At 40.2% G+C, this 72,089-nt stretch overlaps 2 protein-coding genes across 5 annotated transcripts; one reads left to right on the top strand and one right to left on the bottom strand.

Annotated features, from left to right (window-relative positions):
• Nucleotides 1-38,713: 38,713 nt before the first annotated feature.
• Nucleotides 38,714-50,319, bottom strand: MAIP1 (matrix AAA peptidase interacting protein 1). 2 transcript variants are annotated; one of them, XR_008712061.1, is made up of 5 exons: nt 49,720-50,319; nt 42,892-42,963; nt 42,349-42,475; nt 40,710-40,811; nt 38,714-38,979 (listed from the first exon to the last, which is right to left on the bottom strand). XR_008712061.1 is itself a non-coding variant. In XM_055573044.1 (5 exons), the coding sequence occupies exons 1-5, from the start codon at nt 50,167-50,169 to the stop codon at nt 38,901-38,903; spliced, it is 876 nt and encodes a 291-aa protein (XP_055429019.1). In that variant the 5' UTR covers nt 50,170-50,319; the 3' UTR covers nt 38,714-38,900. The 2 variants fall into 2 exon arrangements, 1 of the variants encoding a protein (XP_055429019.1); XM_055573044.1 differs by having other exon boundaries at nt 40,710-40,857.
• Nucleotides 50,320-50,321: 2 nt separating this feature from the next.
• TYW5 (tRNA-yW synthesizing protein 5) lies at nt 50,322-71,801 on the top strand. 3 transcript variants are annotated; one of them, XM_055573041.1, is made up of 8 exons: nt 50,322-50,560; nt 55,972-56,126; nt 60,528-60,597; nt 63,317-63,361; nt 63,958-64,095; nt 67,331-67,418; nt 67,813-67,929; nt 69,928-71,801. In XM_055573041.1, the coding sequence occupies exons 1-8, from the start codon at nt 50,483-50,485 to the stop codon at nt 70,182-70,184; spliced, it is 948 nt and encodes a 315-aa protein (XP_055429016.1). In that variant the 5' UTR covers nt 50,322-50,482; the 3' UTR covers nt 70,185-71,801. The 3 variants fall into 3 exon arrangements, with proteins under 3 accessions (XP_055429016.1, XP_055429017.1, XP_055429018.1); XM_055573042.1 differs by lacking the exon at nt 60,528-60,597 and having other exon boundaries at nt 55,972-56,064; XM_055573043.1 differs by lacking the exon at nt 63,958-64,095.
• The last annotated feature ends 288 nt before the right edge of the window (nt 71,802-72,089 follow it).

The following is a 72,089-nucleotide window of genomic DNA, read 5'->3' as shown; positions in this document are numbered from 1 at the left end:
TTATGCCTGGGCTTCTAAGATCCGACCGGGGAGGCCTCAGTGTCTCCTCTCCTTCGGGAGAACGGAAGGACGCCTGCGGCCTACGTAAGTGGTGCAAACTTCTTGTCTTGAAGTTTTATTGGTCTCCTGCGTAAACCAAGCTACTCAGCCTCTTTTCTCCACTGAATTTTCCTACTGAGCTATCCTCATTCTATTACTCTTTATATCTTTGATGAATAAATAATTAAATAGGTCGCCGACGCCGTCCCCGCTTCGAATACCCTGGATCAGCCGGGGCTGGACCCCGGCAGCAACCCACTCCAGTGTTCTTGCCTGGAGAATACCAGGGACGGGGGAGCCTGGTACTCTGCCATCTATGGGATTGCACAGAGTTGGACACGACTGAAGCGACTTAGCAGCAGTAGCAGCAGACAAGTTAACCTCTCAGCTGTAAAATGACGATGATAATAGCAGCTATTTGGTGGGACCACTATAAGGATTTGATGACTCACACATGCAAAGCTCTTCAAAAGTGTTTGGCATATAAGAAGTGCTTGATAAATGTTAGACTCTTACATATTTTTCTTAGAAAAGGAAGCAAGAACTCTAAAGTGGATTCTCAGGCATGGACTGACTACTGGGCAAGTTTTAACATATCTAAGTAGAAAAAGATAAAAAGGCCTTTGAAAATTTTTATCTGCCTGTGTATTTCTCTGAAAATGTCATTGGCACTTTTGTGGGCATCCAGCAGTGAAGGTTTCTGTTCAGAGAAGAGGCAGTTCTGAACTTGATACAGCTGTTTACAGGGAATAGCAAGGCTATGAATTCTAGTCAAGATTTCACCATGTTGCCTACCAAAGTCTGGTGGTAAAGGAGCTTTGGGGATTAAAAACATTTTTTCCCACATCAAAGACTGTTACATTATCAAAAGTCAACATCCTACTAACTGAGGCTGTAGCTATGTCTGCCTGTTTACTCCAAATTACATAAACTGTAACTAGTCAGGATGTAGTGGAATGTTGAATAGTGCATCCCCTCTTATTGGGTCCCCCTTCATTTGATCAAAAGCTACGAACATATTCATTTCACTTCAGATTTTACCTATGGTATGCATGAATTTGACCTCAAAATGACTATGTTACTATAAACTAGATTAACTTGGCCAACTTATATTACCAGCAATAGTTTGTCTTGTTCTGAGATAAATACACAGTCCTAACAATCTGATATAGCTCTCTTGAAAAAAAAAAAATCCCCTAGTTGGTACAGGAATCCAGAGACATTACTTATTGAAATGGATACAGCCATATAATGTATCTTATTGAATCAGAAATATTTCCCAGTTGATTATTGGATGCATAAGTCCAATCAGAGTTATCACCTATTGAACTGAACACATTAAACTTACAAAGCCAAATGGAGCCCCTAGCAAATCATAAATATGGCCATGTCATCTCCATATCGGAACTCTAATGGCTTGAGTCAGGACTTGGGAGAAATGTTAACTCTTTCAGGGGACCAGGAGTAGGGCAGCTGGGCTCTCTTAGAGATAACCCCATAGAATCAGGTTGAGGAAATCAAAATGTCCTTCACATCTGAAAAGACACCCTTCCAAGAAATATATGACAAAGAGTCTCCTTCAGGCTCCCCGTCCTTTCTCTGCTGGAGTCAGTGACCTCCAGAGCTGTAGACAAAGCAGCTTTTCTTTTGCATTTAAAACAAACAGCACAGGAAGGTGACCCAAGGTGATTAAGAGACTATTAGGCTGTTCACACTGATCATAGAAGTGTAAAGTTGAACTCTCATTAATATGCCGGTCCTGCTTTCCTCCTGAGAGAAAGTTGAATTTGGGGTTACCACGAGAAAGCTGGGCCATCCCAGGGTGAAGCAAAGAGGGTTTTTTTTTTTTTTTTTAAATTTCAGAGTGACTTGCCAAATCCTAAATTATTATCTTCCTCTCTATGGTCCATTGTTTTTCTTTGTCTTATATGTATATTTAGACACAAGGCATCAAATGTCTTACATATTTCTAGATAATTCAGCTTTCAAATAGATTATGTTCTTTTCCCTAATGCATACTCATACCAGTCAGATCATGTTTCCTATTTTTTAGTTTGGAAACCAAGGTCACCAGTATGCCCAGGATGAAATACTGCCCCACGTCGTGCCCACTGTCTGTCTTCATTTCTTGTCATTAAGTGGGGCAGACATTTTACTGTATTGGTATTCTCTGCCATAGTCTGCATGTTAGTTAACATTCCTTTGATTGCCAGTGAGAGAAACAGTTTCTGGCTAAGTTAAGTAAAAAGCTGCAATGTATTGAAAGGATGCGGAGGTGGCTCTCCAAATCGGAGGATGACGAAAACAGCCAAGGCTGATGGAAACCTCGGCAGCAGAGAACTTTTCCCCCAGAGTGCTGCCACCGACAGGCATCAGTTTCAAGTGATCCATCCCTGCGTGTTGTCATGCAGCTCTGGAGATTCCAGAGAGAATCTGATTTGCTTAGCTTAGGTTGATTGTCCATTGCTGTATCCATCAGTTCTAGCCAGAGGAGAAAGATTGATACAACTTGTCTATCCAGAACAGTTTCCCTCCAGGTAAGGGAAAAAGGTAGTGAACTGAGAGGTGATACCCAGAGGCACTGAAGGCAGGAAGCTTTTGTTTATTGCTTTGAATAGAACCAAGCATTTCTTCAGTACTTTGCATGATACTTCCAACATTGGATCCAAGTATGGTCTCTTCCTCCTCAAAGAATGATACATTCTTACCTTCATATGTTTCCAAGGCTTTGAGAACATCATTTGGCTTGCTCTGGTGTGGGGTGGAGAGTGCAAAACTAGCAGCCGATAATACTGTACCTACTGAGTGTGACCAGACCAAATTAAAAAAAAAAAAACTTCTATAGCCAAATAAGATACATCCACCTCCCCAAAGGCATAATTTAGGACAGAAGAAAGGAGGGTGCTTTTAAAATGACAGCCATTTAGTTTACAGCCTCTATCAGTGCTGCAGAGATGTAAAAGGAAGGTGTAAAAAAGAAAAAGCTGATTTACTATCTATAAAAGATGAACAGCTTTGCCAGGCCATGGCAACCCTAGAAGTAGGGCAGAGTAAAATGTTCCTGTTGGGTCCACACTGATGAAAAGGGGTTAGGTGAGCTGATCGACCAACTTCTCTCCACTGTGGGGAGAAACGGCCATCCATGAGGATCCTGTCTGGTCAATTTAGGAAGGTGTTTGGGAATCCAGATGAATTAATATTTATTTTTGCAAATTGAGACAAACAAAGGAGTCTGGAACTAAAAGAATAACCACATTTCTAGTTCTTATCTAAATGAAGAATATCTAGTTCTTATCTAAATGAAGGCCATCAGTCTCCTCTGAAGATTTTCTCAGGTCTCCCTCTTGGGAGTTGCTATTGTTCATTCACTCATTGTATCAGACTCTCTGTGACCCCATGGACCGCAGCATGCCAGGCTTCCCTGACCTTCACCATCTCCTGGAGTTTGCTCAATCTCATGTCCATTGAGTTGGTGATGCTATCCAACCCATCTCATCCTCTGTCACTTCCTTCTCCTCCTGCCCTCCATCTTTCCCAGCATCAGGGTCTTTTCCAATGAGTCAGCTCTTCCCACCAGGTGGCCAAAATATTGGAGCTTCAGCTTCAACATCAGTCCTTTCAATGAATATTCAGGTTTGATTTTCTTTAGGATTGACTTGTTTGATCTCCTTTCTGTTCAATGGACTCTCTAGAGTCTTTTCCAGCACCAAAGTTCAAAAGCATCAATTCTTTGGCACTTAGACTTCTTTATGGTCCAACTCTCACATCTGGACATAACTACTAGAAAAACCATAGTTTTGACTGTATGGACCTTTCAGGAGTAGGAGATACCAAAAGGTCCAGAAAGAAGCTGAAACTTGGTGAAGGTTGGCATCAATAGAGCTGGTACGGCCAAAATATGGGTCAAACCCAGAAAATAAAATGTTGGCCAGCATTGGAGGCAAGCCAGTTTCAGAGTTAGAGATGTCTTGTCCAAGCATCAGATTGATTCATCCTCTCTCTGAACAATGTGAGAAGCAAGTGGCTGGGTAGGAACTGGAGGTCCTCCTGGCCTGGGGCAAGAGCTACATCAACTCTTACAACCAACTCTGGGTCAGAAGGAGGAGGACAAGGACCTGAGTGCAGGACAGATGCTTCCATATATGCTGAACCAAGGCCATCAATTGAAAAAACTCTGAGAAGGTCACAAATATATGACTAAATTCTGGAACATACTGAAATAAAAATTAATAAGAAAATATCTTTCTAAACCTATAAAAAAGAAAATCAAATTCTTTACTAGTGTGCTAAGGAAACCTGGCAGAGTCTCATCTAGTTTCTAAGTATTTCCAGTGTGAAATTTATCTTTCTGTTTACCCGTGACCCTGCGTATGATTTCATAGAATGATTGGCCTTTCTCATATTTAAACGGTGCCATCGCACCCTCTGAGAGATATTCTATCCTGATAAGTTTTTACTGGGGTAGTGTTTCTAAACCCTATCAGATCCAGCGTGTCTCCTTTTAGAGAAAATATTTTATAGCATCTTATTTCCTATCTTGAGATTATAATCACAGATAATATATCTTACCTTCACACATAATTTTCAAAAAAACTATATAAAGTCATAGTTGTAATTTTAAGAAGAAATAAAAGGAAAATAATTTTTCATAGGATAACACATATTTCAATATGTAAAAAAAGTTCAGAAATGACTGTTTTAGAAGACGGAATGAAAAAGCCAGATGTTTGCACCTGTATGTAGAAATATTATGGTTTCCACAGCTAAAAATGCCAACTGCCAGCTGATACAGGTGCCACACTGGCAACTCAAGTGTATCAGTTTTCTGAAGTGGCCAACAACTTTTGTTTCGTTCCCAAGAAAGTAAAGTGTCATTATTCCCCCATTTTAATGGTTGTTGTACTCATGGAAAATTCAGTATATATTTAAACTGTATCCAAAATAGTCTGTTTATATATAAAAATAGAGTTAGGCTTCAGGCTTGGATCATTAGAAACAGATTTTTCTCCTACACTGATGTCTTCTGGGACATTTAAAAACTGTGCAGCTCATGCATTCATTGTTCACTATGCAAGACTGTCCTGTATATTGCACAATGCACAGAATCCCTGACACGTACCCAGTGCCATTCATTGTGATGGTAGAAAATTTCCTCCATGTTTCCAAATGGTCCTTTGGGGGAGGTGTCCCTGAGAGCCACTACATGAGGGCATCTCAGTATGAAAAACCATTTAAAATATAAGGATCAATGAATTGGCCCCTTGTGTTATCGTCATACTTTTGATGAGTGAAAATTTCAAGCAACAAGACTGGAATCTAGGAATAAGGAGACAAAGGACCACTTGAAGATCCCTCATATCACTTAACTAGAGAGCAAATAAGAATACTCTAAAAATGAGACATTTGATCCAAAAAAATATTATTGTTGAAAACCAAAATCATGTACCAACCTCTACAGGTCAAACCTCCCAGGTTTTAATCAAAAGGCCAGAATGGAAAGTCTTCACCCATTTTTGGGTCCTCATCTAACTTCAAGATCACTAACAGGGTGTTGGATCCCTAATCTGTCCTATGCTTCTGACCTTCTAGATACTTTGCATCTGCAGCTTAAACATGTGATGTCAACCATCTGTGACTTTTGCATAATTGAAATGTTAAGCACTTTGAGGGCAGGAATCTTTTCTATTGTTTCTTGTGTTTCCTCACAAGAACTGGTACACGATGACAGACTGGTGAACAATTCCAGGGAGAAATGGATGGGAAGGACAGCTCCCAGAGAGGCGCTAATCAAGAACATTTACAGTCTCCAGCAAAAGGGGTCTGGCAGCATGAGCCCAGCTGGATTTCATTGCAGTTTCAGAATTGCTATGACCAGTGACTGTAACTTCTATTCTCCCCCTTTATAAATGAGAGTGTTTGCTGTATCCTTTCCCTGTCTCACCAGTGAAGTAGGGTGTGTGTGAGTGAGGGAGGGGATGGAGATAACTTGTGTTTTTAGTTCATGAGTCTCCAGATATCAAGAATCACTGTCCTAGAGTAGTATATCTGAAGCACCTTGTCAGCAGTTGGACCTGATTTCAATCTTGAAATCCTAGACTTCAAGTTTAATGCCATAATAGCATGACATTTTGAAAAGCATGTAAAGACTTCAGTAGATTAAAAAAAAAAAAGTAATAATTTCTTTGAATTTCCTCCCATTAACACTTGGTCCTATAACTCACCTTCACCAATGGGACCTTAGCAAACAGAAAGCAAAGAGAAGCTTGAAATTGTTCTTGCATGCTGGGTTTGAAATATTTGCTTGAAAATTATGTAGGCAAACTTGAGCTAGCTTCCCCTAAGATGAAGCAAGTGGAAATAGGCCCCAGTCCCTCTACCCATTCATGAGCTGACCACAACCACATGAGTAAGCCTGAGTCAGACCAGCAGAACTGCCTATGTGAGTCCAGCCCAAGAGGCCAACTTATAGAATCATGAGCTAATCAATGATCATTGTTTCAATGTACAAAGTTGTGGGGATGATTTGTTATGCAGCACAGATTAACTGGTACAGTAACTCTACAGCACCTAATGACGAGAACCTCAGCATCATGAACAGCTTGTGTTCCCTGGCTACTACTTCAGAAGACTTCATTATCTGGCTCACTGGAAACATGTAAGATACCTGCTTATCAAAAGGGACACTGGCCTCTCTGATTACTGACTTGTTTTATATATTCAACTTCCACACACAAAGTTTTCAATCTTGCTAAGTTATCAGATTCTGAAACTGCCTGAGAAAAAGAAACTTCATGGTCCAGTACACCCTCCTGACATTTTTAGGCAGTTCCTCTAACTTTAATTTTACCTTTGGCTTATGAAATTTTATTTAATGGGTCAGTTGTGCTCCTTAAAAACTTTGGGATTTTATCAGATTACTAGTTGTTATTTGACCCCATGCATCTTTTCCCATTGTCCCAGCTTACTGCAAGGTACATATGATTATGATCAAATATCATTAACCAAATAGAACTAAAGAAGTTTCATAAATAGACACACCAACCTTTCACCAAATATGGTCCATAGGCTCTTTCAGAAAAGAAATGCTGGAGTTTTTTTTTTTTTTTTTTGGCGTTTCCGTTTCTGAATTTGATTAGGACTGTGTGAGGTGAAAAGGGTACTAACCTAGGAGTTACAAAGCCTGGCTTCCCGTTTAGACCCTTCCCTCTATTTGTTATAAACTCTCGGAGTTATTTAATCTCACTAAGCCTCAGTTTTTCCCATCTGCTGCTGAGAATGATAAAACCTATCCTACCTGCCCTGCCTGCCTAGGTGGGAGGATTAAACACAAGGATGCTTTGAAAGGGGTTTTGGAAACTGTGAGATGGTCTACACAGTAGCGTAGGTCAGTGGTAACAGGTGCTGTTACTTTCTGTCCCACAGAGCCCTTTCTTTGCAATGTTTCCTCTCATGATACAGTTTTGCTTGTAACAGGAAGGTGTCAGTGAAGCAGTAACTGCAGCTCTTACCGAACAGAACAGACCATCTGAAGCACCACCTCTTTGAAGCATCCCAAGCCTTGTTGCACTGATTGCTGGGAAGGTGGGACTTGGCCTCTCCTGGAAGTAATCTCCACCTTCTTTTCAGAACTGCCCTCTCACCTGCTATAGAAGGTCTCTGTAGTGTGTATTGCATTGATTTATTAGATTAGATCATTAGACCATTTTTATACCTGCAGGATGCAATTCTACCAAAAAAGTTTCCACACGCATTTTATACACAGCCCCCAACATTTGTGGGATAAATGGAAATTGATACATCCTGAGAAATATGTTTCGAGTATCAAGGAAGCTAATAAAGGGGTTAAATAAAATACATTCTCATATCCTGACAAATATATCTTTACATTATAACCTTGAAAGTTAGTTTCAAATGTAAATTTCCCCTAAATTCAAACTTAGACTTTTCAGATTTCCTTCCTACAACATGGTGGGCCACCCCCCTACCCTTTCTCTTCCATCCTGCTTTCTGAGGGACCTAGTGATCACACATGTGGACACTGCAATCCCTGTGTCCAAGCTCCACTCACACTCCTCACAAATGTCAACCTTTTGGGCCACTGGTAGACCCGACGTGTGCACTGGGGAAGCACAGTCCTCACTCAGAAGGGCAGACTGGGGTCAAGGTCTGCACAGCCCCTGAAAATGGGCTAGGGGCCACTTGAGCAGGGATTTCCAGGGTCCTGGACACGCGGGTGTGGTCTAGGAGGGGACCTGTGGGCTCTAGAAGCTGTGTTCCCTTGGGCCTGCAGACTCCTCAAGCTTTACTTACTAAAATCCTGGAGGTTGTCAACTCTCAGGTTCACAACTTCTACCCTCCAACTTCAAAAGCAAGCCACAAGCCACGAAGGGATTGTGTTGGCCACTGGTAGCAACAAAAAACAACACTACAAAATTATGTCCATTCAGTCAAGATGCCTGAATGGGCTTTGGAAGCAGGAAGCAGACCTGAGCTCTCTGGATGGAGTTCTGAGGTCCTAGATACCCAAGTGGATGTTGTTGACAAAGAAGGAGGGTGGGATTTAGGGGGACATCTCTCTGACCCAGGGACTGGCACAGCTGGTGAAGGTGGGAATGAGGCCCCTTAAAGCTTGAAGATGAGTCAAGTTTGAGAAGCTGATGAGAAATCCACATGTAGATGTCCTACAGACCATTGGAAATGTGGATGTAAAGTTCGATCAAAGAACAAATAAATAAACTTGAATATTAAGAAAGGAAATGAAGTGGGATTTCCTACACAAGCTGAGAGATGGTAGAAAGTTATCAGCAGAGGCTTGCAATGACCCTGAAATCACTGCTCCTAACAGCACAGAGGTGGTTGTCTTTCCATCTCTTGCAAAGGCTGTTTCAATGAGATATGGTATTGTCCAGTGACCATTAGGGGCAGCTGAAATTATCCTGAGATAAATGAGTTTGGACTACAAGTGCCAAAAAATATCAATTACCTACACAGTAGCTGTCCAGGCTGCAATCTTGGTGCCACAATCTTCAGATTTCCAAGCTTCTTCTGTCTGCATCCTGAATAATAGTTTCCACCTCATGGTTTAAGATTGCTGCTCAAGCTCCAGTCACCATGTCCACATTCCAGTCCACATTTCCAGCAGGAAAGAAGAGTAGAGTAGTTCTTTACCAGAACTTAGACACATGATCACATCCAACTACAAGAGACTTGGGAAATACACAGTTTATTTCAGTGAGCCAAGATCTCTCCCTCCTAAAATTAGGGCTTCCATTACTAAAGAAGAAATAGATAATGGAAACTTAGAGACAGTTAGCTGACTCTGCCACAGGTTGGAAAAGAGATAACAGAAAGAATTGCTTTGGCAATAGCCCCTTTTTGTTTCTGATACACTGAAAGAAGTGAAAAGTATTAGTCACTCAGTCATGTCTGACTCTTTGTAACCCTATGGACTGTAGCCCACCAGGCTCCTCTGTCCATGGGATTCTCCAGTCAAGAATACTGAAGTGCATAGCCAATCCCTTCTCCAGGCGATCTTCCAAACCCAGGGATTGAACTCTGGTCTCCCACACTGCAGGTAGATTCTTTACCATCGGAGCCACCAAAGTCCTGGGCAGTATACCCTGCTTTATGTCCTGGTCCCTCTCCTACTGTTTAGGAGGGTGTAGTAGAAGCCTCCCCAGCTCCTCGCTCCATTTCTTTTCAAATAAAGCCTCCTGCAGCAGGCTACTATCTAGATACTGGGCCAGAGTCACGTCTTAATTTGTCCTTGCTCTGCTCATCAAAGGCTATTTCTCTCTTTGAATGAGCTGTAGCTGTAGCCATTATTATGCCCAGAAAGGCTGTGAAGTTTCCACGGATCAGCAGTTTTGGTAGTTGACTCTGCCTGATCAGATGTAGAGCAAATCATAAACTATTCAACATGTAAACACTGAGGATGTGCTCTGCATGGGTAACTCCCACAAAGTTTGGTTTGGCTAAATGCATCCTCGGAGGGCTTTAGCTCAGTCCACGGATTAAAGGAGAGAGGGGTGGCTCTAAATCCTATCAGCAAAGTTGGGGAAAGGGAGGGGGTGTTGAAATGGGGCTAAGGGGGAAAATAAGGAGCATGGATTTATATTCTAAGGATGAGTTTTTCCTATGATAGTCTGTTGTCTTCCTTCCTGATGAGTCCCTTAAAGCCAAGGACTTCCTGGGGAGCCCATTGGGAAAAGACTTGGTCACACAGCAGTCTAGGGGAAGAAGGATGGCATGACTGATTCCTTGGAGTACGAGCAAATTTGCCACTTAGACTGAATCCTAGCATTCATTGGCCTCGCCTGGTAACACTTTTCCCAGAACAGCTCTCATTGATCTGTCCTTCTCACCAGTAGGCTTTTCTGGTAGCTCAGATGGTAAAGAATCTGCTTGCAATGCACAAGACCCGGGTTTGATCCATGGGTCAGGAAGATTCCCTGAGAAGGGAATGGCTACCCACTCCAGTATTCTTGCCTGGAGAATCCCATGGGCAGAGGAGCCTGGTGGGCTGCAGACCATGGGGTCACAAAGAGACAGAAATGACTGAATGACTAACACTTTCACTTTCCTACCAGTTGCCACTCACTGAAGGGCAGGACAGGGGGCACCATTCTGGCAAATGCATGGGATTTGGTGCCACAGATTAAACTTCCAGTTCTGCTGTTTACTATTAATAGTTACATAGTCCTAAGTGTGGCTACCTTAAGCCTCAATTTGCCTACCTGTAAAATGATGGGGAGAGGACATCCTCACAGGATTGCTGTGAAGCTGAAGTAAGGTAATTCGCATAAACTCCTAGATCACTTCTGGTCCATTCGGTGACCCAAGTTATAATTTCCTTCCACCTTTTCTCCTCCCCCATTGGAAACAGTGAGGCACATGTGGAGACCACCCTGGAAAACTTGCTGTGTCTAATAATCCTTGCCCCCCACCTCTGCGCCCAACAACAAATCCCCCACCTTGCTCTCCCTGTTGGGTTGGGCCCTCCTCCGATCCGGTTCTTGGCTCACTGGTCATGGACTGTCCTTTTTCAACAGCTGCCTGGCCCCATCAAGTTCTCTCTGCCCCAGAGAGGCTTAGGGAGGAAGTCTTTAATTTCTCTGACCACAAAAACTGCTTGTTAGCTAAGCCATACGTCAGCCCAGATGACGGGGGCCTGGCTGGTCCATGGTGTCAGGAAATCCACAGCTGTGAAAACATGCAGTCCCAGTGGCTGAAAGTCCCCTGATGCCCAGGGCCCTCTGGAACCCCCACGGTGGCTGAAATCTTCTCCTGGATCAGAGCAAGATGCAGGTCTAAATGGAGACTGGAACCCCAGAATCTTCCTTCTTGGCTGGTGTGCCATTTGCAGTTCAAACCTCTTATTCTCTCCTTCTCCTCTGCCTGCCTGGCCTCACTGGAGTCAGTTAGCACTGGAGGCCTTAGAGCGGTAGGCATAAGAGAACTCACTCCTGAACCACTTGCTTCCTCAGTGAGACACATCCCATGAGACCTGTACATGCCTCATCTGTTTCCCCCTCCTCATAATGCAGGGAGCCCCTCAGCCAGCCCTCTGCTGGGGCACGGGTCCCCGCCCTTCATGCCATCACCCTCGGTCATCCTTTCCCCTGCACTGTCAATGCTGCCCTCTGGATGGACTCACTCCCCTCACCATACAATCAGATTTGATCATCTCCCCTTTAATAAGCAAACAAAACAAAAGACTTTCTCCTCACCCTCCATCACCCGGCAAGCGTCCTCCCACTTCCTAGATCCTCTTAGGAGAGTTGTCTCCCTGCCTCATGCCTGTTCCCCGCAGAACACAATTCAACCTCCTCTCTGCTGTCTCTGTAGTTATCAAGAAAAAGACCTCCAACCATCTCCGTGTTGACAAACCCAGAGGAACGCTTTTTTCCATCTCCCTTGACTGAGCATCAGTTTTCAGTGAAATGGGCCTTTTTCTCTCTTGATGTGCTCAATCACTTCAGTCGAGTCTGACTTTTTGCAACACCCCCAGGCTCCTCTGTTCATGGAGATTCTCCAGGCAAGAGTACTAGAATGGGTTGCCATGCCCTCCTCCAGGGGATCTTCCCAACCCAGGGATCAAATCAGCATCTCCTACATTGCAGGTGAGCCAAGAACCAGATCGGAGGAGGGCCCAACCCGACAGGGAGAGCAAGGTGGGGGATTTGTTGCTGGGGGCAGAGGTGGGGAGCAAGGATTATTAGACACAGCAAGTTTTCCAGGGTGGTTTCCACATGTGCCTCACTGTTTCCAGTGGGGGAGGACAAAAGGTGGAAAGAAATTATAACTTGTGTCACTGAATGGACCAGAACTGACCTAGGAGTTTATGTGAATTACCTTACTTCAGCTTCACAGCAATCCTGAGCCACCATGGAAGCCCTCCTCTCTTGATCCCTAATCCCAACTGTCTCCTGGTTTTCCTCTTTACTCACTAATCACAGTCTCTTTGGCTCCTTTGTGGCACACCCTCTTCTAGCCAAGCATTAAATGCTGGAGTTGCTCACTTCTCAGCCACGGCCTTATTTTCTTCTTTTTTACAGCCTGTCTTCAAGGGCAACATCCATTCTCACGGGTTTAGAGCTCTCTCAATGCCGTTTATATGCTGATTACTCCTCAATCCACAAGTATTCCTCCGAACTCTCTTCTAAAATCCAGACTTCACTCACTGCTGGAATTCTTCACTGGGTGTCTCACAGGTATTTTCAAAATGGCCAAAAAAGAACTTTTAATTACCTGAAACTCCTCTTTCTTCCTCAGCCTTCCTCGACCAAGGAAAAGACATAACAACTCTATCCAGTTAGTTGCTCAAGCCAGTGATCCTGGTTAAATGTAAACTCCACAAGGGAAAGGATCTTTGTCTATTTTCATGGTAGATGGTCCCAAACAAAGAGAGAAGTGATGGACACATATTGACTCAGCACTTATTGTTGAATGAGCGATTCCCTCAATTTTTCTCATGCTTCACATCCAATCCATCAAGTCTGATTAATTATACTACTTCCAAACTATATCCCCCACCACCCTCACATCTTCATCGTATGCCCACCATTCTGCTCATCTCCTATTTAGATGTCTGAAACAGCCTCTTTTTTTTTTTTTTTTTTGGTCTTGCTGTTTCCATTTTTGCTCTTTGTCAATCTGTTCTCTTTACAGCATCAGATGATATCATCAGTCCCTTAAAATCCTTCAGGGACTTCCCATTGGGCTTAAAAGGAAATATGAACTCCATTATTTGGCCTACAAAGCTTTGAATGATCATAGTCTAATTCTTCAACTTCATTGCACAACTGTTTCAAATTTTCTCATTAATTTTGGTCATTGGTCTTCTATGAATTCCTGGAAATTTCTGATCTCTTTCCACCTCAGACACTTGCTGCTTCTTTTCCTAGAGTATTTTTCCCATTACTCGCTGTATGGAAGGCTGTTTCTCAGCCTTTAGGTTTCAGCTTAAATATCACTTCCTAAGGAGACCTCATTGACTATCCCACCCAAAATATCCCACCTTGGTATTTTTTATTACAGTACTCCCATTATTAACACTGGGCTTCCCTTGTGGCTCAGCTGGTAAAGAATCTGCCTGCAATGAGGAAGACCTAGGTTTGATCCCTGGCTTAGGAAGATCCCCTGGAGAAGGGAAAGGCTACCCACTCCAGTATTTTGGCCTGGAGAATTCCATGGACTGTACAGTCCATGGGGTTGCAAAGAATTGGATATGACTGAACGACTTTCACTTTCATTATTAACATTGAATAGAACTTATCATTATTTGAACCATTCATTGGGTTAAATGTTTATCATCTCTCCCTATGTTTTCTTTTACTCATCCCTCACTAAAGGAAACTCTGTAAAGTTAGGGACTGTCTCTGACCTGTTCCCATCATATGCCACTGGGTCTGGTTTGTAGCATTTACTCCTACATTTATTGAATAATGAATACATGACTCCGATGTGCTTCACCTCTCAAGTTACATGTGCATTCCTGAGATATCTGGTTCTACCTTCACACTCGTTTGAATGTTAAGTAACTCAGATATCCGCTGAAGGACCCATTCCTTCAGATGTATGTATAGTTAAGAGGAACTCCCTTTCCTGCACAAGTCCAATGCCCTTGTCAGGATTTTTCTGAATTCCTGATGTCTTAGGTTCTTAAGAGCACTTCTGCTTTAAATTTTCTGCTCCTATAAATTCTCAGTCCCATGCAGCTGTTCTTAGCTTTCTGCTCCAACGTGACCCATATGAGAAACTCAGCTTCCTCGTCCTCGTTGGCCTCAAACACCACATAACCAGGCATCTGAGGACAGAGCAGATTTTGTTGATATGTTGGAGCTCAGGTCAGGATGGAAAAGAGGCAGCCAGAAAAGCAACAGAATGTTTACCCTACAGCACTAGAAAACAAAAGGCTTTACATTTCAGTGTTAAATTTTCCTACCCTTAAGAGTCCTTCTGTCCTCAGCACAACCATACCAGCATCACCTCCACTGCCGCCACCCTGACATCGCTGATTTTTCACTTGGGCCATTTCTCAGTCCCTCTTCTCACCTTTGCTCTTCACCTCATTTCTTTTGGAAAGTAGCTTCATGCTCTTTTCCTGTTCTTTCAGACCAGAGGTGAGAGGGGGCAGGATGGGAAGAGAAAAGGGACACTTGTCTTTCAGATAAACAGAGGGCAATCTACTTCAGAGAAATTGTTCCGTCTCTTATAAACATTGGCTTTAGGTAACTGTAGTTTTAAAAAGCACCTTAAAAAAAAAAAAGAAAAAAAACTACTCTACCTACACATCCTGTGCACTGATTAAGAGAAGCATATTTATTGCCATATGTGCCTACCTTAATAGTGATATATAGATTGATAGATATAATAGTGATATAATAGGTATATGGAGACAGGGGGCCTTCCCAGGTGGCATTAGTGGTAAAGAACCTGCCTGCCAATGCAGGAAATGCAAGAGACTTGAGTTTGATCCCTAGGTCGGGAAGGTCTCCTGAAGGAGGACATGCAACCCACTCCAGTATTCTTGCCCAGAGAATCCCATGGACAGAGGAGCCTGGTGGGCTATGGTCCACAGGGTCACAAAGAGTCGGACATGACTAAAGAGACAGCACACGCGCACGCATATATAGAGAGAGACAGGGACAGAAACAGAGACAGACAGACACAGCGAGAGAGATTTGGGGCAATTTTTTGGGTTGTTTTCCAAAGAATTCTTGTAGACAAGAATTCAGTGAACTTGACTCTCTAACAGTCATGGTTTTGGAATCTGGGCAATGATTCCCCTTTACTGGACCTATAGTTATCTCACCTCCATCCCTTCACACTGATACCCGTTACACCTTGACTCAGGTTGACAAAGTAACTGAGCTCGTAGAGTAGTCTGGGGAAAGGCTCCAGTTACGATCAGGGCTGAGGAAAAGTAAAATCCTCATTTGGATGTAAAGTGTGGAACATTGATGGGAATGGTCTCACTTGATTTCCAAAGAACCACTCTGAACACATAGGAAATCTCACACATCTCAGAAACAATAAAGAAAATAATAAAAAGACTATGTTCCTCTGGTGAAAGAGATTGAAACCATTTTCTCTAGATGAAAACAACTGAAAAGGTCATGTGTAGATTACCCAAGAAACATGATAGCTGACTCCCCAGAGCCAGAGTCAAGGATACTCTCAGACTTCAGCCTGTAATTGAAGTACATTACCTTTTGTTCTAAGTTCAAGTTGATATATTCTAAACCATTCAGGCCCCTCAAACTTGGTCTCTAAATACAGAATAATTTATACTTTTAGGGATACCTCTGACCCACTGCTAGCTTCCTTAAATTAAGGGGAAAGTGAAAGTGTTAGTCACTCAGTTGTGTCTGACTCTTCTTGACCCCATAGACTACTGCCCACCAGGCTCCTCTGTCCATGGGATTCTTCAGGCAAGAGTACTGGATTGGGTTGCCATTTCCTTCTCCAGGGGATCTTCCCGACCCAGGGGTCGAACCTGGGTCTCCTGCATAGAAAGCAGACTGTTTACCATCTGAGCCACCAGGGAAGTAAATTATGGGGAATGGGGCCATAAATGAAATGATTTGCATTCATTTTTGTGTGGGTTACTGAGTGACATACATGCCAAATAGTCTAAAGAGGATGGAAGTAGGACTGTCCCACCATCCCCAGCAAGGGGGAGAAACAGCGGTAGTTCTGTTGTTCCTATTCCATGCTCTCTTCTTCTCCAGGGAGGGCAGATCGGGCTAGTCCTCACCCCCAGTCACTGTCTTCCCCCAATCTATCCCCTTTGGCAATTGTCTGAAAAAGCAAGAGACACAGAGATGGAGTCTTTGTCTTTGAAGGAAGCTATGGCCCATGTGTTGGGACCAGACATAGCACCTCCCCCATGTACCACACTCTTGCTCTCTGAATGACTTCTCCTGCCCACTGTCCTTCTCCCTCTTCTCCGCCTCTGGCCTTCTCTAGCACCACCTTGCTAGGCCAGGTGAGTCAGGGCTAATGACTGACTGAATGAACTGCTCCTGTTCTTCTCCTCACCTTCAGGCATAACTCAGAGTGAGGATGAGGGGGAGGGGTCTTTTTGGCCAATGTTTGTGGCCAACAGAGGACCCAGAGTCCTTGTATCCCTTTTATTGAGTAGTTCTGTGGTCCCAGCATTGCTATGGCTCCTCCCTTTCCTCAACTCCCTCCAAATTCAACCCAACAGATTTGTAGACTTGTCAGTACATGGCTCAAAACCTGCTCCTTCCTTCCACCTCAACTGCCATCAGCCTTGTCCAGACCTAGATTTCTGCATCAGCTAGTTTCATGCTCTTCCTTTACCTTATTCTCTTCTCTTCCTGTTCTCCTCACACCAGCTGGAATGATGTTTTAAAATGCTGGTTGGATGATATCACTGCCCTTCTAAAGGTCTCCTTCTAAAGGTCTCTGAAGGCAGCTTCAGAATGTCTATTATAGGTTGTATGTCATTTAACTAGTATTGTGGAAACAGCAATTAAAGAATGAGGGCAGGAAGGGTTGATGGGGATTACCAGGCATGGTTTGGTGGGGGGCGGGGGGGGGGGTTGCCAAACCACTCTGAATAAAATCCACTGTATTCAGTGGCATTCAAGGGCTTGCATGGGATAGCTCTTTTCTTTCTTTCTGCCCTCAGGTGGTCCCATTGTCCCTCTGCTTGACAGTCTTTCCCACAAATCCAGCTAGCTCTAACCCTGTCCTGTCTTTCCCACAGGTCCTCCCCTCCACCTCTGCTTCAGCAGGACTGGCTCCTCCAAAGCCAGCATGTCACCTCATTGGAGAGGTCTTCTCTGGCCTCTCTTGTCTAGCCAGCTCCCAGGAACTTCCCTGGTGGTCCAGTCCATTGGTGCTCCCAATGCAGGGAGCCCAGGTTCAGTCTCTGGGCAGGGAACTAGATCCCACATGCCACAACGAAGAGTATTTATTGGAAGGACTGATGCTGAAGCTGAAGCTTCAATATTCTGGCCACCTGATGTGAAAAGCTGGCTCATTAGATTAGACCCTTTCCCAATCTGCTGGGAAAGATTGAAGATGAAAGAAGAGGGTGACAGAGGATGAGATGATTGGATGGCATCAATGGACATGAGTTTGGACTCAATGGACATGAGTTTGAGTAAACTTTGGGAGATAGTGAAGGACAGAGAAGCCTGGCATACTGCAGTCCATGGAGTCACAAAGTAGACTTAGCGGCTACACCACCACAACAACGAATAGTTGTTAGTTATATACAGCAACTTAAAAAAAAAAGATCCCACACGCGGTAACAAAGATTCTGCTTGCTGCAACTGTTGTTCATTGCTATTCCCAGCACCTCGCACAGTGCTTGTCATCATAGGCACCCCAGAAATATTTGGGAATGAATGAATGAAGTTTACACTGGCTGACTGCATCATTTCTCTTCCAGTTAAAAGAATCATATATACCTAAATTAAGAAAGTAGCAATGATTAATAGCAAATCTGGGCTCTGCACATGTAACCTCAATCATTCGGGTGCATAATCCAAATTTTATCTGGAGTTGAATACATACACGTGTTATCAAAGGAGAGCCTGATGGTGCCTGAACCCAGAGAACAGGCATCAGGGGTTTAGGAAGGGACGTGTCAAGATACATCACCACCACATTTTAAGTACATCTAGAATCATATGGTCTAGTGCAGTGTTTCTCAGGCTCCATGCTGAGAAATTTGGGGCTGAACAGCCATTGTCGTGAGGAGCTGTCATGTGCTTTGTTGGACATTTAGTAGCATCTGTGGCTTCCACACATTAGATGTCAATATCACCCCATCATCAGTGATAAACGATAAAAAAATGTCTCCAGAAATTGCTAAATGTCCCCAGGGAACAAAATCATCCTGGTTGAGAACAACCAGTCTAGAGGAACAGTTAGCCATCTTCAAGAGAATTACCATCAAATCTTGGGTACCACAAAAGAAAGAAACTAGAAGAGTAGACTGGTAGTAGTTTGCTTTTTATTCCTGGTGTGAGGACTAGCACAAAGTATTCAAAGGCTACAATGTGTAATCAATCTAGCTTCAGCTTCAGAAAGAGACAAAAGATCCACAGGATGGAGCCTGAAGCTCACCAGAGATTTCCAAAAGAAGAAGGAGGTGAATTAAATATGACTAGATAAAATAATTCATGCAACAGAGGTAGGATTTAATTACGGGTGACTGCAGTCTATGAATGTGAATCCAAAATGTGCCAAAGGCACATCATGCAATGATGACTGAAATGATGCTCATCGTAAATGACTGGTTTATAAACCAGAGCTTCCTGGATGGCACACAGGGAATGAGCAGCATTGGACAGTGGCCTTCATCAATAGGCAAGTCCAGGTAAACAGTTCAGAAGCTGCCAACCTGATGGTATCACTGGCCCGTGGTACTGGGATGAAAGCGCTTTATAAATCATCTTGATGTCAGTCTGAGCACTTAGAAAAGCAGAACTAAGATTTCAGGTCTTAGGTCTGGAAGGATGTGACATGTGCAGAGATAAATGGAGTACAGTGAAATGATAGGAATGAGACAGAAGTGAAACATGCTATACTTACTTGAAATAAACACCCCAAGTCTTACTGCAGAAATGCAAATTTTGACACAGAGAAGGCAGCAAAACAGTTAAGTAAATCAGCCTAGAAGGAGCTAGAATGGAAAAATGATTACAATACAGAGCCCTCCCAAGGAAAACAGGAAACATGCTGTGCTGGAGAGAAAGCAGAAACCCTTTCTCAAACAGACAATTCTACATGCAAGTGGAAACTTGAAAGGAGATACGGAGCCACCAGTTCTCACACAAACACGCAGTAACCACATAACAGCTGCCTGATGCAGAGCCGAGTCTGTGAATATGTCTTTGAAATTATCAGTGGCAACAGCTGAATAGGATAGAAGCTGTGAAGGCTTCTTCTCTGTTAAGAGAGGCTTTTTAGAAAAGATGCGGGAGACCACAGACTTCATGATTTCAACAGCGAGGGAAAAGTGTTTTGAAGCTCTAAGCCATAGCTTGCATGTAAGAATTGCTAAGAAAGTTATGTTTAATTACAAAGAAATCAGCAGAAATTTTCAGCAGGGAAACTGTCCTGCAAATCTGTGAGGTTAAACTGCAAAGGAAAATGTTAATGGCTGAAGCAGGCTATCCAAAGAATTCAAACACCTTTCCGGAAAGCATTCAACGTTGTTCCTTGTTTAAGAAAAAAAATCCTAATCTGCAAAAAATATATTCTGGCATTTACAAGGCAAGCTATTTTGACCACAAGGAGAAAAAGAAGCTCCCAAACCAATTTTGAAATCAACTATCGGATTACAGTCAATATTTTGGCATGGCAGGAAGAACACTGAGGCTCATTGAAATACTGTGTGCAGCTCTGATAAGGACATAAATATAGAGAAGGTGGAGCAGGGAGCAACCAAATGATAAAGAGACTCAAAGGAGGCATTCTTTACATTAGCACGTATCTTGCAAAATCAGCAACTGCACAGCACTTGGTCAGCAAAGAAGGGGATTTATGAGAGAATTTCATTGAGATGTTAAGGGAAAATCTAAAGGGATTACCAATGATAATGCAACAGGGCTGTTTAACTTTGAATGTAAGACCAGGTTCTGCAAATTCAGGTCAATAAAAAAAAGAAATTAAAAATATTTTTCTTGTTTGTTTGTTGGGGGAGGGTTTGGGGTTTTTGAGGAGGGTAGAGGAGTCTTGAGGAATATTGAATGGGAAAGAGAAAATGTCAGAGCTGTGGAAAGGATAAAGAAAGAAGAGCATGAATTTTACAGTATCTTGTAAATGACAGTATAGAGAAACAAACATTTTTCTCCTTGAGTCCACCCTTAGTTTAAACTTCCCCTCATGGACCTACCTCATAAGTGAATTTTGTATAATCCTGCTCTATGATATAGAAAGCAACTTGTTTACCTGTAATAGAGAATCTGGGTCACATAGCTCAGACCTCTCAATGTCCTTTCTGGCTTTTTGCTTCTGTTATTTCAAGTCCAAGTGCTCTGCCAAGATTCAGCCCAAATTCCATCTTCTCTGGAAAGCCTTTGCTGGCTTCTTCATTTAAAGTGATTTCCTCCTGTTCTGAACTCTTCCACCATGTCTTTCACATTCATCTACTGTCCCATTACTATATATTTGACATAAGTTATGTCAAGAGCAAATAAAAAAAATGAAAGAACTGAAAGGTGAGTATGTAATTTTGAGTGATGAAAATAAGCATGAACAGATTAAAATTAGAGAATTGAGATCTAATCCTAATAAAGATTTTAAAATGGAAGAGATCAATTTTCTTAGAAAAGAAAGGACTTTTAAATGTTAATATATGGTTATATTTATGCTATATTATTTCATTATGCTTTCATTAAGTGATCGTACTCTACAATAGATGAGTGTGTGTGTGTGTATATATATATACGTAAATGCATTTTTTAAAGTTCTAGAGCGACAGACACCTGTTAATAATTGTATTTTCCTCTAGGGAATGAAGTAACTAAGTGATTGAGTAAACCTGAAGTAGATCTAATTTATGTCACCACATCCAGAACGGGGTGTGAAAAGAGAAAGAGAGGAGATGTTTAAGGACGTTTGAATTGACTCTATTTGTGGATTATTTTTATATTCATATTCATGAATATGAATGTGCATATTCATATGCGTATCAGCCAGAGTCTCAGTCAGAAGAACTAAATCACCCCAATTATCCTAACAGTGAGAATTTCATAAAAAGAATTTAAACTAGGTATTAAAGAATGGAAAAAGTAAAAGGGGGACCCTGAAATATCACAGGAGTAATAGTTGTACAAAGCAGCCAGCACCTAGGGCTAGGGAACGGAGAGGAGGTTGGGATTGTTAGGTTTTAGGAGTTTGGAAGGGAGTTTAGCTGGTGCTACTGCCTCAGGACCGCAGAAGACAGAGTCAGATCTCTGATAAGTGGGTATCTGCAAAGATTGGGAAAAGTGCAAACTGGAATCAACTGCCTCTGCGGAGGGGTTCCGGTGAAGGGCCACTGCTGGGCAACACCCGCAGGAACAGGAGGCAAACAGGAAGCAGCTAGTTCTTCCTCTTCCTTCCACCTTTCTGTCTCCCTTTGGCGCCCCCTCATGGAGATAAGTGGCTGAGATTCTTTCTCAGTCTCAGGGCATGTGCCTAGCTTATTAATGAACCTATTTACAGTTTATCGATTAAGCTGTGCTGCAAACTCTGATCCTGGGGGATGAAATAAACAATTCAGCTCTATCATAATCATAGGAGTCAGAAATGGCCTCAAAGAGGTTATAAATGGACCCTCTGCTTACACAAAACTAGTTTCCTTGGAGAGGAACATTAGTTTGGTAGAGCACACACAGCTAGGAGCCAACATTTTTTAAATTCTTTTTTTGGCTCTGCTACTGAGTGGGCAGTCTTATATAAACCACATAATCTCTTTAAAAATAACAATAATAAAAATTAATTCCTGAATGGTGCTCACCATGTGTCAGGCACTAAGTGTTTTATGTATATTAATTAATTTAATCCTTGCAACAGTTCTGTGAGAAAAGGAACTTTAGTTACTTCACCCAAGGTCACAAAATAGTGAGGAAAATACCAGAGATTGAACCCAGCAGCCTGATATACAAATTTTCTCTTTATTAACAAGCATTGCTGCCTCTCAAACATTTATATTACATGCCAGACACAATTCTACATTCTTAAAATAGAGAAAAACCTTCTGAAGTAAGGACTGTCACCCTCAATTTACATATGAGAATAATGAATCCAGGGGGCTCTCTGGCCTCCATTTCTCTGTCTGTCAAATGGGTAGGTTGGATCAGCTGACATTGATCCCAGTTTCTGCAGACACTGGGATTCTGTAATTAATGAGATCAAGGGTTCTGGCTAAAACCCAACTAGAAAAACTCATTTTACACATTTGCAGACCCCCTGATCTCACAAGTTTAATAATAGCCCACTCATGTACACAAGTACAAAAATTGCCAACTCAACACAGCTTATTATTCTCTATCATCTATTCTCTAGGAATTAGATGGGAAATAAAAGGAAGGGAATCAAAAATCATTTAGGATAACACATTGCTTGCTTTCAGCAATTAGCTCCAAGATCATATCCACATCTAACTGTGTTAAATTGGGAAAGGGATGACACACACTTTTTATTACTTTTCTTTTCCTCATTTTTTAATATTCTGTTTGACTTTTAGACCTTCAGTCCACCACAAGCCTTTGAGAAAGGTTAGTATTTTCACAGCGGAAAGGTTCGGAACCCAGGGAAGCTTGCCTGAGGACACCCACCTGGTTAGAACTGAACTGAGATTTGAACTTGTGATGCGTTTTACCTAAAGTGACAGTCTCAGGACTGTTAAGACTGAAATCGACCTTGTCTTCAAAATCCTACTTTTTTTAAAATAAAAACTTTCCTGTCAGTGTATATAACCTTGTAACTCTTGACAAGCCAAGGGATGGACATGGATAAACTCCCAGCTGAGTCAGCTGAGTGACCTGACCTCAGTGAATCCCTGTCAGCATCACTGTAGCAAGTCACAGACCAGCCACGGACCATGCTGACACCATCCAGGGTCCACAGGTATCTAATGTCCCTAGGAACTTCACACCACACTACAGAGCCTGGTGTGCAGAATATGGCAAGATCTTTAAGAACCTCAGGAATTCAGTCATTTTTCTTATAAGGGAAGATACCTATCTTCTTAGAAATGTTCCTATGAAAAAAGTTGTGCATGTGGGCAAAACCAAGCCCCCTCTGCTCACCAACAGATGACTTTAGCCAACCCTTGTATGGTGCCACTTTTATCATTAAAAAAAAAAAAATTCCTAATAGTCTTTTGGACCCTAATCTTCTGGGAAATGAGGGTTTCCTGCCGTAACAAGAGGTCTGCCTCAGAGAGAGATTTGATTCCTTATTTGAACATCTGTAGAACCCTCTAAAATAATTTAGATAGAAATGAAAACGATGAGAGGAGAGAAAACCTCTGTGAGGGATGGTCCTGGAATGCAGGTTTCATGTGGTTTACTCCAAGAATAGTTAAGCAAAAAGAGGATGGAGAGCTGCTCCTGCTTCTCGCCTTCCCTCCCCAGATGGGGCAGAAGTCCCCTGGGAATCCTCTACTCCGGGTTACAGCACACCTCCCACAGCTGGTGCCCCAGGGCTGCCTCCAAACTGAAAATGAATGACTGCAATCAACCATCAAGGTCAACAGCTGGTCGAATCCAACACTACTGGAGGGAGGTTGGGAGGCTTCAGTGCTTTGTTACCTGGGGTTCAAATCCCAGGTCCTCCACTGACTGCAAATCTTTGCAAGCATTTTTGAGCCTAAGTTTCTTCATTTGACAAATCAGGGTCATAATACCCATTTCATTGGCTGGTGTGTCAGTTCTCAATGGCTTTTGTAACAAGTACCACAAACAATGGGGCTCAAAATAACAGACACTTTTTCTCTTATAGTTCTGGAGGCCAGGAGACTGAAATCAAGATATCAAAGAGGCTAAGTTCTCTCTGAAGAGTCTAGGGAAGAATCCTTCCTTGCCTCAGCCCCTGACATTTCTTGGTGATGGCAGGATCACTCCAACCCCTGCCATCTCTTCACATCTCTCTGTGTCTCTGTTCTCTCCTCTTCTTATAAGGACATGAGTCATTAGATTTAGGGTCAAGGCTAACCTGGGATGATCTTACCTTGATCCTTAACTAATTATATCCGCAAAAGACCCTATTACCAAACAAGATCAAATTCTGAAGGCCAGATGGACATAAATTCTTGAGGGGGCACTACCAACAGATGATAACTGTTTAGGGGATTGAATAAGAAGGATGCAGTTAAAGCACCTCATTTAATACCTGCATGTTATAGGTCTTTAATAAATACAGGGACAATTTTTATTTTTTGTTATTACTGCTGCAGCTGGTCTCAATATTGCCTTCTAGGCAATAAAGAAAAAGGATTGATTTGGGAATGAAAGGACAGGTCTGAGGAGTACCAAGGAAAGGGGCAGCAGAGAAAAAGTAGGAGGTTTGGAAAGCGGAAGGAGAAAGTGCTGAGGGGACACTCATTACCTGGGTTGTTCCAGTGCCCACAAGGGCTTCTCTTGTGGCTCAGCTGGTAAAGAATCCACCTGCAATGTGGGAGACCTGGGTTTGATCCCTGGGTTGGGAAGATTCCCTGGAGAAGGGAAAGGCTACCCACTCCAGTATTCTGGCCTGGAGAATTCTATGGTCTGTATAGTCCATGGGGTTGCAAAGAATCAGATACTACTCAGCGACTTTCACTCACTCACTCTAAGGCCAGGTCCCGGATACACTGGGCGTGAGGCAGGAAAACTGGATACCTGAACCTGACCCAGCCTGGCCACCTCCCCATTGTGGTCTCACTGCCCTGAGGGAAAAGAAACTGAAGAATCTGGGGGAAAAGTTCTCTACATGCTCACTTCTTCTTGTCCTTCTGGTACAGATGCTTGCTTGTTCAGACATGTCTGACTCTTGTGAACCCATGGACTATAGCCCACCAGGCTCCTCTGTCCATGGAATTTTCTAGGCAAGAATACTGGAGCAGGTTTGCCATTTCCTACTCCAGGGGATCTTCCTGACCCAAGGAATGAACCCTCATCTCCTGTGTCTCCTGCATTGGCAGGCAGATTATTCTTTACCACTGAGCCACCTGGGAAGCCCCTCTGGTGCAGGTACTTCAGAATTTTTCCAATGGGAGTAGAAGAACTGATTCTGGAAGCAAGAATCACAGAACGTAGAGGCCTCCTCCCTGAAAAGTAAGTGGATCCCAATGCTGAGTGTGGAGAGAAACTCCTGTTATTTCAGAAGATTCCTGAGCCCTGGAAATGAACCAAGCATAACAAACACATGAAGTCAAAGGCAGCTGGAAAAGCTAGGCCCCTTCCTCCCCAAGGCCAGAATGATGGGCATCCTGGATGCTCTCAAATTTAGTCAATGCAATTCTGAAGACACCAAAGTTTCACCCTGATATAAATTATACACCGCCAAGTACTGTAGCTTGGGTCAGATTCCTGGGTCAGGAAGATCCCCTGGAGAAGGAAATGGCAACCAACTTCAGTATTCTTGCCTGGAGAATCCCATGAACAGAGGAGCTTGGTGGGCTACAGTCCCTGGGGTTGCAAAAGTTGGACACGACTGAGCAACTAAACCACCACCAAGCACTGTAGCTAATGGTTTTGCTAGAACTGTGGTACATGTTTATGTCACTGGAAGAGATCGAAGGGCAAGAGGTGAGTCATGACCAAAAAATTATTAAGTATAAAGATTCTCTTGAAGACTAACTTCTTCCCTCCAGAGATGAGCCTCATAGACTGTCAGCCATTGTTTGTTTTTTTGTAGCATGAACACTTTGATGGTCTGAGTCCATGGGCTACTTCTCAGAATAATGCTTTAAATAAAATAACAAAAAAGTACAAAGCAAACAATGATATCAAAAGACAGTTATTAAAATGCCAACAAAACAATCAGTTTATGAAGTGTGTTTTTCTCAATGTGTTAATCACAAGTTCTAGAAACAGGTCTTATAGCTACTGTAATTTTTTGAAGTTAGGAGGAATTTAACCAATATTTGAAGATCTCTGCAGCAACTATAGAGAGTTTGACAAATTTCAGTGGTTTATTGTCTATGTTCATAATTGAAGAAATGCTAACTTTCAGTTGGGGTTAAGTGGAAATACACACATAGTTGTTTTTTTGTTTTTTCGTATCCAAGTTCACAGAATTCTCTTCCTAGGAGTTGGTGGACCCCATTTTTCGAACCTCTATTCTGAGCAAACTTCAAAGGTACCCAAATTGTGGTGGGGCTCTGCCAGCAAGCGCCAGCACCAATTCAGTTACGTTAGCAAAGGAGGCCCCCTGCTGGCCAAAACGCGGCTGCCATCCATCTGAAAACTCAATTGGCCGTGTTAGAAAACAATAGGTCAGGCAATTAATTCACTGACTCACGTCAAGAAATGGAGCGCGGAAGACTACTTGTCAGCCAGGTCCCGGGGTATCTAATCAGTACAGATTTAAAAGTCCCATCTGGCTTAATGGGAAAGTGCTGATGGTTTATGCTGTTGGTCATTAGCCGAAGTGGAGATGGCAGTCTGGACCGCTGTTTCTAAGGCGGCGTCTTTCTCCTCTCCCGGTGAACAACAAACCCTGCAGATTGCTTAAAGGCTAGATTTCCCCAGGGGCTTGTCTGACCAGGGTATTTAAAGCCTGGTTTCAGTGCTTGGAGCCAAGGGAAAGGAAGGAGAGGAGATAGGAATGCAGGATTTAGGATGTGCCAGAAACCAGGATGAGAATTTTCACGTGTGCTATTACTGTCAATTCCTAAAGCAAGCCTGCATGAAGTTACTATTATTATTTACAGAGGCTTGGAGAGGAAAGCTGTCACTTACTCATGGTCACTCTGAATGAATGGCTGTGTGGGTTGAGGGGATGGGTAGCCCATCTGACGCCCAGTCTGCAGCCTGAGGCAAGGAGAGTCCCGCCCCGAGTACCCACTGCAGATAGCACAGAGTTCTGGAGCCTGGTGTTAGGTTTGAGTCCTGCACTTCACACTAACAGCATGAACTTAGACCAGTTCATCAATCATCTGTGCCTCATTGTCCCTATCTGGGGAAGGAGGATAGTAACAGTATCTATTACAAGAGTTGTTGTAAAGATCAAATGTAAACCCATAGAACAGTGCCCGATATCTGTAGATATTCAATAAATGACAGCGATTATTACTCTGAGAAAATGTTGCCTCCTGAATACTAAAGCAACAACACAGCCAGCAGCCTATACTATCATTCCTCAATTATAGGCAATTTTGTTCCCCAGGGAAGTTTTGGCCAAGTCTGGAGACATTTTTGGTTCTCACAACTAGGGACCATCTAATGGATAGAGGCTGGCAATACTGTTAAACATCCTACAATGCACAGGACAGGTCCCTCAACAAAAAATCAAGTGGCCTCAAATGTTAATATTGTCAAGGCTGAGAAACTCTGCTCTACTCTGAACACCAGTGAGGTGAAGAATAGTTTACCAGATATGATGAGGTGCTAGGTGGAAACTGGAAGCCCCCATCCTATTGGAGGAGGGCCAGGCAATAACCAAGTACATAAACAGTAAACTATTCAGTTCAGTTCAGTTCAGTCGCTCAGTCGTGTCCGACTCTTTGCGACCCCATGAATCGCAGCACGCCAGGCCTCCCTGTCCATCACCAACTCCCGGAGTTCACCCAGACTCACGTCCATCGAGTCAGTGATGCCATCCAGCCATCTCATCCTCCATCGTCCCCTTCTCCTCCTGCCCCCAATCCCTCCCAGCATCAGAGTTTTTTCCAATGAGTCAACTCTTCACATGAGGTGGCCAAAGTACTGGAGTTTCAGCTTCAGCATCATTCCTTCCAAAGAAATCCCAGGGCTGATCTCCTTCAGAATAGACTGGTTGGATCTCCTTGCAGTCCATCAGATGACAATAAATGCTGTGATAGAAGTAAAACAGTGGCAGAGAGTGATGGGGTTGAGCTCCTTAAAGTGGATGAGAAGAACATTTTCTTAGAGGATGTGGCATTTAAACTGGACTTGAATGACAGGAAGGGACCAGACATTGAAGATCTAAGCAAAAAGCCTGGCTGGCAAAGGGACAGTTCTTGCAAAGGTATCAAGGCAGCGACAACCATGATGTGACTGAGGACAGAAAGAATGGGAAGTTAGTAGTGGTGGGGAGGAAAGTAGAGAGTCAAATAAAATTCCAGTAAGAGACCACAGATGATTCCCTTTGGATAGTCTTACTTCCTGATATGCTTACTCCCTAGGAAAAAATATTGCCTCAAAGTACATGACAATAACTAAAATATGTGATTTGCTATGTGATATAAATTTTATGTTGGTTTTTAAACTGTTGTTCTTTCTTTTAGGAAGCAGTAACGGGGAGTCTCTTCCCTAGCAACAAAGTAGTTAACAAGGTCAGTTATTGGATTTGGTTACTTCCGGTTTGAGAGAAACCATGTTGTGTCTTCCTGTTCTCTGTCGCAAGGGGCTTGTTCAGATGCAGTGTCTTAAGAGGAAGTTTCAGAGGAGGGAGACCAGGACACAGTTCCATTCTGCTCTCTTGGAGCTTGTCTGTGGCCCCGAGTAGAGTGCAATACTGCAAAGCACAGTTTGAGAATCAATAAGGCCAGGAGAGGAGGCAGGGAGAAGGGCTAGGCATCTTGCCAGCCTTGTCCATAGCTCTTCTGTCCTCACAACATCAGAGGCTAAGGAAAGGACTGTAAAAAGAGTCAATTATCTAATTCTTCCTCTGTTTCTGGTGGATTTCTCATGTATTGCTGAGCCACAGTTGTGGTTTATTAAGGAAGTAAAGAAAGTAAATTTTGATACAATGTCTAATAGACTGATTGGTTTATAAAAAGGAAGGGGGAGTAGGCAGGAGGAGGTTTCTATTTTTGAAGATGGGATAAACTATACCCGGGATCCTCTGGGCAGGAATGTGCATTTTTGGTGTAAATCGCAGGGATTGAGCTCCCCAAGGTCTGGACTTATTGTTTGGAGCATCCTTAAACAGCTCTGGACTCACAAGTCTTTTCCTGTGCTCTGTTACATTTAGTTTCAAACTTGCTGGCCATGTTTAGGATTTTTTACCAGACCCCAGTTAGAAAGCACATGGGCTCTTAAAGCTGGTTCTCTGTGAAGCTGGCAAAGCAAGCCAGTCAGCTAATTACCAGAGTCAGCACTGGTTTACGACTCAAGTAACCCAATTCGGACAAACTGCTGATTGTCTTTTCCTCTTCCTTAATCTTAGGACCCCCTAGTCTTATTCAGGGCAATAAATGATACCCAGCTAAAAGACTATGTATTTCCCAGAAGCCATATGACTTCTGTATGGCCATATGACTAACTCTTAGCCAATGAAATGAAGTGGCAGTGTTTTGTCTAACTTCTTGGAAAGCATCTTACAAGACAGGTGATGTATACACTTTGCTTATTCTTTCCCCCCATTCTGCCACCTGAAATGTGGATATGATGGTTGGAGCTCTACCAGCCATTGTGTGCTATGAGGACAGAGTCATACTCTAAGGAAAGCGTGGTGACTAGGAAGAGTCTAGATCTCCAAGGACTTTGTGGGGTTGGCATACTAGCCCAAAATATCCTGTCTCTGGACTTCTGTTATGTGTAAGAGAAAGCTGCTTCTATATTACTTATTTTTTATATGACTTTAAAGTTTTCATTTAATGCAGTCAGAATTAATCCTAAATGGCCCACCAATATTTGCATAATGTACCCACATTGTGAGACTGAATGAACAAGATTAATACTTTCATAAAATTGTATTTTATCTAAACTTCTTAAAATTATCATTTTGAAACAATAAGCAATACATAATGAGATTGACATTATATAAAGTCTTAGCTGACCAATTTAGATTTAATCTAAGGGGTACTTTACTGTACCTTGGCAGATCTCATCAAATGAAGAGAATGGAATCCAGATGTTGGTGGCTTTTTTTCATTTAAAACTGGTCTAAGATATCTGAAATCATTGGTGCACAGTAACAGAGAGAGTACCTCACCTTATGGGTCCTATAGCAGTGTATCACTGATTCTCAGTTTGTATCATCAAAACATCTGGGATGTCTCTCTATCTCTTGAGCCTCCTGATCTCTCTGATGTAACAGTGTATGCTGAAGGCTTTATAGTAGCCCTCTCTGGGGCTAAAACAAGAGTAGTTCCTCAAAGCCAATTGTAATCGTTATTGCTGCTCACCAAATACGTCTCACACTCTGCCTTCCAGCCATGTGATACAGATGTACTTCCTCGCTCTCTGTGGTTGAGTATGTCTGAGTTCCCGCCAGTGAATTGTATCACTTCCAAGTTTGGCATATATTGCTCATGTGAGACTCTTCACAGCTGTATTTTTCACTTGCCATAGTATCAACTAGTGGCTGCCCATCAGCCGTGTCCAGGAGGGCAGGCAACGCCAACCGCTGAGCAGTGTCCCCAAAGTGTCTCTTGTTGCATGTGTAATTTGAACAAGAAATATACCCTTTTGTGTTTCAATCCACTGAGATCTGAAGATTGTTTCTGCAGCATAATCTATATTCTATTTAATGCATTACACCATCCAGAAAAAGATTCTGAGGATGGTAGTAATCACAGAGGAACTGAATGAAATTATCTATGGTTCCAGCCATCAGAGAAGACATGTGAGCAACAGTTCCCTCTGAGTTGACTCATACATTTAACCCTTTTAACATCAACAAGTTCAAAAAACTTTTTTGTTGAGAAGTTGCCTTACCATATCTAGCTACAAAAATCCATAAAAACCAAGCAATCCCAAAGAAAGGCAGTGCCAAAGAATGCTCAAACTACTGCATAACTGCACTCATCTCACACACTAGTAAAGTAATGCTCAAAATTCTCCAAGCCAGGCTTCAACAGTGCATGAACCGTGAACTTCCAGAGGTTCAAGCTGGTTTTAGAAAAGGCAGAGGAACCAGAGATCAAATTGCCAACATCCGTTGGATCATCAAAAAAGCAAGAGAGTTCCAGAAAAACATCTATTTCTGCTTTATTGACTATGCCAAAGCCTTTGACTGTGTGGATCACAACAAACTGTGGAAAATTCTGAAAGAGATGGGAATACCAGACCACCTGACCTGCCTCTTCAGAAACCTATATGCAGGTCAGGAAGCAACAGTTAGAACTGGACATGAAACAACAGACTGGTTCCAAATAGGAAAAGGAGTTCGTCAAGGCTGTATACTGTCACCCTGCTTATTTAACTTATATGCAGAGTACATCGTGAGAAACACTGGGCTGGATGAAGCAAAAGCTGGAATCAAGATTGCCGGGAGAAATATCAATAACCTCAGATATGCAGATGACACCACCCTTATGGCAGAAAGTGAAGAGGAACTAAAAAGCCTCTTGATGAAAGTGAAAGAGTAGACTGAAAAAGTTGGCTTAAAGCTCAACATTCAGAAAATTAAGATCAGGGCATCCGGTCCCATCACTTCATGGCAAATAGGGAAACACTGGAAACAGTGGCTGACTTTATTTTTTTGGGCTCCAAAATCACTGCAGATGGTAACTGCAGCCATGAAATTAAAAGACGCTTACTCCTTGGAAGGAAAGTTATGACCAAACTAGATAGCATATTGAAAAGTAGAGACATTACTTTGCCAACAAAGGTCCATCTAGTCAAGGCTATGGTTTTTTCCACTGGTCATGTATGGATGTGAGAGTTGGACTGTGAAGGAAGCTGAGTGCCGAAGAATTGATGCTTTTGAACTGTGGTGTTGGAGAAGACTCTTGAGAGTCCCTTGGACTGCAAGGAGATCCAGCCAGTCCATTCTGAAGGAGATCAGTCCTGGGTGTTCTTTGGAAGGACTGATGCTGAAGCTGAAACTCCAATACTTTGGCCACCTAATGTGAAAAGCTGACTCATTTGAAAAAACCCTAATGCTGGGAAAGATTGAAGGTAGGAGGAGAAGGGAACGACAAAAGATGAGATGGTTGGATGGCATCACCGACTCAATGGACACGAGTTTGGGTAGACTCCGGGAGCTGGTGATGGACAGGGAAGCCTGGCATGCTGCGGTCCATGGAATCAGAGTCGGACACAACTGAGCGACTCAACTGAACTGAAACCAAGCAATCCTATTTTTCAGTGACTTCAGGCCCTATCACCTGGTGGCTCAGAGGTTAGTTAAAGCATCTGCCTCCAATGCGGGAGACCGGGGTTTGATCCTTGGATCCCCTGGAGAAGGAAATAGTAACCCACTCCAGTATTCTTGCCTGGAGAATCCCATGGACGGAGAAGCCTGGTAGGCTATAGTCCATGGGGTCGCAAAGAGTCGGACACAACTGAGCAACTTCACTTTCTCTCTTTCTTTTCAGGCCCTATCAAACTTACTGCAAGTTCTGTATTTACATTCCCCACATAACTGGCTCCACCATGTGGTATTCAGAAGAAATAACATTATAGGATTGTAAAAGCAAGGTCACGTATCCAATAATACCATATATGCCTTGAGTGGGGACTGCACATGATTAAAAAAAATTACATCCAGCTTACTAGGGCATTAAGTCAAAAGTAAGGGGGAAAATGTTTCTGTCACCTGAACCAGGAAATGCAGCAGTAGGGAGTGAGGCTTGATCATTTGTTATTCAATTATGTAAATAATATTTACTGAGCTATTCTATGTACCATAATTTATTATGGGCACCGGGGATATAGCGGTGGACAAGACAGAAGTTACTGCCTTAGTTGGAAAGGCAGACAATGGAGCAATTTAACAAAGTAACATTTACCACAATGTTGGATGTGATAAGTGCTATAAACCAAAATAAATCTGAGTTAGGGCATAGAAAGTGATGCTGAGGGGTTCCTTTAAATAAGGTTGACAGAAATAAAGACAAACAATTCACATTTAGCTCTCCCAAAGTTCATTTAGATCATTTCAGTCACTCAGTCGTGTCTGACTCTTTGTGACCCCATGGACTGCAGCACGCCAGGCTTCCCTGTCCATCACCAACTCCCAGAGCTTACTCAAACTCCTGTCCATCGACTCAGTGATACCATACAACCATCTCACCCTCTGTCGTCCCCTTCTCTGTCCACCTTCAACCTTTCCCAGCATCAGTGTCTTTTCCAATGAGTCAGTTCTTCGCATCAGGTGGCTGAAGTATTGGAGTTTCAGCTTTAGCATCAGTCCTTGCAATGAATATTCAGGACTGATTTCCTTTAGGATTGACTGGTTGGATCTCTTTACAGTCCAAGGGATTCTCAAGAGTCTTCTCCAACACCACAGTTAAAAAGCATTAATTCTTCAGTGCTCAGATTTCTTTATATCCCAACTCTCACATCCATACATGACTACTGGAAAAACCATAGCTTTGATTAGATGGACCTTTGTTGGCAAAGTAATGTCTCTGCTTTTGAATATGCTATCTAGGTTGGTCATAGCTTTCCTTCCAAGGAGCAACTGTCTTTTAATTTCATGGCTGCAGTCACCATCTGCAGTGATTTTGGAGCCCCCCAAAATAAAGTCTCTCACCGTTTTCATTGTTTCCCCAACTATTTACCATGAAGGGATGGGACCAGATGCCATGATCTTAAGTTTTCTGAATGTTGAATTTTAAGCCAACTTTTTCACTCTCTTCTTTCACTTTCATCAAGAGACTCTTTAGTTCTTTGCTTTCTGCTATAAGGATGGTGTCATCTGCATATCTGAGGTTATTGATATTTCTCCTGACAATCTTGATTCCAACTTGTGCTTCATCCAGCCCAGTGTTTCTCACGATGTACTCTGCATATAAGTTAAATAAGCAGGGTGACAGTATACAGCCTTGACGAACTCCTTTTCCTATTTGGAACCAGTCTGTTGTTTCATGTCCAGTTCTAACTGTTGCTTCCTGACCTGCATATAGGTTTCTCAAGAGGCAGGTCAGGTGGTCTGGTATTCCTATCTCTTTCAGAATTTTCCACAGTTTGTTGTGATCCACACAGTCAAAGGCTTTGGCATAGTCAATAAAGCAGATGTTTTTCTAGAACTCTCTTGCTTTTTTGATGATCCAACGGATGTTGGCAATTTGATCTCTGGTTCCTCTGCCTTTTCTAAAACCAGATTGAACATCTGGAAGTTCACAGTTCACATACTGTTGAAGCCTGGCTTGGAGAATTTTGAGCATTACTTTGCTAGAGTGTGAGATGAGTGCAATTGCGCAGTAGTTTGAGCATTCTTTGGCATTTCCTTTCTTTGGGATTGGAATGAAAGCTGACCTTTCCAGTCCTGTGGCCACTGCTGAGTTTTCCAATATATATATTATATATGTGTTATATTATGAAGTACAACCACTTATAAATATGTGATCACTTATAGACATAAGAATCTAATTAAGTCTTTAGCCCTAATTCCAAGTTATAGAAATGACACTATAATAAGTTAATCAAACACATTCAGGATATCAGATCAGATCAGATCAGTTGCTCAGTCGTGTCCGACTCTTTGCAATCCCATGAATCGCAGCATGCCAGGCCTCCTTGTCCATCACCAACTCCCGGAGTTCACTGAGACTCACATGCATCGAGTCAGTGATGCCATCCAGCCATCTCATCCTCTGTCGTCCCCTTCTCCTCCTGCCCCCAATCCCTCCCAGCATCAGGGTCTTTTCCAATGAGTCAACTCTTTGCATGAGGTGGCCAAAGTACTGGAGTTTCAGCTTTAGCATCAGTCCTTCCAAAGAAATCCCAGGGCTGATCTCCTTCAGAATGGATATGGCATATGGTATATGTCTACTATCCTAGACTCCTCAAAATTGAAATGTCATAAAAAGGGTGATTCCTAAAAATTTTAAAAAGACTTAAAAGACATAATAGTCAAATACAATGTGTGAATCTTGATTGACTCTCAGTTCAAAAAGATAATTTTAAGACAATTGGTAGAATTTTAAATTTTGTTTTAAATATTGGATGATATGGAATTATTGCTAATGTTCTTATTTGGGGGCAATGCATGTTGAAAAAGTATTTGAAGTCTGAAGCTTACTTTCAAATGGTTTAGATAAAAACTATGTATGTGTGTGTGTAAAGAGAGAAAAGGAAAAAGAGATGACAAAATGTTAATGTTTGATGAATCTAAGGCAAAAGTATATAGTTGTGTATCATAAACTCCTAGAGAAATCATAGGGGGTAATCTCCTTGACATTGGTGTTGGGAAAGATTTTTTTTGGATTTGACACTAAAGCAAAGGCAACAAAAGCAAAAATTAAGTGGTACTACAACAAAAATGCTTCTGTGTAGTAAAGGAAACAATTACCAAAGTGCAACTTGTGGAATGGGAGAAAATATTTACCGTACATCTGACAGGGGTTTAATATTCAAGACATACAGAATCCATACAGCTCAACAGCAAAAACAAAACAAAGCCAAATAACTCAATTTAAAACTGGGCAAAGGATCTGAAAAGACATTTTTTCAAGAAAAGATACATAAACAGCCAACATGTACTAGAAAAAGTGCTCAATATCACTAATCATCAGGTAAACTAAAAAATAAAGCCTAACACTTGTGAGGATGTTTATTATCAGAAAGTCAAAAGGTAAACAAACTGGCGAGAATGTGAAGAAAAGAGAACTCTTGTGCACTGCTGGTGGGAATATAAATTGGGGTACAGCCATTACGGAAAACAGAATAGAGGTTCCTCAAGAAATTAAAAATAGAACTAACATATGATGGAGCAATCCACCTCTGGATACATATATCCAAGGAAGATGAAAATGAAATCATTATTCAAAATGATATCTGTACTTCCATGTTCATTGCAGCATTATTCACAGTAATCAAGATATGGAAACGAATTAAATGTCTGTTAACAGATGAATGAAGATATGGTATATACATATATATGTGTGTGTAGTATATTTATATAATGGAATATTGTTCATCCTTAAAAAAAGAAGGAAATCCTGTCATGTGCTACAACCTGAATGAATATGATGCTATGTGAAATAAGCCAAAGAAAGACAAATACTTCCTGGTATCAGTAATATGTAGAATTCCATCACACCCACCCCGCTCTCCACCCGCAAACAAAAACATGTTGAACTCACCGGGAACTGGATTGTAGCATCGGTAAGGATAAAAGCTAGTGAGATTAAGACAAAAACCTAGAATCCCTACCATACAACCTTAAATGACCAAAATCTTCGATTAAACAACCCAACACAATAGGGATAGATCAGCTATATTCAGTAACACCAACAGAATTTACTGGGATAGCAGATCTGCCAATTTACTTCATCTGTATCTAACGTAATTTGTAACGAAAAATTTAAAGATTGCTCAGACCAAAAGTGACCCAGTGCATCCAGCCTTCCAAACATCTCCAAGAAGCCAGACACACAAGTAAAGCAATGTTGTATCAACTTGGCCTTCAGCTAAATATCCCCAACTGACTTCAGTCAACACTACATGGAGCAGACAAACCAAGCCAAACCCTGCCCAAGTGTATGAGTGAAGTAAGTAACTGTTGTTATCTTTAAGTGACTCAATTTTGGGTTTGTTAAATGGTAATAAATAACTTTTAGCATTACTTCAGTCAGCTTTGAGAGTGTCCTTGCATTCTGCCCTAAGAATATGTTTCAGGATACTCTTGTCTTCTGTATAGAACTGGAATTGCCCCCAACGCCCGGCTCTTTTTATTGAGAAAACATACACAAAGACCATAGTTTAAGTATCAAGATTTTCTTTTTTTGAAGAAATCAAACATTACAGTCACCTTCCACTCCCTTCCTCCCCAGATAGTTGCCACTATCATGCATTTAGTGCCTTATTAATCTCTTGCATTTTAGAAGTTTTACAATTTATTTATATTTTCACAAACAATAAATAACACTGCATTTCATTGATTCTAAGTCAAACATTCCCCATCTATTTTTAAAACCATTGGAGATGTATCTTATAACAGATAGTGTAACTAGAAAGTGAATAGTGTAACTGGTTGCATTTTTCTTTTTTAGTAATATGTGCCTTTAAAAAATTTTTTATTTTGCATTGGGATATAGCTGATTAATAATGTTATAATTGTTTCAGGTGAATGGCAAAGGGACTCAGTCATACAAACACATGTATCCATTCTCCCACAAACTCCTCTCCCATCCAGGCTGCCAATTATGTGCCTTATTGATCTTATTTTCTATAAGCTGCTTTATACTTTATAAAAATTTAAGCACTTATTTTTCTGCAAATTACTCTTCCTGCTAAATATTTTAGCAAGCTTTGTTTAGGTATAATTTGCATTAAAATATATAATTTACATATAATAAAATGTACCCATTTTAAGTACAGTTTGATGAGTCATGATAGCTGTATAAAGCTAATTTTCCATTATTGAGATATAAGCATTATTTATATATTCCAAATACAGGCCCTCTGTCAGATAATATGTATTACAAATAGTTTTCCCCAACCTGTGACCTGACTTTTCATTTCCTTGCTGCTGTCTTTCAAAGAGCAGAAGTATTAATTTTAATTAATTCCAATTAATAATTTTCTTTCACAATTCACTAAAAAATCTTTCTCTATCCCAAGACAGTAATTTCTATTTCTTTCCAGAATTTCTAGAGTATTAGCTTTTGTAAAATCTATGATCCATTTCACAATCTAAATTTTGTACTAAAATTATGTATCGTGTAAGGCAAAAGATGAGGTTATTTACTATGTGAATATATAGTTATTCTATGTTAAGACTTTTCTCATTAAATAACCATGGCACCTTTGTCAAAATCAATTGTGCAATATGCATGGGTCCATTTTCAAACTATTCTGTCCGCTGGCCCCTAACATTTCTTATAAAACAGGTCTTCCGGCAACAAATTCTATGATCTTTTCCTTGTCTGAAAGTCTTTTCTCACCTTTTCTGAAGGACATATTTCCTGAATATGGAATTCCAGGTCAACAGGTTATTTCTTTCTTTCAAAGATACCATGCCAAGGCCTCTAACTTGCAGAGTTTAAGAAAAGAAATATAGTCACTCTCTGTATGGAATGGTTGTTTTTTCTTCTCCAGCTGCTTTTCTAATTTTCTCTAGTTTTCAATACTTTGATTATGATGTACTTTAGTTTTCTTTATGTGTGTCCCTGATGGTTGAATTTCTTGGATCTCTGGGTTTATAATTTTCATAATTAGGAAAACTTTCAGACATTGTTTTTACATTGTTTTTGTCTGCCTTATCCCATCTTCTAGGAGTCTAAATACAAGTATGTTAGAAAGACTTGATGTTATTTCATAGGGGACTAAGGCACTGTTCTATTTTCTTTTTCTCTTTGTGCTTTAGTCAGGTTCACTGATTTTTAGTTCTGCAGTGACCCATCTGCTGTAATTTCATCTGTTCTTTCTCACCTAGCTAGTGAACAAAGAGGTAATCAAATAGCAGCAGTGACTTTTTAAAAGTAAATCTTTCTCATACTTGAATTATTGGTATAAGTGTATTAACCACAAATAAAATATTTCAGGACTATGAATTTAGAAAAGTAAATTTTCTTTACTGCCTGTAAAATTAGTTTGTGTATATATACATATACATGTAACATGAGAAATGACACTGAATATGACACCAGTGACGGGCTGTTGTAATTTTTTTTACTTTGACTTTTACAGAAAGTGATGACAATCTATGGAAAATGTTTTATTGTATCATGCTTATTTACTACAAGGAACATTTTATAATAATACAAAAGTAATCCACAAACTTGATTAAGTGAAGATCAATTGATCTGAAAATTTTTTCTTCCTTAGTCTTTCACAGTAATTGCCAAAAGTTCAATAAGCTGCTTTTTCCAAGAACAGTTATTCTAATAACTTTGGGTGTTCAATCCGTGCAATGGTCCAGTCAGGCTTTACTCCTTGTGTAAACTCTCTCTGAAATCTAAGGAAACGTTATAAACAATGTGTATCCTGTATCAGTTCAAAAACTTCCTGGATCACTATGTAATTTGCAAGTACATAGTTGAGGCAGTTTTTAGCAAAAAGCTAACAGATAATGGTAAATAAAAATCAAAAGTTTAACCTACCAATTTGATCACAAAAAATATCCCCACAAAAATTAGAAGTGCATTCTCAACTGAGTATTTTTAATAGACAGATCTATATACACTCCAATATCTGCCAGTCCGCGAGAGAAACGTGTTTTTCTGCTAAGTACTAGCTATAATATATGCCTAATATGAGGAGAAAAAAACTGGACTACGCTGATAAAACAGCACTTCCATGGAGGTTGGTTATGTGATTAGATTTACTCACAGCTGGCACTAAGTTCATTCTTGAAAATAGCAGTCTTTATTACCTGCCTGTGATCTTAGTAGGGACTATCAGAACAACCAAAGGTTAGTGTTGATTATAGTGTTCTAAATGATATCTTTAAAAAGAGACAATTGAGTAGATTTAAATTAAATAAGTACTTAAATATATAGAATATTTTGGGCAATTACAAATAAAGCAAAATTCCACACAGGAAAAAAGAAATGGAAAAAAAAAAAAAAAAAAAGCACATTTCCTTCAAGAAGTGAAAAAATGAAGATACAATTCTCTTTACCTTAGTGAAACAGGATACATTTTCTTTCTTAGGTCATTTTGGGGTTTTGTTCATTGTTTTAAAGCAAATTTGTATAACTTTAATGACGTAAAAGTATTCTTTTAAACAGATACTAAAGTATATCTCCACTGACTCTCTTGAATTGTTCACTGTTCCAAATTTTATTCACATAATAATACACTACAGTGTCTCATTTGAATAAGTTGCTAACCTCCCATTAGATAGTACCTCCTTAAGGGCAGGAACCCTTCAATTCTGTGTCTGAACTCTCACCAGAGTACCTGGTAAAGAGGAGATGGTCAATAATTATCTAGTGAGTGCATGGTCCATGTGCCAATTACAGCATATTTTATTTTCCAAAGATGGTCATAACTACATTTCACGTGCTCTTCTGCCCCATGAAGAGGTGGAGTATCTCCATGTCCTTCACTGTGCAGATCCTGTGACTGTTTGGACCAGCAAACCATGCAGAAGTGAGGCTGTTCCAATCCTGGGCATAGCCCTTTTCCTGGAGGGCTACATCTAGCATCTTCTGTCTTTTGGAAGCCAACCACCATGTAAAACACGTGACTATCTTAACACCTCCACAAGCCCAAGCTACAAAGAGAGGCCTTGGAGAATGAGACATTATGTGGAGAAGCCAAGGAGCATCCTGGTGCTGCCCTATGAGTGAGGAAGCCCATTGTGGAAATGAATCCCTGGCTCCTACCATCCCAGTTGATGCCAGGTAAAGCAGAGAAAACCCCACAGCTGAGCCTTTCCAAAATTCCAGAGCAGTAGAAAAGCAGGCAAAATGAGTGGCTGTTTGTTGTCACCGAGTTTTGGAGTGGTTTGTAATGTAGCAATAGACAGCTGAAACACTGTTAAATTAAGTTCAGCAATATTACTGCTTCCTAATTTCTGAACGCTCCTGTTTTGTGGCCAGTATGTCTTTATAACTACCTCTCTTCATAGATACTTGTCAAATTTCAATTTTTTCTTCCTAAAGCTCCCTTTAGTTTTCATGTCTGCATACTACCTTCCATTTCTTAAAGAAAGGAAACAATAAATGTGATTAGACTTACTCATAGCTTGCACTAAGAAGTTGTTTAGTTTCCACGTTCTGATCCCCCAACTTAACCTGGAACACACGGGCTCCACTTATGGCTTCACTGGGGATGTTGGCACTGGTTAGATACCAAAAGCACATCAGGATGTTAACAAACTTCCTTCCTTAGAGAAAAAACATACACACATACAGATACAAATGACAATAATCTATCATCCTTATATCCAAAATGAAATTAGCAATTGGCAGTAATTATACAGTCATTACAGATCAAATTTTGTGCTCATTCTAACTTAAGGTACCTGTATTGACACCTTTTATTTTTAGAAAATTCTCTTGGGGTTTACGACGTATTTGCCTCCCTCTCTGTAACACAGTATAAGAGCTACTATTTACTGAGCAGGTACTTATTGCCCAACCGTACTATGTGGATTCTTTTCCATTTGTGGGATTTTCTAAAATTATGATAACAGGTATCTATTGTCAAGCCAAAAAACAGTAGGGGGAAAAACACATTTTTTTGGTGCTAACTTAACCCCAACTGCCAGAAAGAAAAAAACACTTCTCGTCTACTCTAATTCACTTTATATGCCCAGTGATTATGAGAATGTCCTGTGCAAAAACCAGGCAGTGACCATGATGCTAAGATGCAATTTGAAATACTAGGGAGAAGAAAATATTTATCATTAAAAGTACCTTTCTGAATGTTTCAAATTAACATGTATGTGAAAATATTTTCACTGTTAAAGAGTTCTCAATCAGAACTGCCTTAGCAAGTGTGTGAGCAAAGGCTAGATTTCCTATGTGCCTAGCACATAATACATATGTGTATATTTGTAGAAGGAATAAGTAAGTCACTGAGTTTTCAGGAATGCTATTGTGAAAATAGGACAAGGAAAAGAACAAGATAAATGCAAAAGTTCCTTTCAATTATTTTCACTGTCTCCAAATAAATCCAATTGGGAGTTCTGAGTTAATGTTACTCTTAAAACAGTCTTTAGCTAACAGTATTTACTTTTTCTTTTACTTTTTACTTCTACTTAACATACAGCTGGACACTTAAAATACTGTATTGTTTCCTTTAAGTTAGGAAATCTGAAACACAAATATTTTCACTTTGACATAGGAGCAGCTTGTCTTGGGCAATTTTCATTAACTTAAGTGACAATGTTCTCTTCTATGAATTAAACAGCATTAGGGAAAAGTTCTTTTTTTAAAATTAATCTTTTTATTTTGTAATGGGGTATAGCTGATTAACAAACAATGTTGTGACAGTTTCAGGTGAACAGCAAAGGGACTCACCCACGCCTATACATGTATCCATTCTCCCCCAAACCCTCCTCCCATCCAGGCTGCCACATAACACTGAGTAGAGTTCCAGGTGCTACACACTAGGACCTTGTTGGTTATCCCATTTTAAAAACAGCAATGTGTACATGACCATCCCAAATTTCTAGATAGAAAGGCATTCAAAACAATTACCATACCCCAAGTCTTCCAGAGCAAGGTCTTTAAAGAATGAATAAATTATTTTCTCTGTAGTTCTATAAATATCCACTTGTACCAACAAAATGCCACTATCCCATGATCTTTCACTAGTTTAGCTTATCTGGACAACTGTGGGCCATTTAAAATTGACTATGCTCCAGGATTACCTTTCTCATCATAGTAAATGGAGATGTCTCCTGTTGATGTGTACACAATTTCATCTATGTCAGCAGCAAGAGCATTTTTATGGTTGTCAGGTAGTGAAGTAACCTTTTCTTTCAATACACGTAGAGTCTAAGTATGGAAAAAGCAAACCAGAGTTCACTTGTTGAACTGTCAAAAGCTTTTCAAAAAGTTGAGTGAATTCTTCATGGAATGTATTTTGTAAAACTATTTTTAAATTTACAGCCATACGTATTCACTTTCAAAAGCAAGGCTGAGAGGCATCTGATTCTTCAGTTAGATAACTCCTAATAGAACATTCTATGTAAGAACTGAAAGACAGCATATTCACTTATGCCTTAAGTAGCAAGTCATTCTATGCTTTTTAAGACCCCGAGTACTCCAAAGGCAAGATAGAGGGACTCTACTTTGGGTGACGGCATACATGTTATTTTAAAGCATAAATAAGGACAATGCATATCATTCTAATGAAAGAAAATAATACACGTTAATAATTATTTTTAAAGGAAAATTAAAGTATACTTTACCTCTTTGGCCACAAGTTCTTCCAATAGATCAAACTTACACTGTGACAGCAATTTGGACACATGAGCAAAAGCCTTGAAAAGAAACGAAAAGTGGGGGAAGGGTGGTGATTATTATTTTAAGATACCATGCGAAATACCATACAATGTACAATGCTCATACTTCAAAGGCTAAGTATAACAAAGACTATTTTATGATAAAGGCAATAAACATTATCAACACTAAGATATCGATGGTTAGGCATGACTCCTTCAAAGTTGTTGACTTTTCTTATGCAGCCTTTCCACACGCACAATAGTAAGTGGGCAGATTGCTAATGATGTATGCACTCCAAGGACCTGAGAAAAGAATGTGTGTGGTGTATATACTAGGTTCTCAATAAAAAAATCTTCTATATAGTTCCTTTTAAAATAACAATGAAGTAATCAGCCATCCTGACTGTCATATGATCATCCTCTGAATCCTGAATACATAGCAGCACAACCTAAATCTGTACCTAAGTACAACCTAAGTCTGTACCTAAGTACTAAGCAGTACAATCTAAGTACTGGGAGTCTGGAGATCTGGACTGCAGCTGACCCTCATTAAGATAGATAGTGAAAGTGTTAGCCGCTCAGTCCTATCCAACTCTTTGTGATTTCATGGACTGTAGGCTGCCAGGCTCCTGTGTCTGTAGAATTCTCCAGGCAAGAATACTGGAGTGGACTGCCATTCCCTTCTCCAGGGGATCATCCTGACTCAGGGACTGAATGCGGGTCTCCCGCATTGCGGGCAGATTCTTTACAGTCTGAGCTAACTCTTCAGACAGATCTAAAACAGATATGGCATTGGTAAAGTGGGAGAAAAGATAATGAGTTTGGACAGTCTAATGCAGTAGACTTCAACTTTGAAGTACAAGATCCCACTTTGAAGTGGGAGACAGTCAACTGCAATCCTCCACACTACTAGTAATGAGGAATGGAGCTGTGCATTAAGACTCTACCTGTTTTCAAGGAGCTTCCTGTCTACTTGAGGAGAGAGCCAAGAAGATGGACAAATCCAAGAATTATGACAGGAATAAGAACAAGATGATTTTCGGAGAATACAGGTGAGAACTTACACTATCTGGGTGGACAATAAGGGGGCTTCCTAAAGGAAGAACCATCTAAGAAGAAATTTGAAGAACTAATGAGAGAAAGAGGATGCAAAGGTGTGTCAGATAGACAACTCTCATAACTGTTATGGGCTGGATTGGGTTTTCCAAATTGAAGCCCTAACTCCCAGCACCTCAGAAGGTAACTATATTTGGAGACAGGGCTTTTAAAGAGGTGATGACGTCAAATGAGGGTGGGCCCTAGTCCAATTTGACTGATGTGCTTACAAGAGGATTAGTGGACACACATGGAGATACCAGGGACACATGAGCATAGAGGGGAAAAAAAAACATGTGAGGACACAGAAAGAAAATGATCATCTACAAGCAAAGGACAGAGGCCACAGAAGAAACCAAACTTGCCAACACCTCGTTCTCGGACTTTCAGCTTCCAGAAATGCAACAAAATAAAGTTTTATGGTTTAAGCAACCCAGACTGATATATTTTGTTATGGCAGCCCTAACAACAATGGCCAGGAAGCAACAGTTAGAACTGGACATGGAACAACAGACTGGTTCCAAATAGGAAAAGGAGTACGTCAAGGCTGTATATTGTCACCCTGCTTATTCAATTCATATGCAGAGTACATCATGTGAAATGCTGGGCTGGATGAAGCACAAGCTGGAGTTAAGACTGCCTGGAGAAATTTCAATAACCTCAGATATGCAGATGACACTACCCTTATAGCAGAAAGTGAAGAACTAAAGAGCCTCTGGACGAAAGTGAAAGAGGAGAGTGAAAAAGTTGGCTTAAAATTCAACATTCGGAAAACTAAGATCATGGCAACTGGTCCCATCACTTCATGGCAAATAGATGGGGAAACAATGAAAACAGTGAGGACTTTATTTTGGGGGGGCTCCAAAATCACTGCAGATGGTGACTGCAGCCGTGAAATTAAAAGGCTTGCTCCTCGAAAGTAAAGTTATGACCAACCTAGACAGCATATTAAAAAGCAGAGACATTCCTTTACTAACAAAGGTCCATCTAGTCAAAGCTATGGTTTTTCCACTAGTCATGTATGGATGTGAGAGTTGGACTATAAAGAAAGCTGAGCACCAAAGAATTGATGCTTTTGAACTGTGGTGTTGGAGAAGACTCTTGGGGGTCCCTTTGACTGCAAGGAGATCCAACCAGTCCATTCTAAAGGAAATCAGTCCTGAATATTCATTGGAAGGACTTATGCTGAAGCTGAAACTCCAATACTTTGGCCACCTGATACGAAGAACTGACTCAATGGAAAAGACCTTGATGCTGGGAAAGACTGAAGGCAGGACGAGAAGGGGACGACAGACGATGAGATGGTTGGATGGTATCACCGACTCAATGAACATGAGTTTGAATAAACTCCAGGAGTTGGTGATGGACAGGGAGGCCTGGCATGCTACAGTCCACAGGGTCACAAAGAGTCGGAGCGACTGAATTGAACTGAATATAATAATGGAGTTGAATTTTGAGAAAAAGCACACTTCCAAATGGTCTCAATGATTCCTTGCAAACATTTTAGATGCTCTCAGGGTTCAGAAACAACCTATGTATTATAGTAAGCCTTTGTGTGTGGAAGATGGGTGAAATTTGTTTAGAAGTAACAGACATCACGGAAAAGGAGTACATCAAGGCTGTATATGGCACCCCACTGCAGTACTCTTGCCTGGAAAATCCCATGGACGGAGGGGCCTGGTAGGCTGCAGTCCATGGGGTCGCTGAGAGTCGGACACAACTGAGCGACTTCACTTTCACTTTTCACTTTCATGCATTGGAGAAGGAAATGGCAACCCACTCCAGCGTTCTTGCCTGAAGAATCCCAGGGACGGGGGAGCCTGGTGGGCTGCCATCTATGGGGTCACACAGAGTCGGACACGACTGAGGCGACTTAGTAGTAGTAGTAGTAAGGCTGTATAATGTCATCCTGCTTATCTAACTTATATGCAGAGTATATCATGAGATATGCTGGGCTGGATGAAGCACAAGCTGGAATCAAGATTGCCAGGAGAAATACCAATAACCTCAGATATGCAGATGACACCACTCTTATGGCAGAAAGTGAAGAACTAAAAAGCCTCTTGATGAAAGTGAAAGAGGAGAGTGAAAAAGTTGGCTTAAAGCTCAACATTCAGAAAACGAAGATCATGGCATCCGGTCCCATCACTTCATGGCAAATAGATGGGGAAACAGTGGAAACAGTGTCAAACTTTATTTTCTGGGGCTCCAAAATCACTGCAGATGGTGACTGTAGCCATGAAATTAAAAGACGCTTATCTTGGAAGGAAAGTTATGACCAACCTAGATAGCATATTGAAAAGCAGAGATATTACTTTGCCAATAAAGGTCTGTCTAGTCAAGAATATGGTTTTTCCAGTGGTCATGTATGGATGTCAGAGGTGGACTGTGAAGAAAGCTGAGGGCTGAAGAATTGATGCTTTTGAACTGTGGTGTTGGAGAAGACTCTTGAGAGTCCCCTGGATTGCAAGGAGATCAAACCAGTCAATCCTAAAGGAAGTCAGTCCTGAATATTAATTGGAAGGACTGATGCTGAAGCTCAAACTCCAATACTTTGGCCACCTCATGCGAAGAGTTGATTCATTGGAAAAGACCCTGAGGCTGGGAGGGATTGGGGGCAGGAGGAGAAGGGGACGACAGAGGATGAGATGGTTGGATGGCATCACCGACTCGATGGACATGAGTTTGAGTGAACTCCGGGAGTTGGTGATGGACAGGGAGGCCTGGTGTGCTGCGATTCATGGGGTCGCAAAGAGTCGGACACGACTGAGCCAATGAACTGAATTGAACTGAACAGACATCACAATCATGCTGAAATCCAACCATGATACTCTAGTTTCTGTGGCCAATGATCAAACCTGAGCAAATTATCCTGTAAGGTAATAATGTCCCATTAGGAGGCTGCCCTGATAAACCTTTGATGATATAAGATTTCTTAACCTAACAAGGGACTTCCCTGCTGGCTTAGTGGTAAAGAATCCACCTGTAATGCAGGAGCCATAAGAGGTATGGATTTGATCCCTGGGTTGGGAAGATTCCTGGAGTAGGGCATGGCAACCCACTCCAGTAATCTTGCCTGTAGAATCCCCATGGACAGAGAAGCCTGGTGAGTTACAGTTCATGGGTCGCAAAGAGTTGCACATGACCGAAGTGACTTAGCATGCAGACATGCAACCTAAACAGGCTTCTGGGAAATAGCTTTTTCCTTCATAGAAAAGGCCAAAATATGTAAAAGATATTGCAAAACAAACAGTAAATGGTTAATGTGGTTTGATGGCAGTAACAGGGATAATATCATATGTACTTATCAATGGAAGTAAAGTTTGTGGGGCTAATAAAGCTGTTTAAGGAGAAGGTGATGGCACCCCACTCCAGTACTCTTGCCTGGCAAATCCCATGGATGGAGGAGCCTGGTGGGCTGTAGTCCATGGGGTCACAAAGAGTCGGATACGACTGAGCGACTTCACTTTCCCTTCTCACTTCCACGCATTGGAGAAGGAAATGGCAACCCACTCCAGTGTTCTTGCCTGGAGAATCCCAGGGATGGCAGAGCCTGGTGGGCTGCCGTCTATGGGGTCACACAGAGTCGGACACGACTGAAGTGACTTAGCAGCAGCAGTAGCAGCAAGGACTGTCTATCATTGGACCATCTATTCCTCTGGCTCACATGATGAATAAAAGCTTGCCTAGATTGGTTTAAAATAAGCTACAGGCTATACTGTATAACACAGGGAATATAGCCAATATTTTTAACTATAAATGGAGTGTCATCTTTAAAACCTGTGAATCACTACATTGTATATCTGTAACATTGTATATCTGTAACATTACAATTATACTTTGAGAAAAAAAATTTAAATTATAAAATGTTTTTAAAAAGCTTGCCTAGGTTATACTTAACTATGTCAATTTCTAGTAACTCTGGAGAACGAAGAATGCTTGTAGAATGAGTCACAGAACAATGCACCTCAGCAGTTGCTAGCTATGCATTCTTGAGTTAATCATTTGACCTTTCTAGACTTGATTTTTATCATCTGTAAAAGGGAATTAGACTAGAATAATGAGCATGAAGGTGTCTTTCATGTTCCATGACTGAAAAAGAAAAATGTTAATGAATCACAGAAGGCAATGGCACCCCACTCCAATACTCTTGCCTGGAAAATCCCATGGACGGAGGAGCCTGCAGTCCATGGGGTCGCTAGGAGTTGGACATGACTGAGCGACTTCACTTTCACTTTTTACTTTCATGCATTGGAGAAGGAAATGGCAACCCACTCCAGTGTTCTTGCCTGGAGAATCCCAGGGACGGGGGAGCCTGGTGGGCTGCCGTCTCTGGGATTGCACAGAGTTGGACACAACTGAAGCAACTTAGCAGCAGCAGCAGCAGCATGATCTAACTGACAGCTTGATATTCACATCCCAAGATAATATTCTATAGTTGGGAGGTTAGTTTAAAGGGCAAGTTGAGCCCATGAGAGTAGATAATCTAGCCAATGTTTATGCACCAGATTATTCCCAAGCCCTAGAATTACATCTATGCAAAAGAAGGAAGAGTTGCCTTATGAGATCTAGGTAGGAAGACTTTTCAGCCATGTCGTTTTAAACTCTAGGTGTTAAAAAAACTGGTTTGCTTGATCTGAAAGGTCATGTTAAGCAACCACTGGTTTAATGGAATCTCTAAATATTTGCCATGGATGACCTAACATTCTTTTTGGAAATCAGAATGGCTAAATGCACAAAAATTGACTTAGATGAGGCAAGACTGCATACAGACTGGCTGATGAATGGGTGCAAATACTACTTTATAGCAAGGATGGGGGCTAAAATAGCTCACAGCTGGAGGACCTTTAGGATCAAAGAGTGACTAAAAAGTGTTCCATGCTCCTTTGTGGTCAAAGGAAGTAGAGAGTTAGGCTTGATTCCTGTCCTGTCCATGGGAGGATGACTTCCATTCCTTATTGACACATAAATGAGCAGGAGGTAGACAAGCTCACAAGTCATCTGCAGGAATCCTGAAGGACAGTAGCACCATGCTCATTTACCTCTGCACAAACAAAACATTTTGAGAACTGACAGGAACTGAGATTTATCCCTTATAATGCTATTAACTATGCTTGCTCTTTGCTTTTAAATTTTTTTGTAAAAACACAGATTAGTCAAGAATTGACTCAGGGAAGCAAAAAGCACGAGTTAATATTGACACTGATTATATAAAATTGAAAACATTCAATTTATAACTGACAGATCACATAAATAAGTATAAATGGCTGTGTTTATAGAAATAAACTGAAAAAACTAGAAGTAAATATATCAGTGCCAGCATATAATCAGTATTGGCTTTTTCATTCTTTTTTCATTCAGAAAAAATCACATTTCAGAAGAAATAAAGCCATGGAGCTTTTCAGTGACCGAAATAGGCTTTGAATCCATTTCTATCTGATTCAAAACCTGCAGAGGACAGAAAAAGTAATTAAGGGACTTCAAATTGGTGTCTCCATCAATCCCCTATTCCTCGGAGACAGTGCAAACAGAAGCAGCAGCTTAATTTACAGCAAGTGGCCAGAGGGCTCTGTATTTGAGTCACTACCCACATTTGATCATTTGAGACCCAGTTGAAACCTCATCGCTAAACACTTTTGCGTATCTTAACTGCTGAATTCATGAGAGGTGGATAGGTTACTCCTAGAGAAATAAACCAACCTGCTTCGCTCCTTCTGAGAACTCTGTGATGCTGAACTCTTGGTCGAAATAGGCCCAGATAAGGAAGGAGTAAATTCGAGTCCGAACCCAGTTGATGGGGTTGGAGAACCCCAGAATGATCATTTTGGTTTTCTGACGCTGCTGGGGTTGCTCCTCGGTGCTGTAGGTTCGCCGGGGGCAAGAAGGGAAAGTGGGGAGGGTTGAGGCGACTTCCAGGGGGCTGAGCAAGGGACGCTGAGGACCCCGAGCAGACAGGGCCAAGGCCGCGGAGGCCCAAGAGACTCGAGGAAATGGGGCTGCTCCCGAGCCGAGGCGGCGGCGGCAGAAGTAGCAAAGTCCAGACAATGGGCGCTTCACCTCGGCCGAACTGAGACTCCGGAGCCGGGCGACCCAGCCCGGTAGAGGCCGAGAAAGTAGCAAGCGCGGTAAAAGACGGACGGCCAGCGCCATTTTTGTGACCTTTGTGCTTGCCTGTGCATCATGGAAAGTAAGTCGGTGTGAAACCACCTCAGCGAGGTTCGGAGAAAGAGACTGGAGAGTCGAGTTGGCCTGTTGCTGCCACCTCTAGTGAATTCGCCCCTTCTCTGCTCTCTATCATACGCCTGTTGGCCCCGAGCCCCATACTAGGAACTGGCAGTTCTCGCGACTCAGCCTGCCTCCCGGACCTGTTCTCTCCGGGTCCTGTTTCCGGGCGGATCGCGCGCTGAGGAACGTGTTAGTGCAGAGGGTCCCAGGACTTGGAAGAGGATTGGCGTGAACAACCATGGCCGGGCACCGCTTCCCAGTACCCCGATTCGAGGGCGTTTCGCAGGAGCAGTTCATAGAGCACCTGTATCCGCAGGTGAGGCCCTCTCGCGGGGCGGAACCATGGGATGTCGGTGGATACCCGTACCTACCACTCGAGTGGCTCCGAACTGGTTTCTTTGGATCCAGGTTGTGGCGAGAAGGTTGTCAGTTGAAAGTGGCTGGTTGGCCCTGCGGCCAAGGGAGCACGTGGGGGATGTTGACGGTCTCACCTATTAAATTTTTCGGCGAGTACCGTTCCACGTTTCTGGGAAGCAGTTGGACGTCAGAGGGCTGACTACGAGAAATATTTTACCTAATAAGCCCAGTTAGCTGCCTTGCGGGAGTTCGATCAAGGAGTCTAATACCATTACCATGGCACCCTAGGAAATACTCACCCGCCTCCCACTCCCCTCCCCCGCCTCCCCCAGGTCTTCAAGTCTTTCGTCGATTTTCTTACAGTCTAGGGGCAGTTTCGCGCCCCATCTCCGACCCCCACCCCCCAGTAACTTGAATGGCGCCTTTTATTCTTCACGAATTACTGGATTTGAAGGAGCAGTTTTTCACTGCACTGATCCAAAAAGGGAAGCAATGGAAATCCCACGAGAAACTTCCACTGGATTCTAACTAACATGGGTTGTAGATCAGACGTTCGATTCTTTGGTATCTTTAATTCGAACCTTAGTTCTTTAAAACAAAACTCAGAAAAATGTTAATGGGGGAGAAACTGTTTTTACTTGCAGGGCTTTTGCAAAGGAATCGAGGCGTCAGAAAAACTGAGAATAAAGAGACGAACAGATATTAAAAAAAAAAAAAAAACCATAAGATTACAATTAGCCTGCTCATGATAAAGAACCCCCTCCCCCAGTAATTTTACTTGATATTTATATCTCTGAGGATGGTTATAGAGCTACAGTTCTGAGTGTTACAAAAGTCAGGGATGAAGTTTTCTTTTAGGATTTAGAAACCTACGGGGAGGATTCAAGTCTGCAGCAGCAGCAGGCTCGATGGGTGGTTGTCCTTCCCCACCACGGAACACATTAGTGCATAGATACCTTCAGGACAGAATTGTGACCATCAAATAATATATGAATGTGGAAATACTTTGTAAGATGGCTAGCAAAAAGTGTTTTGTAATTTAGCCTTCCTAGACAAGACATACTGTTACAAAGAAAGCATCACTAAACATTGTAAAGTGGAAAATTGCAAATAACACTGATCATGGTGTAATAAAACTAGAAATCAATAACTAATTTGCAAAACAAGACTTTTCTAATGAAGAAACTCCTAAGAAAAGCTGTTAAGGGATATAGTCCTATCAGATTTTTAAAAATGTTTTAGTAACCAACAGTGTGGTACAGTTGCATGGATAGACAGACCAGATGAATAGAGAAGAAAGTCTGAGTGACTTTATATATGTATCTCCAGAGTCTGGATAAATTTCCATTCATATAGAAATTTAGCGTGTGATGAACATGACATTAAATCACTAGGGCAAAGATGAACTTTTAAATAAATGGTGCTTGGACGACTGGATAGTCACAGTCATTTATAAGATGATAAAATTAGATTTATATCTGACACCATACACAAAAGTAATCTCCAAAAGGGTCAGAGATCTAAATAAAAAAAGAAATTACATAAGTACTAGAGGAAAGCATGGATAAATTTCTTTGTAATCTAGGTCTATGGAAGGGTTTCCTTATGACTTAAGTGTAGTAAAAGAAAAGATTAAAATTTGAGTACATCAAATTCAAACTGGGAGGAAAATATTACAGTATATATTTCATTAAATGTCAGCGAAAGCACATGTATGTAAAGAACTTTTAAAAATTAATGAGGAAGCAGGCAAAAATCTGATTAAAAAGTGAACAGTTGACAGATAAAAATGGCCTCTAAACACATGAAAAGACATTGAGCTTTACTCATAAAAGAATTTAAAAAATAGATACCATTTATGTATCATATTGGCAAAAATCAAAAGGCTTTAATAATACACTCTTTGTGAGTCTGTGAGGAAACTGGCACTCACATTTTATGCCAAGTCCTTTCATGCATTGGAGAAGGAAATGGCAACCCACTCCAGTGTTCTTGCCTGGAGAATCCCAGGGGTGGTGGAGCCTGATGGGCTGCCGTCTATGAGGTCGCACAGAGTCGGACACGACTGAAGGGACTTAGCAGCAGTAGCAGCAGTACAAGCCTAATGGAGGGGAATTTGGCATATCTAACAAAGTTGTTGATGTGTTTACTTTTTGAACTGTGGTGTTGGAGAAGACTCTTGAGAGTCCCTTGGACTGCAAGGAGATCAGCCAGTCCATTCTGAAGGAGATCAGCCCTGGGATTTCTTCGGAGGGAATGATGCTGAAGCTGAAACTCCGGTATTTTGGCCACCTTATGCGAAGAGTTGACTCATTGGCAAAGACTCTGATGCTGGGAGGGATTGGGGGCAGGAGGAGAAGGGGACGACAGAGGATGAGATGGCTGGATGGCATCACTGACTCGATGGACGTGAGTCTGAGTGAACTCCGGGAGTTGGTGATGGACAGGGAGGCCTGGCGTGCTGTGATTCATGGGGTCGAGAAGAGTTGGACATGACTGAGCGACTGAACTGAACTGAACTGAGTTCCTCTTCAGGAGTTTACTCTGGGGATGTACTTCAACAGAATGAAAATATCTAGTATTTATTATGTTTGAGAATGATTACAAATAACCTAAAAAACCTACTATAGGAGACAGATTAAATTTTCCATTTACACTATAGTGTGCTAAGTTGTAAAAGAACAATGAGAGAAAATCTGAACTGATAGCAGTGATTTTCAGGATATAATTTTAAATTAAAAAATTACAAAAGACAATGTATAAATAAGATAATTTTGTATAAAAAAGTAAGGATATTTATATGGTTTTTGATCACTTTGCAAAAAAGAAACATGGGGATGGTAAGCCAGACATTAATGAGATTGATTATCTACAGGGGTTGAGTGATTACAACATGGGTGAGTATAGATGCAGTGACCTTTTTTATATAATTTTGACTTTGGAGATCACGTTAATGTTTTATATTCTGAAATAATAGTAATAAAAAAATTAACATGGATAAGGAATAATTAAAAAAAAAGCCAAACTCTAGTATAGAATATAAAAATAACAAGTGAACCTAATTAAGGGAGAGAGGAGAAGTAACCTAAGTCACTTTTGAACACAGTACTTCGATTATGAATTTGGAATGTGTTAGTTGCTCAGTCATGTCCAACTCTGCAACCCCAGGGACTGGAGCCTGCCAGGCTCTTCTTTGGAATTTCCCAGGCAAGAATACTGAAGTGCATTGCCATTTCCTTCTCCAGGGTATCTTCCTGACCCAGGGATCAAACATGGGTCTCTTGCATTGCAGGTAGACACTTTACCATCTGAGCCACCAGGGAAGCCCATACTTTGATTCTATGGCAGTCTAAAAACAAAAAGAACTATAAACAATGCTGAATTCTAGTTTGTATACTTTTTTACAGTGGTATAACTTAGCAATTGTAGAGGTACTTAGTGTGAATTCTGGGATTGTGCAACTGATTAAACATTGAGGATGATTGGAACCAGGTTTCTCAGGAAGACAGCAGGTAGTTTACAAATATATGAACAAGAAATTTTGAAATAAATGTTGTGGTATAAGTTTGGAATTAGGTAACCATATTGGAAGTATCATGAGTCATCATATATCCATTAAGACTGTGTGTGTGTGTGTGTGTGTGTGTGTGTCTAGTACATATTGAGAGAGAGAAATACAACCATATGCATATGTAGTGTGTGTGGGGGCGTGTATATTGGGGGGGGGTGGAGGGAGTGAGTATATACACACCTTCATGTGTTTCCTAGCTCCGATCCCTGAGAAGGGCTATATGTAATGACACATCAATAGTCATGAACACATTTAGCACCCAGATCATTGTTTCTAAACAGCATTCCCCACTAGAAGAAACCAGAGCTACTTGAAGAAATAACTATAGGGCTGGGACAGAGAGGCAAAAGAATACTGGATTATGTTATTTTGCCATAAAGTAAGACGTGCTCAGGCAGAAAGTCATAAGAGTCAGCTTGAAGGTATTCTTACTGGCCAACTCTGGGATAACTTGAGCTTCAAAATTATATCAGTAGATTATAACTCAATGGAAAAAAAAAAAGAATGAATGGAGAAGTTAGAGCTAATTCTTACATTAGAATACTAACTAGTACGTGTAGAAGGTGATTTTTTTTTAATCACAGTTTTTGCACTCAGCAATACTGAGTGGTACATTCTTTGCAGAAACGCATAAGCTGAATCTAATCATGGAGAAGCATCATGTAAATTCCTATTGAAGGACATTCTGTAAGATAACTAGCCTGTGCTCTTCAAAAAATGTCCAGGTCATAGAAGAAGGAGTCTGAGGAACTGTTCCAGATTAAAAGAGGTGTCGGAGAAGGCAATGGCACCCCACTCCAGTACTCTTGCCTGGAAAATCCCATGGGTGGGGGAGCCTGGTAGGCTGCAGTCCATGGGGTCGCACAGAGTTGGACATGACTGAGCGCCTTCACTTTCACTTTCATGCATTGAAGAAGGAAATGGCAACTCACTCCAGTGTTCTTGCCTGGAGAATCCCAGGGACCGGGGAGCCTGGTGGGCTGTCATCTATGGGGTTGCACAGAGTCGCACATGACTGAAGCGACTTAGCAGCAGGAATTAAATGCAGTGTGGTATCTCAGAAGTTGGGAAAAAATACAGAGACAATTAGCAAAATTTGGATACAAGCTGGATTAGATAAAAGTATTATAGCTGTTAAATATAATTTTGATAATTATTCTGTGGTTATACAAAAGAATATCTTTGTTCTCAGAAAATATGCTCAAGTTTTAGAGATAAAGGAGCATGATAGAGACAGTTTGGAAAACTACTCTGAAATAGTTTAGAAAAAATTAAATTATTTTTAATATGTCTCCATACACACATTGCAAGAGTGAGAGCAGATGGTAAAATAAGTGGGGCAAAGTGTTAAATTAGCAACTCGTGACTCAGAGTAAATGGTATATGGGAGTTCTTTGTAATGTTCTTGTAACTTTTCCATAAGTTTAGAATGGTTATCAAAATAAAAAGTTGCAAACAATATTTGACTATAAAGTACAAATTTTAATCAGTTGTATTTTTTGTTATATATAACACTCATAAAAATGCTTTAAATAATATTCAGACTTATCTTGTTTCTAAGCTTATGATAGTATTGCTGTTTGGTTTTGTTTTGTTTTCCTAATGCTAAAATTTTGTTCTAAGTATATTACATAGTTTTCTCTTCCTGCTTTAGTTACAGCATGAATTGTCAGAAGATCTGATTTTGAGCATCTTGGGATCAGTAGTCATTTTTTATTTGTTTTTATCCCTTTATTACCCAATATAACTCCTGATATATTGTTGGTTTTCCCTAATTTTTGTTGATTTTTCCCACACAGAGAAAACCTCTAGTGTTGGAAGGAATTGATTTGGGAGCATGTACAAGCAAATGGACAGTGGATTACCTCAGCCAAGTCGGAGGGAGGAAAGAGGTGAAAATTCATGTTGCTGCAGTTGCCCAGATGGACTTCATTAGTAAAAACTTTGTATATAGGTATTTTCTTCTGAGGTTTACTCTGGGGATACACATAACTTTTTTTAAACCTGTAAAATATTTTTGCATTATTATACAAAGACCATATGGCATTTTCTCTCTTGGCTTGTTTGATATAATTATAGAATAGCTTACTAATTTTTAAAGAATGGCTTTTAAAAGACAAGAATTCTCAGCTTACATAATTATACAAAGACATTTCCAAAGACTATTTTAAAAATAGAGTGTATACCCAATACCCTCTGGAGTTATGGAAAGAGCAGAGAATTTCTGTAACTAGAGTTAGATTACATCTAAAGCTGGATGTGCAGTATTCATTTAGTGCTTCATTGATTAGTTGGTCTTCCCACATCAGTAATTGTTATCTAGAGTTGTAAATTCTAAACTTTTCCTTTGCCCTATTTTTGGAAGATTTTCTACTTCCAGATTGTTTTTAGTTAAGTATAAGCTCCTGTGTTTTTTTTTTCTGCCCTCTCCAGAAATATAAGACAGGTGGTTGTTATGTTTGGTATAATCTTTTGTCAACTTGGATAAATATGACTTAATTTTCTTTTTTGACAAAATAATCTTAAATATGTTAAATTTCCCTCATGGTTGTCGATTTATGTTTTGGAATGTCTTAAAAGTAAAAGATAGTTGAAAGCTGTGGTATGTCTGAACTTGAAAGCTTTAAATGCTATAATCTTATAGTTTTACTATGCTGTTTATTCCCATGAGTTTATTCCCTTGAGTTTTACTAAAAATGTTAAATTTAAAAACGATTTTCAAATTCTGAGCACGTGTAGTTTCCAGAAAATCCAGTCTGTTGAAAAACCATGTTCACAAAAGACTGATTTTTTAAAGAAAGGTGGCTCTCACTGTTCCTTCCAGAGTTTAGAGATGAGCTAAACAGAGCTTCCAGTGTCCAGGGTCATACTTTTCTCATTAGAGTTTTCCAAGTTCGTATAGTAGCTTGCCAAACCGTTTCTTGGTATTTGATTCTTTGAATATTTGCTGTTACAGTTTTGGTTTTTAATAGGCCATGAATTGAATTTAATTGCCATAAATTTTTCCAAGTGTAAGAACTTTTCATTTTTTATTAAACAAGAAAGTGGAAGAAAGTGCTGGAATGATGGGTGTTTCTCAGCCTGCAGTTAATGATGTTTATTTTCCAGGGAGGCCCAGTGCTGTAACAAATGGGTATTGAAACTTTGTCTTGAATTGCCTTAATGTTATGTCATGTCCTATAAACTTTTCAAAACATGTTTTTGAAGCACACATATTATGTAATAGTTCCTATTCCAGGTCCTCTAAGCCTTTCACTAGAGCTGCTAAAGAGTTGCAAGGTTATTTGCTTAGAGACAGAAGGAAAACAGATGTAGTCAGTCATTTTCTCAGTTATTGGGGAACAGGAAAGAAGGGAGGCATCTAGGCCACAGAGAGAGGCTGGAAAGTAAGAGAACCTACGCACATATCTCAGTATTAACACTTTAGATTAAGGTTTCATTTCTGATTTTCAAACACTTGAAGATAAATATGTTCCCAAGTCTTGGCTTTTACTTCTTTCCTCATGGTAGCTCTTACTGTTCTTCCAGAATCCATATACATAAAAATGAAGAGCCTTGAAAGGATACTGTTGGTATTCTGTCCATAGGTTTATTTTTTCAAGTCTGAGTCTTAACATGAGCTTTGCTTTGCTGCTTCTGCCTATCACATCCACATCATCTAACTCCTGCCATCCTGCTCTTATTGTTTGTTACACTTTCCTCATTCCTGATCTTGGAAAGAAACCTTTCCAAAATGGGGAACAGAACAGTAAGGATTTTTTTTTTCTTTTTCTGAATGTTGTTAACTGCTTGCTGCTATGTTACCTTTATTGTTAACCCCACCATCTATCTTTTATCGAACATTTCTTATATATCAGGTACTGTGCATCCTAGATTGTATTACTCATTTAAATGTCTATGAGGTAGATTTTTTAACCGATACTTATACAGATGAGAAAACGGAAGCTTAAAAATGTTAAAAAATTTACTTAAGATTGTAAATATAGCTTGAAATGATGGAACCAAGACTTATTCCCAAATTTGCCTGACTCCACAGAGTCCTAACAGTTCTAATCCCTCTTGGATACTACCTCACTTGCTGGTCTACGTCAGTCCAAACAAGTGGAGCGTCGTATAGTAGGTGCTCTTCTTACTGAAACACGCGTAGGATAGATGAGACCTGAAGGCCAAGGAACTTCCCAGTTGATATGCCTGTTGCCCCCCTCTCTCAGCTTCGCTTCTGTAGAAGCTTGGATGGTACTACTAAAGGAGAAGGTTGCTGAGGCCACCCAAGTTCTGCTTTGGACTGAACTACTCTACCTGGCCTGTTCTTGTAAAGGTCTTAGGTTCTCTCTAAGACCTTAGCAACTGCACCAATTACAGAGGTAGCTCTGGCCTGTAGAGGCTTCTGTATTATTTCCAAACTCTTCAAAAGGTGCTTTGGTAGAAATGAAGGGTGTACAGTGAGATCAGAGATGGAAAACATTGAACAAATAAATTTGTTGATATTATTAGCCAGAAACTATAGTAGTAGATTGGTCTGAGTAGATGACAGCCTTCTTTCTTCTCTCCTGCAGTGTCCACTGTACATAATTATCAGTAGTGTCCTCAAATTCAGATTGACACCTGCTAGTCCAGAATCTGGCATCAGATTCGCTTCGCTTTGCAAAGGGGTACAAGGCAGGAAACAGCATCCTAGCAGGATAGTATCAGTAGAGTCCTTATACCAATCCAAAAGCCATTTTTGGCTCACTAAGTGATAACTTCCTTGTAAGGGAACAAGACTAGAGGTAGATACAGAGATACCCTAGTTTAGTTAAGCTACATAGTCCACAGAAACCTGTAGCATAAGATGACTATGACCTTAGTTTCTCAGTTTCTCCAAGGGACGTGCTCAGTTACTGAGTTATACTGCACACAGGGAAGCCACATCCTCTGCTTCCCAACAATTAAGAGTTCAGTCACCATCCTTCTAGTCGAGACAATAAATAATTGTTTTTTTGCTGAGATTTGCTTCCCTTGTGGCTCACCTGGTAAAGAATCTGCCTGCAATGCGGGAGACATGGGTTCAGTCCCTGGGTTAGGAAGATCCCCTGGAGAAGGGAAAGCCTACCCACTCTAGTATTCTGGCCTGGAGAATTCCATGGGCTATATATAGTCCATGGAGTCACAAAGAGTTGGACACGACTGAGCAACTTTCACTTTCACTTTGCCGAGATGCGTGGCGTGTGGAATCTTAGTTCCCTGACCAAGGATCAGACCTATGCCCCCTGCATTGGGAGCACAGTCTTAACCACTAGACCTCCAGGAAATTCCCAGAGGGTCTTTGTCTTTTCAGTAAACAGTGTTATCTGTTCTAATAGCTGACATTCCACATTTATGTTAACCCACTATGTTTCTTGGAAAGCATTGCATGGACATCTTCTTACAAGGAAATCTTACCTCCCTGTTACAGAGTTCAAGTGGAGAAATATTTGTTAGTAAGAGAGAAAGATTACAACTCCTAATGAGAGGTGTGGAGGCTAGAGTGTAGTGACCCAGATGCCTTTGATGATGTCATTGTCTGTTTGATGTTTCTGATAAGGTATCATCTTCAGGTAGGGGGTAGTACTTTTGATTCTAGAAGATTGAACAGATAGGATATGACTCAGAAAAGGTAACCCTCAGACTCAAAAGAGTGAGGTAAAGGAAACAAACCTTGCTTCTGCAGTGTTCAATCCTGTTTACCAGGATGGAAGGAGATGGGCCTTTGGGCAGAAATATTTAAGAATAAAATTTGATCATTTCACTGGAATCCTTGAGCTATTACTCAGAAGCCCGAAATGATAGACTGTGGTGTAGAAGGGTGAGAGCAGTTTTGTTTGGTCGTGCCAGAAGGCAGGCAGGTAGGTTGGTGAGAAGGGGAGGGGCTTTGTCTTCATGGGCCATTTGCTTGTTTTCTCTTCTACAGTAGCACTAGTAGTTTGCCTTGTTCATCTCGAGACTTGTTTTGCCACGAAACTTGAAAATTAGTAGCACTAAAAGCTTGCAAGTTTGTATATTTCCATATATACCATAAAACCAGAAACATTTTTCTAACAAAAACTTGGAATAGGAGTCTATTGACATATGAGAAGGATCCATCTGTACTGTAGATCTAAAAATCTTTAATTTTTGAAAGCAAAATTTCAGACAACCTAAGTCAAATAAGCTCAACTCTAAGTGAAGTTTGAAAGCTTAGAATTCTACATAATAGGTTGTAGTAAAAATTATGGATACTGTGTTGTAAAACAGAAGATTATATCAAACTCCAGCAAACAGTATGTGTGTGTATAGTGGCTAGAGTATTACTAGTTTATTTTTACTAAGTCCAAGGATTCTTTTGTGTTTATTTCAGAACTTTACCTTTTGACAAGTTGGTACAAAGGGCAGCTGAAGAAAAGCATACAGAATTCTTTATTTCAGAGGTAATTGTTTTTAACACAATTTCTTAAGAAAACATTAATATGTAATCACTAAATTATTTTCTTATAAAAGAATGTTAGATATATGAGAACTATAGCTTTCCATATATCCTAGCTGTGCTATTTATTAGATCTCAAACCTTGTCCTCATTACCTTTCTGTGCTTTGGTATTCTCATCTGTAAAATAGGAACAGTAATAGTACTTATTTCATAAGTTTTTTGTGACAGTTAACTATAAAATCTGTACTCAGCACAGTGCCTGACAGGTAGGAATCACTTACTAAATGTTAGTTATTAATACTATTTCCTCTGAAAATGCTTTGGTCTGATATGCCAAGTTCAGATGATAAAAAGGAGAACTTTGTTAACTCTGTTAACAAAGACAAAAGACTATTTCTATATTTTTTTATTGTTATTAATGTGATTTCTGTTGTGTGTATTTGCTATAACATTTGTTCAGGATTATATGCAGAAGAATTCTACTTATTTACATAATAATCCAGCTTAAAATAATGCAAAATAGAATTTAAATATCTTGAGATGAGACATTGAGGCTTTTATAAATACATTAAAAAAAAAGTTTGTTGTGTTATCTCAAAAGCACATTTGAAAAATAAACTGCTTTATAAGCTTTGAAGAAAGCTGTTGTCTGCATCTGAGCCAGCTGGGTGATGGTCAGTTTGGTGGTAAAAGGTATTACATTTTCTCTGTTCTTTCATCACATGATGTTTTATCCCTACAGAAATCCCAGATGTCTGATTCTAATTGTATGACTAGAATATCTGCAAAACTGATTCCATTAGCTATATCTGAAAAATGTGTTTTAGCTTTACAGTCATGCTTTAACATGTATGTTCAGCTGCACTTTGGTACTTTCCTGTCCAAGGGTAATGAGTGGCACAGATTTAAATAGCCATGAAATGTCAAGTGAAATAAAGGAAATAGGGACAAGGTAATGGTAAAGTCTAAAAGTTAGGGTGATGTGTAAGATGAATTGGACTGTCAGTTAAGTTCTCTGGGAAACACATTCTGTGATGAAATTAGGACTACAAAAGACTTATTGGGGAAAATACCTGTGAAAGAAAAGGAGAAGATTTGGGTAAAGGGTGCCATCAGGCAATGATCCAGAGCTGACCAACTCTCTGCCAGCTCCATGTGGAACTCCTGAGCAAAGACTACTTCCTAGAGGAATCCTGTCCAGGGTGGCAGTGTCTAGGCCTTTTACCATCTTGCTTAGTCATTGGTTTAGGCTACCCTAGAAAGAGCACGACAGTTCAAAGGGTGAGGTAGACCTGAAGGAGTTAACAGCTGGCAGCTGTAAGTTTATCACACTCCTTGCAATTAATGAATCTTTTCTTGAAGAGGGTTGTGTGGTGCATCTCTGTATCTGCCACATAAATATATATTTTAAATCCTGAAACATTAGAACTGGTAGAAAATTCTTAGAATTTTGAAGAACAGACTTTGAAACCTGTGAAAGTGAAAGTGTTAGTCACTTAGTCTTGTCCCACTCTTTGCAACCCCATGGACTTAGCCTCTGTCCATGGAATTCTCCAAGCAAGAATACTGGAGTGGGTTGCCATTCCCTTCTTCAGAGGATCTTCCCAACCCAGGGATCGAACGTGGATATCCCAAATTGCAGGCAGATTCTTTGCCATCTGAGCCACCAGGCAAGCCCTGAACCTGTTTAGCTAGTAATAAATTTATGAAACTTATCTGATATGGTACTAGTTAAAATTTAAAATCAGTAAATCTTGGATTTAAGTAAAATCTATGAACATAGATGTATATTGTTATGATAAATGAGATATAGTTTGAAGTTTGTGCTATAATGGTCAATTTAAGTATAAAAGGCAGAATTCTTGTGTTGCCCCTGTGTTTGATCTGATGTGGCTCAGTTTACTAGTTATTACAGAAAATACAGGCGATGTATACTTCATAATTCAAATAATTCCCTATTAGAGCTACATAATGGAGAAGGAAGTGGCAACCCACTCCAGTATTCTTGCCTAGAGAATCCCAGGGACAGGGGAGCCTGGTGGGCTGCCATCTATGGGGTCACACAGAGTCAGACACGACTGAAGCGACTTAGCAGCAGCAGCAGCAGAGCTACTTAATAAAGTTATAGTTGACAGTTTTTTAAAGCATCAACTTAAGTTTATTACTATAAGCTGACATAGTTCTAATTCATACCTGAGCTGACTCTTGATGATTTGGGTTGAGAATTATGATTAAGGATAAGCTTAGCTTTATAAAATACAATGTTTCAGATTTTTTAAAAAATTAGTTTTAAAAGTATAAAGTATTCTATATTATCTTCTATATTTGCATTATATTAATGAAGTTTGTTGTTGGCCTTCAATGATACTCTGAGATCATGTGTTATAAAAATGGGATTTCTGTAAAGTCTTAAGATGCTAATTAAGATTGTAAATAATTTAGAGTATAAAGTCTAAATTAAGCTTTAGATGTGATATGCATGTGTTGCCTTTATAAAGAATTTATTTTACCTGATGTTTTGTGGATCCTGTCATTGTTACAAGCACGTATAGAGACATTTCTTCATATGGCCACCAGAGAGCATTAGTAGAAAGGGAAGAAAATGGAACTTTTTTTGAAAATGACTTAATTGGGTTAGATTTTCACATTTATTCCCTTTTGTCTTTACTTTCTGATATTTTTAAGTGAATACTGATGTTGTTTTTCTTTGGCTTGTTTAAGGATGAGAAGTACTACCTCCGATCACTTGGAGAAGACCCTAGAAAGGTAAGAATTCTGAATGTGAAAAGTTATCTAATCTTTCCACAATTAAGGAATCTATTCTACTTATTTTGCAGACAGCCATTCAGTTAATAAAATATAATCTAAAATGATATAAAAAACCTGGATAATTCATATATATGTATTTAGGGTCAAATTAATATGGACACAGTTAAGGAGCAGTCCCTAAAATGATCAAGTCAGATTCTATCTTTTCTCTTTATGGCATGTTATTTCTTTACCTTCTTTTAGTCTTCTCTCTTAGGAGAAGCCCCAGGTTTTACATAGTTAACATTCAAGTTAATGACTCTTGCATTTAAGTAGGTTGTATGATTCTTGCTTAGAGTAAGATGAACTTTCCTATTAATGAAGTATATAAAGGTTAACAATCGTAAAATCATTGAATGTCTTATTACAGTCTGTCATTCTTTCACTTAAAAGATCATGTGTTGGCTATGGTCACATCCTAATATTTTAAAACAGTGAGCAGAATTTTGCACCATTCCTCCATGATATCATGGGCTCTGATGGCAGCCTTAGATAAAATAAGCATTACTCCAATACTGTGGAATAAAATTCTCATTGTATTTCTCTCAATGCAGGATGTTGCAGATATCAGAAAGCAGTTTCCTTTATTGGAAGGAGATATTAAGTTTCCAAAATTCTTCAAAGAAGAGCAGTTCTTTTCCAGTGTTTTTCGAATCAGCTCACCAGGGTTACAACTTTGGACACACTATGATGTATGCTACATAAAATGAGAAATCTAAAACTACAGTAGCCTTTAGAATTTATAGACTGAACATTCACAGTATTAACTTTTGGGAGGCTACCCTGAAGATCTCTGACATGTAATTTGCTGAAACATGAGGTTTAAAAACAGGTGCTCTGCCAGGCAATGGTATGGGAGTAAATTATTTAGTTAATGCTAGAGCCTAGTCTGGAGAACGCAATGGCACCCCACTCCAGTACTCTTGCCTGGAAAATCCCATGGATGGAGGAGCCTGGTGGGCTGCAGTCCATGGGGTCGCTAAGAGTCGGACACGACTGAGTGACTTCACTTTCACTTTTCACTTTCATGCATTGGAGAAGGAAATGGCACCCCACTCCAGTGTTCTTGCCTGGAGAATCCCAGGGACAGGGGAGCCTGGTGGGCTGCCGTCTATGGGGTCACACAGAGTCGGACACAACTGAAGCGACTTAGCAGCAGCAGCAGAGCCTAGTTAGTTTCTTACATTTGCATTTCTCTGTTCATCATTATAAATATATATACTGAGTTTTTTCAAGTGTTTTTTGTTTTTTTAACATGTGGAAAATGGACACCAGATGAGGTGGGGGAAACTGAAAGTGGAAAAAATGTTAAAGTTGAAGTTATATATGTGTCTAGATGGAACCGTTGTTTGCGAGAAAGGCAGAAGTTTGTGGAGAGCCGTTTCCAACTGTAAAAATTTGGAGATGCCTGGAGGTCTTAGGGTATATATCCCTTGAGAATGTCAAGTGTCTACTGTATTTATTGAGCAGTAAGATGTGCAGATATTGATCTTGACCATTTATTCTATGGTGTTACAATTTTATTTGCTTAAACATATGCATGGGCTTCCCAGGTGTCGCAGTGGTAAAAATCCACCTGCTAATGCAGGAGACACAAATGATGTGGATTCAATCCCTGGGAGGATCTCCTGGAGTTGGAGATGGCAACCCACTCCAGTATTCTTGCCTGGAAAATTCCATATGCAGTGGAGGCTGGTGGGCTACAGTCCGTGGGGTCACAGAGTCAGACACAACTGAGCATGCACACGCACGTGCAAACACATGCAAATAAATAGCTAAATAACATTAAAAGTCTAGGTTTGTGTTTAGTTTGGTGTTGGGTAGAGAAATTTAGAAAATTTAAAGCAATATCTTGTGTGTACATTAGTTGCGCAGTTGTGTCTGACTCTGTGACCCCTTGATAGGTTTCCAAAGATAGAATATTTTGAAAAGTTCTAAATATAAAACTTTATAATAAAGTTTTAGAAGTATACTTTATAGTGTTTTATAGCTGAGGACCTCTTGGGAGGATTTTGATATAGTATAATTAAATGAGATAGATATAAGATCTTAACATGTTTTAAGGTTTTCAGTTCAGTTCAGTTGCTCAGTCGTGTCTGACTCTTTGCGACCCCATGAATCGCAGTACGCCAAGGCCTCCCTGTCCATCACCAACTCCCGGAGTTTACTCAAACTCATGTCCATCGACTTGGTGATGCCATCCAGCCATCTCATCCTCTGTTGTCCCCTTCTCCTCCTGTCCCCAATCCCTCCCAGCATCAGGGTCTTTTCCAATGAGTCAACTCTTCGCATGAGGTGGCCAGAGTACTGGAGTTTCAGCTTTAGCATCAGTCCTTCCAGTGAACACCCAGGACTGATCTCCTTTAGAATGGACTGGTTGGATCTCCTTGCAGTCCAAGGGCCTCTCAAGAGTCGTCTCCAACACCACAGTTTAAGGTTTTAGTTACATGAATAGTATAATGAGAAAATGATAACTCATACTTTTAACTGTATTCACAAATGTTGTGTAGTATCCATTTTCTCTTAAATATGAAGTTTTTCTTAAAAATAAGTCAAAGGAATGCTAGTTATGTAGTTAAAGCTTACAGAAGTCATTGTTAAGGGAGAAATGCTTAGGTTGAAGTGATATGTAAATAATCATGAACATGTCTTGCTTAGTATATATTTTAATTCCTTAGCTGGGAATTAATGTAGCTCTGCCTTTTTTCTTTTCCTTTTTCTATTTTTGGCTGCACTGTGAGGCATTTGGGATCTTAGTTCCCCAACCAGGGATTGAACCCCCACCCCCTGCATTGGAAGCACGTAGTCTTGATAACTGGATTGCCAGGGAAGTCCTTGTAGCTCTGCTTTTAGGATTTTTCAAAATTTGTACTAATGCAGTGTACCCTTACAAACACGATAAAAGTCAACATTGCTCCATTATTACTAAGTTTGTCAAAATTATTTGCCAAGTATGGTCCTGTTGAAATAATTTGGAAATCAGTATATTTTCCTGTAACCAAATTCTGGTTGGTCATCTAGTAAGAGTCTGTCAGTGGTTGCAGCACTACCTTGTGTTTCCTCAGCACCTGGTTTTTCTAAGTGCTCTCATCCTATCATCTAATGTTAGCCTTACAGTATTCCTTGATAGATAAGTAAAATAGATACCAATGTGCACGTGTGCATGCTAAGTCACTTCAGTTGGGTCCAGCTCTTTGCGACCCTATGGACTGTAGCCCTCCAGGCTCCTCTGGCTATGGGATTCTCCAGGCAAGAACACTAAAATGGGCTTCATGCCCTCCTCCAGGGGATCTTCCCGACCCACGGATAGAACCAGCATTTCTTACATGTCCTGTTCTGGCAGGCAGGTTCTTTACCACTGGTACCATCTGGGAAACCCATACTTAGCAAAGGAAAGTGAAAAGTGAAAGTAAAGTCGCTCAGTTGTGTCTGACTGTTTGTGACCCCATGGACTGTGTAGCCTACCAGGCTCCTCTGTCCCTGGGATTTTCCAGGCAAGGGTACTGGAGTGGCTTGCCATTCCCTTCTCCAGGGGATCTTCCTGATACAGGGATTGAACCCAGATCTCCCACATTGTAGGCAGACACTTTACCATCTGAGCCCCCCGGGGAGTTGGTCATACTTACCAAAGGGAGCCTCAAATAGATGCAACTGCACTTGCTGTCATAATGATGAAGCAAAGGCAAACTGTTCTGAGCAGATTTTCTAATGGCCTGCCAGTCCTTCCCATCTTAAGGCAGTGTTGGAGAAATAATGACACAGTTGTGTAACACATCTGTTTTCACTGTTTATTAGAATATTACTATAAGACTTTTAGGTAATCTGAGTCAAGCTTTATTAAAAGATAGGATTTATGGTTAACTGGAGTATCATTGATTCTGTATATTAGAATTTTATGCTTTTTCATAAGTTCTTATTTGCCTTCAGGTAATGGATAACTTCTTAATACAAGTGACAGGAAAAAAGCGTGTTGTTCTGTTTAGTCCTCGAGATGCCCAATATTTATATTTATCAGGTACTATTTTTTTTAAAGAATAAATTTCTCAAGTTTTTTTTTTTAATGTCTTCATTCTCATAGAAAAACTTTGTAGGGCTTCTTCCTAATTATGCTTCTTGTGTTGTATTCGTGTCTTGTATTGTGTTCTTCATTGTGTACGTGTATACATGAGATGATAGGTTATATGAAGAATGAAATTTTTAGATTATCTTGATTATGTTATGTGAATGTCAGTGGTTATAAATAAAGGGTAGGTCATTGAAAATTGTCTTCAGGAGAACAGTAATTGTTCTCACAGTGTGATACGGTAAAGTAGTTGTTAAAAAAAATAAATTTTCAAATTTATATTTGTGGTTATTTAAAAAAAATGCTAACTGTTCAATCTATATCATCCTGTTTTGTAACTTTTTAGGTTCTAAATCAGAAGTACTAAACATAGATAACCCAGACTTAGCTAAATATCCACTGTTTTCCAAGGCTAGAAGGTATGAATGTTCCCTTAAAGCTGGAGATGTGTTATTCATTCCTGGTAAGATTTCTAGACTTCAGTAACTTGCTTTTTATACTATTTATACTCACTTGACCATTATGTGATTTTTTTTTTTATACAAAAGTTTGTTAACTGTATCCTATCCTATACAAGATGAATTTTTATATACAAATGTGTGTTTGTTTAAAGTATGCTAAGACAGGTTCTTACAGTATTGTCTTGTTTTTCAAAGACAACCTATAAATATATTATTATACTCTTAAGTTCTCTTATTAAAGGATACTAAGCAAGATACTTTATATATCTGCAAAAAAATTATACCTCATGGTACTTTTAAAATAATTTCGTTTCTAAAATATTTACATGTTTTAGAACTGTCACTTAAGTAATTATGAAGAAATTATAAATATATTTCAAAGCCAAACAGGATATTTTATTAAATATCAAATGTTATAATGCAGTACCTATGATGTACACTATTGTGCACTACTTTTCTACAGTCTGAATTAGTGTCACTTAATTTCTTTGAACAGTATATAGGCATTAGTTGTTAGTAACCAGTGATACAGTTAACATCTGTAATTATACAAAACTGAATACCTGAAAATTATAAAAATCAAAATATTAAGGGGCGCATTAACAAATTTGGCTTATAGTTTTACTTTTCATATATGTTAATATGTTTATAATAATACCTCTTGAGTGATAAAATTTAGTTAAAAGTATTAATAATAATATGATCTTACTTGGGACTAGATTATAAATTCATTGAGGACAGGGAACCATAGTTTGTTAATCTTTGTGTTGTCCTGTTTAGTTTACTTTACATAATTGTGTATAAAAGTTTAATACCTTGACTTCTCAATCTTCACTGAAAACAGTCACGGCACACTGTTTTAAATCCATTGCCGTTACTTAAATTTGGGGGTTTTATATCTTGAGAGCATGGTTAAGGGTGATGCAGTTCTGCCTTATTCTGTATACAACTTTAAAAGAGAAAAAACACTGAACGTTTGCGGATATTTTGAAATAGGAGCAGAAGTCCCATCTCTGGATTTAAATTTAACAGAATGGTTAGCTTTTTTTCCCTGTTAACACTGAATAAGGGAAAAAAGGTTCTGAAAGAAAGAGTAGTTAAGATTAAAACCATGTTTGGAACCTAGTTTTGTAAATCAAAATATTTTAAGCTTTTTTTTTCTAGAGCACTCTTAGAATGAGTTTATTTCTAAAATTTAGCATCTTATAAATCTTCCTTTCTGTCACAAGATTAAACACTTTTTGGATGTGACTAGGATCTCATCTTTGTTTAGTATTGGTTTAGTGTTTCTTTAGCACCTATGCTTTGAAAATATTTATTCTCAATTGAAAACAAAGAAGTAAACTTTTTAGTGGAAGTAAAATATTAATTAGCTATACGAAGTTTACTTATCTTTTCCACAACCAAAATATTTGCTTTACTTTTATATATATATATTATAAAGGAGCGTTAACATAGGATGATTGTAACTGCATTAGAAATATAAAAACTGGGGAGGCTACAATAAATGCAGATTTTAAGCAAGTTAGAGAACCAAAGGCAGCTTAACCAGGAAGTCTTTGAGAACAAAAGTACTGTACTAAGTCAGAAAAGGTCAGATACTCCTCAAATAATTGAAATGTTCTGTGTATAAAAAATGAACACTTTTGATGTGGTTTGTGACTCAGGAAGTGTAAACAAGTAATACAAAACACAGCCCCAAATTACAGAACTAAAAAACAAAATAGAACTTTATTGTGTCTTTCAAGTTAAAAGGAAAAATTGCTACTTTCAGAAGTTTTAAACGTAGGGTTGTGCTATTGACACTTTAAATTGGTTGGCAATTCATAAAAGTTAAAATGATTCTGTTAAAAGCTAGGAGTGTGCTAACGAAGGGATCTAGTTATAAGATTTATTTCTTGAATTGGCTATATGCAATTTGTGATATTTCACTGACATTTTGTTTTTTTTTTAACTGTAGCTTTTATTTTTAACTCTTTTTTTTAAAAATACTTCTTCAGCTTTATGGTTCCATAATGTAATTTCTGAAGAGTTTGGAGTGGGAGTGAATGTCTTTTGGAAGCACCTTCCATCTGAATGCTATGATAAAACGGATACCTATGGAAACAAAGATCTGACAGCAGCATCAAGAGCTGTACAAATTTTGGACAGAGCCTTAAAAACACTAGGTGAATTACCAGAGGAATACAGGGACTTCTATGCACGGCGAATGGTCTTGCACATTCAAGACAAAGCTTATAGCAAAAACTTTGAATGAATAATGAAATGAATGCAGTGAGCATCAACTTTTAAATACAGTTCAGCCCAAATATTGGAAAAGTGTAACAAGATGTAAATTAGTTTTTTAAAGATTTAATCTTTGTTACAATAGGAAAGATAAATCAATCTCGGATTTACAGATTTAGTATGAAGGCATGTTTGTGTGGTTTCTGCTTAATACAGATTGTTAGGGCTTCCCTGCTGGCTCACATGGTAAAGAATCTGCCTGAAATCCAGAAGACCTGGGTTTGATTCTTGGGTTGGAAAGATCCCCTGGAGGAGGGCATGGCAACCCACTCCAGTATTCTTGCCTGGAGAACCTCCACTGATAGAGGAGCCTGGCGGGCTACAGTCCATGGGGTCACAGAGAGTTAGACACGGCTGAGTGACTAAGCACAGCACACATGGTTGAAAAGGTGCTGCAGTGGGATAACCCTTTAGTTTTCAGATGCAAATAACTAAAAAATCCAACTTAAAATGACCTAAACAATTAGAAAATCTATTGAATCATTATACATGAAGTTAGCTGATAAAACAGGCTTCAGTATTTCTATTCCAGTGATTCCTAGGAGGGTCACCTCTGGGCTTTTTTTCTCCCCCCTGTTTTCAACTGCAGCATTGGCATCATCTAGTGCTGGCTACCCTCATGGTCACGGGATGTTTGCCAGTAGCAGTTGGGACTGTGTGCATCTTCATCTACATGCAGTGCAGGAATCGGGGAGGATTTCAGGGGCCCTCTCTTACATGCAAAAGCTTTCCCAGAATTTGCCACCAGATGCTTGGGTCTCATTGATCTAAAGTGGCTTAGACCTGTCCACCCGCAGGCCAGTCACTGGTAGAGGATATGGAATAACTCTTAGGTCAGTTGGGTCTACTGTAGCTGGAAGTGGAATTTGTTTTCTCTGAGACACAGGAGGTATTTATGAGGGCAGAATGGGTCATTTTTAGAATATGTTTAGATAAGGAAAAAAACGTGGGCAACCAACAATATATGTACTACATTAATCTTTTGAGCTTTTTATAACATACAGATACATAGGCCTCATCTTTGTAGAGCAGTACTTTGGGAGTTTGGCATAGGTATCTAAAAGATTTGTGGGTTTTTTTTTTTTGATGCGTCATTAGGATCGAGAACACCTGGATTACATAATAGTAATTTGGGCTTAGTTTTGTGATTTGTCCAAAGCAACTGTTTAATCTGATTGTGGTCCTGATCGTGGTTTTCTTGGTACCCAGTAAAAGTCATGCCTGCCCTTTTTTTTCAGTTTTTGAATACTCAAATCTGTTTTAATTTATACATATGGCTAAACTTTAAGTTTTCCCCATGAGATGTTTTCTGCCTGTCCCCTTTTTAATTAAAAAAAAGAAAAACAAAACTAAAAAGAACGAATATATGAGAGATCTCAATAATGTTGTCATTACTGAAGACAATGAGCGTTTGTATGTGGATCTATGCCATTCTTTGTTTTGCACCTAGTAATTATATTGCAATCTCACTGAAGAGAGACCACATATATTTACTGAACACAAATGTGCTGATACAAAGCAATCTGATTACATCGATTTAGTGCATTTCAAGTATGGAGAAAATTTTCTCTAATAAAAATTATACATTCACTCATACCCTGTATTTGGAATGGATTAATTTCAGCTTTAAAAAGTGAAAGTTAGTCACTCAGTTGTGTCCGACTCTGTGACCCCATGGGCTATATAGTCTGTCAGGTTCCTCTGTCTGTGGAGTTCTCTGGGCAAGACTACTGGAGTAGCCATTCCCTTTTTCAGGGAATCTTCCAGACCCAGGGATTGAACCCAGGTCTCCTGAATTGGAGGCCAATTCTTTACTGTCTGAACCACCAGCTAAACAGTAAATTATATGGCAGCCCACTCCAGTACTCTTGCCTGG

Source organism: Bubalus kerabau, chromosome 3 (genome assembly GCF_029407905.1).
Source record: "Bubalus kerabau isolate K-KA32 ecotype Philippines breed swamp buffalo chromosome 3, PCC_UOA_SB_1v2, whole genome shotgun sequence".
Taxonomy (NCBI): Eukaryota; Metazoa; Chordata; class Mammalia; order Artiodactyla; family Bovidae; genus Bubalus; species Bubalus kerabau.
Note: the sequence above shows the minus strand (reverse complement) of the source record. Positions and strands in the feature narration are given on the sequence as shown.

Bases quoted from the DNA above. Each gene is read 5' to 3' on its own strand.
- TYW5 (XM_055573041.1), top strand. From the start codon at position 50,483: ATGGCCGGGCACCGCTTCCCAGTACCCCGATTCGAGGGCGTTTCGCAG. The intron at 60,598-63,316 runs GTAATTGTTTTT...GGCTTGTTTAAG, and splicing joins CAGAATTCTTTATTTCAGAG to GATGAGAAGTACTACCTCCG. The intron at 64,096-67,330 runs GTATGCTACATA...ATTTGCCTTCAG, and splicing joins AACTTTGGACACACTATGAT to GTAATGGATAACTTCTTAAT.
- MAIP1 (XM_055573044.1), bottom strand. From the start codon at position 50,169: ATGGCGCTGGCCGTCCGTCTTTTACCGCGCTTGCTACTTTCTCGGCCT. The intron at 42,964-49,719 runs GTTGGTTTATTT...TTTCTTTTCAAG, and splicing joins TCTCAGAAGGAGCGAAGCAG to GCTTTTGCTCATGTGTCCAA. The intron at 40,858-42,348 runs GTAATCCTGGAG...TTTTTCTCTAAG, and splicing joins CATTTACTATGATGAGAAAG to GAAGGAAGTTTGTTAACATC.